Genomic DNA, 72,089 nt, shown 5'->3' on the forward strand with positions numbered 1-72,089 from the left:
AATTAAAGAGTATGACTTATATGCAGATTGAAAGCCTGTTTGGTTTTTTTTAAGATTGAATAAGGATGAAAAAGTTTGTGGTCAGTGTTGTTGATGTCTGAGAAATAATCAGATTATGCTATGCTGAAGGTAGGATGTTACTAATTTGAGAAGCTGGATTTCTTTTGAATTATTATGTAATTAGCTTGTTTCTGTTTCATGTTGATATTCATTTATTCACAGCAAAATGAAAGTAAAAAAAGGGGGTGGAAGATGAGAAAACAAGATCTAGACAAGTTTTGGTGTTTTATTTTTTGGTTGGATGAATAAATCAATATACAGTACTGTATATAATGTGCAGAGAGGCATTAGCATTTTATTAGTATGTTATTATTGTTACTAAATATTTGCAGACCATATAAAGTCCTTCAATAAGTCTGTATGAAAACTAAAGGTGGCAAAATTTACCTATGCACTTGCACAGAGATAATGAACTGCTTTTACTCACTGTCAGCTGTGTACCCATGTGTTGTCTCCTATCCCAGCCCTGAGTCCTATTAAATGGAGAGAAACCCTGACCAACAGTTATCTCCTGTATACTATTGTACTTTACAGAAAATAATGTTGCTCCCATAAGGTGAAAAGAGGGGTCCAAGTGGTAACCAGCTATTTTCCTGATGAGGAAAGTAAGTAATTCTGTTGTCATTTTTGTGATGGCTGCCCCATATACGGATACAGGTGTATCTACCAGTGTGTATTAACGGCCAACAGCAGCCACCAGAGAAAGTGTGAAGAGGTAAGGCAGCATACAGCAATGTTTTCTTAGCAGTCAGTGACTTGTGGTGCTTCTTGAACTGGAGCTGGCACATTTTCAGACTGAAAGTATACTCAAGCTGGCATATAGATAAATTCTTCCTCCCTGGAATGAGATGCTGGAATCCCAGCTGTGCTGGGGTGCCATACAGAGGGCACGCCTGAGGAAAGGCAGTATGGTGGCATGAATTGGTGAGTGTGGTTGATCCACTCTTTCCTCATGCCTGTAAAGCTGTCAGCAGTTTGGCAGCTTTGCCTCAGTAGATTCAGTGGGAATGGACAGGACAATGGCACTGTTTAAGCTACGTATATTAGTAGCCAATGTGAACAAATTTGTTGGTGTAGTGAGGACCAGGACTGCAACTATGAACTTTTTAATGCTTATTGTGAATTAAGTGAGCAATTTTTTTTTTTTTTTTGTGGACTATGTCACATAACATTTCATAGTTTCCTAGAAGAAATAAGGAATGACTCTGGCCAAACTGCTGCCTATTCTGGATAGAGTGAGCTAAAAGAACTTACTCTTTCATATCATCTCCATTGAGTTACTTCAGAGTAGCAGAAATTGCTTTGGAAGTTGTTTGTAACAAGCTATAGAAAGCTTTCCTTGCAGAAAAAGAGAAAGAGAACCTACAGACTGTGTGAAGAAAATAGAGAACAGATTCTGATACCCTGCATGCATCAATCAAGAACCAAAGGGCTGAGAGTAAGGAGGTCTTGTTGCTTTTCACAGGATTACATTAAAATAAATAAATACAAGGATGTGTGTTTGAAAAGTACCTGTCAGAGCCTTCCAAACACTTGTCCCCACCTGATAGTGCTGTAATGGTTACTAGGAGGTTTGGAGTTTCAAAAAATGGTTGTACTGGGGAGATTCTGGGGAAGTTAAACACAGATCTGGGGCTTGGCACAGCAGCAGCCCTTAAAGTTTCATTTCTAAGGGATGTCTGTTTAATACTCTGAGCCTGGAGCTAATTGCTGGATGTGGCTTATGGATCTGAATTTGAAAGATTCAGGACTTGGCTCATTTGGAGAAGGGGGTGCAAGGAGCTGGAGAGGAGACAAGGAGTATGAGGAAGTCCCCATCCATTCAGTTCTGTGTAGGTAATTTACAACAGCAACAATTCCAATATAAATATTTTTGGACTGGGGAGGCTATTGTAAGTCTAGAATTAAAACTCTTGACTAGTACTGCTATGTCTGTTTGATCTGCCTCAAAGCAAACGTACAGACTGTAAACTGCAGCAAAGTTACTGTGGCTGCTACAGGTCGCCAAACAGCAGCACTCCAGTCCTGGCGCTGTTAACTTTGGGCTTATCCATGAGTACCCTCTACGGGTATCGCTAGGTAACTGCAAAAAGAGTGACAGCGAACAGCACACATGAAAATGAGTTACAAATGAGGACATCATTGCAGCTGTGACAGAACTGATTGTATATGCCGTATCCCATAGATTCAAATGATGCTCCCCAGTAAAGGGCAGGGAGCCATATTTTGACCTTTTACACCTTCAAGAGAGGCTATCGAGTCCTACTTGCTGTCGGTGTGCTGCTTCAGAGAGCTCTCACTGCTCTGCTAAAAAACAAGTAAACTCTAGGCCTGATATTTCTATAGCAGAAGCTGAAAAAATTGAATACTGATCTGTGTGAACGTTTGTGTCACAGAATCTCTCAAGCTGGGGGGCAAAAACTCCAACCCTAAGGGAATTTGCTGTGGAAACACCCTCTTCTGTGATATATTATATTGCTTCTGCTTTTAGTTCCTGTTAGAAATACAAAACCAGCTCACCTGCACTCTTTTTCTATTGGCAGATGCAGGGGTATTTCACAGGAGCAAAAAATCTGGAATAACAAGCCCTAACCTTTTGCAACGCATTTCTTTAGTTTGTCTCCCAAGATATACATAAATGTGGCAGAGTGTGCCACAAGATACTTGGAAGAGACCCTGCCAAAAGACTCTTTGCACTCCTTGCACAAGAAGAGGATAAAGGGGAAGGAGTAGCACATGACAAAGGAGTCGCATTTCTTGATTCATAAGTCAAAATACTAAGATACTATTGAGGTTTTTTTCTCTGTATTTATAGAAGATTAAGTCTATTTTGTAGGAATGAGTATTCCCTTCCATTTAGTGAAAGAAAGGCGTTATAGATAGTGAAAGCTAGTTAGTTTCCATCTGGTAAAGCAATCTTATAATTAGAAAAAAACTGGGTACATACTCTTTATATCTCCTAATAAATAAAACTTCTTCCAACAAATCACCATCTAATTATTAGCATAAATTTGTAGCTAAACTTTCCAGATAAAGATAGAAAACTTAATTCCAATCCCCTTTATTGCAGTAAATTAATTTATACAAAAGAAGAACCTATTAGTGTTCAAATGGATACACTTTTATTCAAACAATTATTAAAACAACCTGTTGTACTGAGAAATGCAAATATTTCATTTCAATATCCAGGATGCATAACTGATCTTTATATTAACATTTTTCTGTCTCCTTTTGTACAAATCTGTCTTGTTAGAGCTCCAGAGGCTATTAAGTTGCTGTCCTTCTTTAAAGCATTCTTTAATGATGAAATCTGTGTAGTCTGAGATCACTGCATCTCTGTTCCGATGATAATCTATACGAGGAATCTTATTGCTAGCATGGACAAGAAAATCACATAGATGGATTCATGGTGACCTAATTTTAGTACAATTCATTTCTGTACTGTATGAACGTAATGCATGAAGTTCCAAATAAGAAAGATCAAGTCAGTTGATTAAAGGTCCATTTAAGTATGTGAGTGATGAAACTCAGTCCATCTGGAAATTGGACATGTGAAGACATACTACATCACCTTATTGAAAAACAATTTTAGCAGAGAGAAAATCAAATGCATTATAAAAATCAATGGCTGCCTGAAAGTTAATAGGCAGAAGCAGGGATTTATATGCTCACTATAGGTCTAGTTCAGATTCAGGATCTGCAATTGGAATTACTCCTTCCAAGGTCTTGCTTGGAGCTGGATTGCAAATCTAGAATGAAAATGAAGATCTGGAAATACCACACATAGAGAAGAGACTTCCTGGATCAGCAGTTCCAACCTCCATCTGTCATGGACAGCTATATTGTATGAGAATTTACAGCTCCATTTTAGAGCTAGTTAGATTGTTTCTCATTCCGCTCTACAGGAAGGCTGTCCTCAACCACAGTCCTCAGAGGGTTTGACCCATTTGCAGCTCATAATGCACTTGTGAGTGGTTTATACCTATTTGGTTGCTTGCCATCATTGTCCTTCACTCTTAACAGCTTTTCTTCCTTCCAGGTTTTTATGCCTCTGACACGTTCTTAAAGAGCTACTCTACCCTATAATACTGTCATTTTTGATACTACTATTTATTTTTACTTCTGACATCATCCTAGTAGCATCTGTTCCAGACTAAATTGGTGTGTTCTTGAACACAGTGGTCAGGATTGTATGCAGTTTTAAAATTAATTTCTACCAACGCCTTTCGGTGTTTTGAATATTGTGCACCTTACCATCTCTGAAAACAAATTTGCCACCTTCTGTGCTGCACCACGGGGGTAGTTTAGTCATCCTTTGATTTAATATATTTCAGTGTATTTTCTTTGTTGGTCAAATCTAGTTGATGATTCTCCTGCTTTTTGCAGATTGTGGGTTTTTTTGGGGGGGTGGTGGGTTTTTTTTTGGTTTTTTTTTTTTTTTTTTGTGAGTCTTCACTGCAAATCTTGTTTAAGTTAGACCATCTCCACCACTTCAGTTTTCAAGATCATGCAACTTCCTTTCTCTTATTCCAGTTTTCCTCTACAGTGATAGTACTGTCTGCAAGGCTCCAGTTCTGTGAAAACTTGAAGATCTGCAGACAATTGTGTTATTACCAAGTTTCATTAGCATAATCACCCTTTTTGTGAAAAAGTTCAAAGATTGAAACTAAAGCCCAAACCTTTTCTTTGAACAGAAATTGTTATATCTTGTTTCCAGGTCTGAATCCATTTTATAATTCTTATGTCAATGCCTGTTTTCTCCAGCAATGGTAACTTCTTATGCAGTATGTATCACTCGTTTTACTAAAGCCTTGATAGACTAAATCTTTGCAATTTTTTTGTCTGGAAATCCAGTGACTAGGTCAATCTGCCATAATCCTCTTCCAATCGGTCCATATTGAATTCTATTCCAGTTTTCAATTATCTACAAGTTTTCTTTTCAAACTTTGATATAAAGCTCTTAAAACCACCAAGAGGACTAGCAGAGCAGTTTACCATTTCATATTACATTGACTATCATTCATCAGCTGCTTGATGTTTTCAGCAGCACGTTCAAACAAATTTTTTTTGGGGGGAAGTGGGGAAGGTTGTTTCCACCCTCCCTTCCTTGAAACTGCATTGGTACTTAACACCACTTTGGGATGGAAACCATCCTTCTCTCAGGTGCCATCGACTTAGTGTTGTAAGATGACTGCTGTCAGAAATCCCATGAAGATTGCAAAATATCTTGTTCTGTGAACTTTCCTTTGCTGGATGGATACAAATAGCATAGTTACAGATTCAAAGTCTCCTTCTACCCTTCGACCTATAGATTGCTGTTACTGCTTGTATAACTATTGTTATTCCACTAGATGGTACCACAATCATTGCAGACACTGGAAATCTGCATTTTTGTTCTATAATTTGAGAATAGTTCACTCATCTCATAACTTTAATGTTTTCCTTTTAGTCCTGCACAGTAATCGCTGTTTGGAAAGAACTGAGGAGGGTGTAGACCCAAGTCCTGTGGTGACTGGCAGATATGTATATTAATAATAAAATCATCATTCTCTGAGATTTTTTGCCCTTTTATTCTTACTGCTTAGTTTCATTCACATCAGTGGAATTTTGCAGAGGGCAAAATCTTCGGCTAATTAAAGTCAATCGAATACATGTGCAACCTCTGCAAACTCAGCATCTCCAACACATTTTGTTGATTACTTGAAATAGTCAAACCCCACAAAACAGTACAGATCCAGCCTTTGCTAGCTAGAAATACACACGCTTTTTCTTTAACCAGAAAGGTACTTTTTTTTCACCAGTCCTTGTTGTCAGGGATGCTAGTGTACCCTGCATATTGGCTCTTATCACACTATGTTAGCTGGTTCTGAGTAATTTTTTTTTTTACCTTAAAAAGCATAAAAAGATGTTTTAGGTTTTTTTCTTAAGCTACAAAAGGAGAAATAAAGTGAATTCCCCCTCTTCTCCAAGTTTTTAAAAACACTTTGTTCTTCCTGGGGAATCATCACAAATTAGATGCTTGCAGCCACTTGAAAAGGTGACTCTGTCAAGAGGAATCAAGTAAATAAATTTTGACTTGCTCTAATTCCAGAGTGATGGGTCAGTAAGAATTATGAGAAAGCTTTAACATGCATACTAATGCTAACAGAATTGGTTACAAAAATATATTTACCTTCCATCTTTTTTGTGATTACTCATAACTGACATAGTATTGAGAAAGGCTTTAGATATTTCTGAATTTCTTATTTCCAAATGAACTCTAAACTTTGCTTTTGCCTTATTGGGAGCTGAAATTTTAATAAGATTGTTGTGAAATTAAGACTGCTTTATGCCCAAGGTGTAAAAAAATGGGAAGAGAATGAATAGGTATAAATATATGATTATTTAAAAATAAAATGCTAATAATGTTTTAAATAAATGTTTGCATGATTTAAAAGCTGCTTATATGACTTTTCCTGGCTCTGCTTAAAAAAAAGAAAAAAGAAAAAAAGGAAAAATGTTAAAGGAGGAAATTAAAAAAAAAAAAAAGGCAAGCATTCCTCATTGCCCATCGCTTCATTTAAACAGGAGAAACTTGAGTTCAAAAGTACTTTTTTCAGTGAAATTGAGACAGACTTAAGTTGATAATGATTTGTTTATACTTTTTTCCCCCCTCACTTTGGACAATCTTTTCATTCTCCTTGCAGTGTGGACTTCACAGATGTGGCTTTTTCAAAATAGCAGTTATTTTTAAGTGTAATGTAATAAATGTTTCATCACCAATACTGTACACTGCATTTTGTGGTTTGTACCAACTGCTGAGCAAAGTAGTAGTAGTAGTTCTTGATTCCATCTGGCCAACGCAAGTTTTAGATTTTGGAAATATTTGCATGTAAATACCAAGTCTTCTGCCCTAAGAATTCAAATATGCAAGGGATTTTATAATTAGTTTTCTCCATTGCCTTGATTGGAAACAGGACCTCTTCTACATAGAGAACTTCTATGAACAACACCATAATCTGTACTGGCACCAGCCCTAAGACTCACTTTCTTTTCTGGTTTTATGTGGAGTGTTGAAAATTTTATTGGCCATAATAAGCATATGGCGGGGGTGAGGACATGTTTCTATGATTGTCCTTTTTCTGGGGTCTTGAATCAAAAGACTGGATGAGGCTGTACTACATTATCGTTGGAAATTGCTTATGGCAACAGAGCTTTGATTAGGCTGGGAGCTCTGGTTATCTGTGGGGCTGGAGAGCTTCTTGAAACAGCAAGGCTATGTGCAGTTGCACAATAGGCTTTCAGAGCTGGGCACTCTGCTGTTTATCCCTCCACTATCTAAAAGGCCCCAGGAGCTAGCTGCTGAGTTCAGGAATGGGAACAGTTTGGGGGTGTTGATATATTTGGGTATATCTGAGCTGCAAAGTGAAGGGAGGAGTTCTTAGCTCAGGCTGGCCAAAACTTGCATGCAGCAGGCAACAACAAAGTTCAGCTTCACCCAAATGTCCTCTATTAGCTTGAACTTGAGCCACTATCTGATATTAAACCTTATATTTTCTTATCTTCCCTGGTTTTAGTCCAGTGAAAATATCAGCCACAATCACCAAGCCAAAAAAAAAAAAAAGTATAAAGCAGCTTTCTTCTTTGGAGTATAGATGCACCCTGAGTTCCTGGGGCTGTGCATGTTGGTTTGATGTGTAACTTGCAGTGATAACTTTATTCAGAAAATACATGAGACCAGCCCTTTTCTTGTAAAAAAGCAGTAATTTTGTTAGACATGTGCCTTGCTATTTAATTTGCTTAAAAGAAAGGGCATTAGAATACATGGATGTACAAATAGATTAGAATCTGGATTTGTGCTTGACTTTTGGAAAAGTATCTATCATTCTTACACAGAGATGAAGTAGAAGTTATGGTGCAGAAGAAATTATGTCAAGATTTCCTCCAAAAATAGTCTGCACTCCCCACACTGAAAATTTCAGGGCTGCTGTATTCGTACCACTACCTGTGATTATGTATGTGTATCAAAACAGTTTTAGTTCTGTGACTACTGAACCCTTCAGTCTGTTGCTGGAATCCTGAAACATTGATAATGAATGATAAAGTACCTGAATATATCCTCTATTTATGCATAAGGCTAGTAAAAAATCACTTTTGGAAGCTAACAACACTAACAAATGTTACGTAAAATATGTCCTCTCAATCCACTCCATTGACATAACACAGGTACAACAAATGTGCCAGATTGCAGAACCTTGTATTGAGATTCTTGCTAAGCTTTTTCTCACACCTTTTAATTTAAACCCTCCCTACCTGGTGCCCTACCAAGCCATGGGACCTCTTCCTCACCTTGGCCAATCTGGCCATTCACCCCAGCAGGAGATCGATGCGGGGATGCTTGTTCTGATACATCTCTGTGCAAAGCTACATCAGGTGGCATTCAGTGGCTCCATGGTTGCCTTCAGGAAGTACTGTACACTTCTAAGGGTGCTCTGTGCTGACTTTACTCAGTTTGTTTACCCCTTCTTCCCCTGCCCCACTCTTGCTCCTGTGGCAAGAACAACTTAAACTTTCGTATTGCAACCTACCTACACTGTTACAAAGCTTTCAGCTCACTTACATTTTTAAGTCAGTAGATCAAACCTGACTTACTCTACCAGAGCTGAGATGGTAGTAAAATGCAGAATAGTCTTACTCTAATTAATTTCTTGGTAAGAATGTTTTATTATGTCTCACTGTTTCAGAATGTAATTTGTAATCCATAAGGTTTTTTTTTAAACCCTGCAATTGCTAGTCCTATTTCTTCAGACTTGCATAGTCTTCTGCAGAGCACAGCCAAGCAGCAAGCCTTAGAGATGTAAATCCTCTAAAGTGGTGAAGCACTAGCAGAAGAAATCTAGTTATCTTCTTAGCAGTAGTACCTACAGTCTGTTAATGCTGCCCCACAACAAGTCATACTTAACAGGAGGGAAACGCAGCTGGTGTGAGTAAGAACATCGAGAGTCAACCCATCACTGGCAGTGGTTGTCTGCAAAAGGATGTCTGCCCTTTGCAGTTACCTTGCTTTCTTCTCTGAATAAGCTTCTGTCCTAGCATATATCTATGCTTTCCAGTAAAGGGTTCAAAATAAGCTGGAATACCTGTCACAGCATTATAGTAATCTGCCTAGGCCAGTTTAGGTTCCTTCTTGAGCTTGCTAGTACAGTTATGTTGATTTTGGCACTGTAGTATGAACATGTTTACTGCACTCTTTGCAATGGCTGGATTCTTTCTCCTCTAGCTTCTAGTCCCCTTTTCCCTACTGCAAATCAACCCTTTCTGACAATTAGCTTGCTTAGCTGTCTGTCTTTTGGAAATGAGTTTTGAAAACTGGTTTGTCTGAAGAAGTATCCATCTTTGTCCATCTGAATCAGTGATCTTTGTTGCTTGGGGATTCTTGTGGTGTTAGAGTACCAATTCAGCTAAACACTGTTACTCAGCCGTGTAGAAAAGGAGATAAAGAATAAAACTATCATCTCAAAATTGCACAGGAAATACAGGTGAACTGAATTTATTAGCCTACTTGGGACCTGTCCATAAAGCTGGAATAAAGTCTCTTATTACACTCAAATGACACTTTTTTCTTTATGTACCTAATATATGTATTTTGTAGATAAGAAAGGATTTTACATCAACACTTAGGTGTGGATGAAGAAATTAAAACTGTTTGTGAAGACCTCAAATGCAGCTTCTTTTTTGATCTAAGGCAGTTTTTACAGCAAATGCTGGAGTCTCACCAGATCAGGAACAGCAGAATCTCATTGCCTCAAATGGCTAATCAGGGAATCTTTTCACAGTCATTTTTATTATGGCAGTTAGCTCTTTATAGGCTCTTCAGAGAGGCTAACTACATGCTTGTGTAATTAGAGAGAAGGTGCTCAACACTGAAACCTGAAGTCACTCAAATTTAATCAGAGATGAGGGATTATGGTTGAGAAGTTTGTATTGTTCTAACATTAACTAATTTGTCAAAGGTAACACTAACTGTCCTGTGCTCACTTCCTTGATTGGTTTGAATGACGGTGTTGTAATTCGCTATGCTACCTTATGTCTAATCAGTTTAACTTGTCTGGATTTCTTTGACATTTACGGATGTTTTTGCTGTCATTTAGCTCAAGCATTTTTTTTTTGTCTAGTCTTCCCAAAAGATATAGCTTGAGAGAAACTCTAATGAGAATCTCCCAGTGATTTATTTCTCGGTAGCGCTTCTGCTTTCCTGACCTTCAAATGGGCTCTGAGAATGAAATACTTTCCCTACCAGTTCATGTTTTTTCCATTGTGAATAAGGAAAAATATTTAAATTTAGTTAATTTTCCTCTTCAAGGTTAAGTCTCTGCTGTCTCATCATTTCCCATGCAGAACGGACTTTTTTATGATTATGACAAAGGGAAAATTGTTAGCTTAAATGTGCATAATCGTGAGATAATGTTGTCAGGTTGCTTGTAGTGGATGTTTGTACATAATACAAACTATTAGAGTTATAGTTAGAGCCAGTAGAAAGCCTTTATTTTAGGATTACTGCATTCCTTGTCTTCATATTGCCAAATTTTAACTATGTTGACAGAAACTTTTTCCATGTCTGATGTCTGTTCTAGCCTGGCTTTATTTTGACAGCTGACGGAAAGCTCTCCACTGGTTCCTGCCATGAACCCTTATTTTGCTTGAGTGAAATAAGGATGACTATTTATTTTTGCCTCCCTCTGTCCCATATCAATTTGTTTCTATTTGAAGTTTCTGACAAAAGAGTTCTGTCATCCAATATTGGATTGTGTGGATTGGCTTCTAGAAGGAAGATTTATTTGACTGGCAGATGGTTACCTAATCTATTATTTCTTTCTAGAATTCTCTGTGGTTGTTCACACCTTGGATACTGCTCAATGAAGTAATAGTTTGTCTTAGGTGACAGTGGTTTGGTTTGAACCATTCATTCAACTTAAATTAAGGTGCGTGTTGGAAAATATTATTGTTGCCTACGAAAAAAATCTGTAATTTCCATTACAGTAAAATGCATGGACATATGCACGTGTAAAAGATGAAGGCTGCAAAGCAAAATGAAAGTTTAGAAATACCGTTAGTGGGAAGCTCAGGCTGCTGGACTTCTTTCTCTCAACTTCTTTAATGACAGAATACATTTTCCAGAAGAATTATCTCTTGCTTGGTGTATGAAATGGGAGTTAATTAAGGTGCTGTAGTATGTTGAAACTAGGGTTTTGAATTCCAATCTCTCTGCTGTGAGAATTGAAGGTCAACAGTGGGGAAAGCAGAAGACAGCATTTGGAGAGTCACACTGAAGCCTCAGGCTGTGAACATGGACAACAGGGTCCTTTCTCCTGTGGCTTTTCAGGAGTTCTCTTTAGTTTGTTAATCACCAACCTGTTGTGCTTTAATTGAACTAAGAAAAGTCTTTTACACATGGCCTATCTTTTTTCTGTCATCCTCTGGAGAGAAGGCTTATTATGGCAATTTTATTTTGGAACATTGTAATATACGTATTGCTTTATCTTAGGGAAGGCTGGTCAAAGATGTTTGCCCTTTACTCTGTGTTGAAGCTGAGCTTTACAGTAATTCTTAGCTTGATGGGAACAACTCTAATCTTTGTGTCTAACTTTGTAAATGTCTGTCTAAGCTTCAGGCTTGATGTCATTTGCTTTTAATATGGTAAGAGACAGGTGAAGATGCAAAGTGAAGAATGTCTTGTTGAAGTACAAGTGAGTGTAGTAGGCAGAATGGCCAGGATCTTACAAACTGTAGAAAAACGCTATGATGACCACTAATAATCCACCGGGCATACCCAACAGCCCAATGTGCCCTGTTCTCTAGCTTTCAGTGTTAGCTTTTTTTTTTCCCCCCAGAATCTAAGCCTTCTCTATTCTTCCTCTTTAAACACTTATAAGTAATATGGTTAAATTTATCTTTTTGTGAAGTCTGATCAAGAAATGAATTTCAAATCAATTCTGCCTCACTGACTCTCAAAAGGGAGCAAATTCTTTTCAGAGAGCAATTTTAAGGGAGCAAAACTTTATAGGGGAGCAAATTCTGTAATTTACATCCTGTGACACTTGCTGGTGCCTGTAGGAGGCAAAGTCCTGGACCATGTCATGGTCAACAAGGGAGAGAAGAAGTCAGAGCTACTTCAATGAAGTAATATTAAAATCTTAAAGTACTATTAACATATAAAATAGTTATAAAATATTGAGGCACATGGTTCAGTTTGGACTTGGTCTGCAGTGGCAGTCAAAAGATGGGGCTGATACGCTTGGGTTTTATGTGTACATATGTTCATGGCTTATATATCATATAGGCTTTGTAATATTTGTCTTCATTTTCTTTATCTACTCATTTTGCTTCTGGGCATGGTTCTTTGCAATTTCTCAGGGCACTGCAGGGGCTGGGGGCTCCCTGGGGACTGCGGGGACCCCCCTGCAGTGGCAAGTCAGGGCCTGGCAGCCTGGGCCTGTCCACCCCCCCAGCCAGGGAGCTGGGCAGCTGGGAGCCAACCCCAGCCCCAGGTATCAGCCACCTCCTTGGGGACAGGCCCAGGCTGAGGCCAGGATGGGGCATCAGCCTGTGGGTGGGCCCAGCTTGGTGGGGCCCAAGGCCAGGCTGTGAGGAGCTGGAGACCAGTCCTGCTGTGGCGGTGCTGGGGCAGGGTCTGATGGCCCCGGGGGCGCTGAGGTGGGGTCTGGGGCCCATGGAGGAGGCCCCACGGGCAGCTGGTCGCAACAGTAAGGCCTAGAAGTGCCCTCAGGGCCCTAAAACAATTGATATAAATGCCTTCCACTACAGCTGAAGATGAGAAACTTCTGAGCTTTAAGTTTTGAAAGGCCTGTGACAAGGACAAACCCCATAAAGCTGGAAGGGCCTATAGACCTGGGGTGGAGTGAAGGGTGTCAGCCTAGCAAAAGAGGTTAAAATGGAGAGTGCTTAGTCTTAAGAGGGGAGGAAAGGGAGCTTGAGGTGGAGGGAGAGCCTGCCTAGGGGAAAATGTTCCAGCTCTACCCCATTTCTGTCAGCCTGGCATCTGAACCATAGAATGTTAGGTTGGTAGGGATCTCTGGAGGTCAGCCAGCCCAGTCCCTTGCTCAAAGCAGGTCTGATGAGATCAGGGCCCCTGATCACCTCCAGGGATGGAGATTCAACAGCCTGTCTGGGCTGTGTTGCAGTGTTTGACCACTCCCATGGTTTAAACAGAAAATAAATCCTTACATCTAGTGGGGATTTCCCATGTTCCAACCTGAGTGTATGGTCTCTAGTCCTATCACTGTTCACCTCTGAGAAGAAGGATCTGGCTCTGTCTCCATGTCTTCTGATCAGGCATTTATGGACAGCGATATGGCCTCTCCTTAGCCTTCCCTTCTGAAGCTTAATAAACCCAGTTCTCTCCACTTCTCATATTTTGTGTGCTTCAGCCCTTGACCATCTTAGTGGTCCTCCATGACTCATTCCTTTATGTCCATGTGTTCTAGATAATAGTCCAAGGCAAAACCTCTTTGCCTCATGCTGTCTTCCAGATCTTCCAGATAACAGTAGCTGTATGCCCTAATCAACATGCCATGGAGTCATTCTTTCTTCTGTAGATACCTGTGAGCTTTATGTAAAGTGGAACAACATGACTGGGAGAGGCTGACCACATCTGAACACTTGATATCCTCAAGGTTAGCTCACCTTTCCTGTCTGTGGGGAAAACTAAGTTCAAATGCCTGTTCTGTTTAGAAAAGGAGGGTTTGAATCTGTGTCTTTCATACATAGATGATCCCTGGAGCTACTGTGCTATTGAGTAAGATGTGGTTTAAGCCCATTTTTTTCCCACTAACAAATCAGTATTTGCAAGCAACATAGAGCAGTGTATTATTATACATTAAGTAGTTTGGTGACCTCAGGATTTGATATCACTGTCTGAACCCTTACGTTTACATAAGGGTGTTTTTGTGGCAAGTGAATAGATGCCCAGGTAATTTAGGTTCTTTCCAGATTGGGTATCAACTAAATGGTAAGTCTGAGGATTGAAATGTTAGACTTGGGTTCTAAAAATGAAGTTGAGCATGCCTTTATGCACATGCCCAAATTTGATCTCCGTTTCACTGCACAAGCATTTGCTGTTTATAAGAAGGGAGCCTGGAGGCCACAGATGAATAGATTGCTGGAGTATGTTCCATTACGGCAAACCTCAATATATTAATAATGATATATGTGCTTTTGGCTGGCAAACTATTTGTTTTGAAGGTGACCATGACACCAAGCTATAATCACCAAAAGAATAGTGGTGGGTTTTTTTTTTTTAATGTCTCTTCCATGAAAAACTGGACAAGAAATGACTAGTACGGAACAGGTGTTAGGTGCATAGTTAAGTGTTCTTCTGCCAAAAACCAGATGGAGCCATAACTTTTTCTCATATCAGGTAAGCTTGAGGAGGAAAAAGGTGGCAACATCCATTTCCAGAAGCAAGCACAGAATCGACTTTGGATTTGTGTGTAAATATTAGCTACATGTCTAGAGCTCTGTACCTGAGTTGCACCAGAACCCTACCATGCACTTAAGAAAATGCAAATTCCTAATCATTATGGTTTTGTTAGAACAAACAAGCCTAGTGTAAGCAAATGCTATCTGCCTGAGTCTGTAGACAACTCTGCAGAAACTCAGTGCTCCCTCATCTCAGAGGATTATTAATATCCAAAGTCACAGTATGAAATGAGTTCTGCAAGTGTTCTTTTACGGATAAGAGATACTTGGTGGGAGTGCACTAGACCGTGAATAGAAGTATTGGAGTTTTTTTCTTGTACCATATTTTTCTCTTTCGAATATATTTCTGCTGTCACTTTTGTTGGGGACCCATGCCATTGTGGCGGCTTCTGAAGACTGGATGATTCTCCTTTACAAACGAGGGCTCTAGATCCTGGACTGGCTGTGGCCAGTATTACTTGTACCCAGACAGGGTGAAGTGATATGCTCTCTTTTTTAAGCTCAGAGCTGGCTCAAAACTCAGCAGGCAAAATCAATCCTGTGCTAGTGAGTTTTGTTGGAGAGACAGGCAAGCCTCGGAGAAGGGACTGCAAGTGCAGTCATCAGAGATTTGGAATATACTGGGTAATTTTGGAGATCCCCAAGAGGAAGGATAAGGGTGTATTTTCTCTTTCTTTTCTGTAAATCTATTGCTTCTGCTGCTTCCCTATCCACCTTCTCATTCACCTTGTATTTGGCATTCACAAGCACCTCGTAGCTGCCTATGTTCACCTCTTCTTCCACCAGCAGGTCTTCCTCCTGTTTCATGAGAATAGGAGAGAGGGCTGGTCTGGAACACAGCAGGAGGCAAGTCCCAGCAAAGCAAATTTACTAATCCTCCCTGTGCCTTGCAAAACATAGCTACTGTCTCTTCTGGGAGCTGAAAAATGCTGCAAGCTCTGACTCTCTGGCAGGGAGAGCAAGAACAGAGGCTGTGCAGGCAGGCAGTTGTTCAGGCTAGACACCTAGCCATGCATATAGAGTTGTCAATGTGTTGTACCTTGCAGTCTGCTGTGCAAGACAGTCTCCAGCTCTGTGTGCCCTGATAATGAAATTGTAGTAGGATACTGAGATAAAGTTGGATACAAGAATGAATGTGATCACATTAAAATCATTATTGTCTTGGTGGTGACTGTTTGACAGTGCGATTTAGCCAAAACAGTTAGCTTTTGACTAATTTTAATTTTAAAAGCAGCTAGGGCTATGTAAGAGGTTTTTTTTAGAAAAAACCCCCACCACTCCATAATATAGTTTAAATAGCAGAATTACAGAGGACTTGTGAAGGTTCTTCTTAAACAAGAAAAGGGTTGAGATGAATAATAAATCATATAAAAGAAGGAAATGCTTTGTAGAACTAATAGGAACCAGATTAAACAGAAATTAAATCCTTACCAAAATACTAAAAGGATTTTGCTTTTTATTGCTCGTACAGAGTAACTTAATTTCTATAATAGTAACTTTATTTGGAAAGAGAAACCTTTCTTTTTCTAAATATCTTCATGCTTCATGCACTGATTTTTGTACCATGTTCATTCTGTACAAAAACCAGGTAATTCAGGTAAGAAAGGTACTGAAATGCAGAATGGTGTTTATCTGGATGGATGGCATGGTGCAAGGACACAGAGATGTTTGTCAGGATCAGCAGGATTTTTATGAAAACTGTTTATAGAAAAATGTAGTTTTACTTCACTAAAACTATTCACGTGCTTCAGTTGGTGTTGGGTAGTAATTTTGCCAAACAACTGCCCTGAAGTTTCAGCGTTCCAGAAATATTTTTCTTCTGTTTGTTTAAATTCCTGACTCTTGGCTAATAAAGTGGGTTCATGACTGTTGACAAAACTGTCAAAGAGAATCATAGAACCACAGAATAGTTTAGGTTGGAAGGAACCTTTAAAGGTCATCTAGTCCAACCCCCCTGCAATGAGCAGGGACATCTTCCACTAGATCAGGTTGCTCAGAGCCCCGTCCAACCTGACCTGGAAAGTTTCCAGGGATGGGGCATCTACCACCTCTCTGGGCAACCTGTTCCAGTGTTTCACCACCCTCAAGGTAAAAAAAAGTCATCCTTATATCTAGCCTAAATCTATGATTTTTTTAGTTTAAAACCATAACCCCTTGTCCTATCGCAACAGACCCTGCTGAAAAGTTTATCCCCATCTGTCTTATAAGCCCCCTTTAAGTACTGAAAGGCTGCTATAAGGTCTTCCCAGAGCCTTCTCTTCTCCAGGCCAAATAACCCCAACTCTCTCAGCCTGTCCTCATAGGAGGGGTGTTCCATCCCTCTGATCATTTTTGTGGTCCTCCTCTGGACCCGGCTCCAACAGGTCCGTGTCTTTCTTGTGCTGAGGGGTCCAGAGCCAGACGCAGTACTCCAGGTGGGGTCTCACCAGAGCAGAGTAGAGGGGCAGAATCACCTTCCTCGACCTGCTGGCCACACATCTTTTGATGCAGCCATGCACATTGTTGGCCTTCTGAGTTGCTGTTGTGGTTTAACCCCAGCCAGCAACTAAGCAGCACACAGCCACTTGCTCGCTCCTGCCAGCTGGGATGGGGGAGAGAATCATCGGAAGGGTAAAAGTGAGAAAACACATGGGTTCAGATAAAGACAGTTTAATAGGGAAAGCAAAAGCTGTGCATGCAAGCAAAGCAAAACAAGGAATTCATTCACCACTTCCCATGGGCAGGCAGGTGTTCAGCCATCTCCAGGAAAGCAGGGCTCCATCACATGTAACGGTTACTTGGGAAGCCCAACGCCATCACTCTGAATGTCCCCCTTTCCTTCTTCTTGCCCCAGCTTTCTATGCTGAGCATGACGCCATATGGTATGGAATATCCCTTTGGTCAGTTGGGGTCAGCTGTCCCAGCTGTGTCCCCTCCCAACTCCTTGTGCACCCCCAGCCTCCTCGCTGGTGGGGTGGGGGGAGAAGCAGAAAAGGCCTTGACTGTGTGTAAGCACTGCTTAGCAATAATGAAAACATCCCTGTATTATCAACACTGTTTCCAGCACAAATCCAAAACATAGCCCCATACTAGCTACTGTGGAGAAAATTAACTCTATCCCAGCCAAAACTAGCATAGCTGTAAGCACACACCGTTGGTTCATGTCCAGTTCTTCATCTACCAGTACCCCAAGTCCTTCTCAGCAGGGCTGCTCTCAATCCCTTCATCCCCCAGCCTGTATTGATACCAGGCGTTGCCCTGACCCAGATGCAGGACCCTGCACTTGGCCTTGTTGAACCTCATGAGGTTCACATGGGCTTACTTCTCAAGCTCATCCAGGTCCCTCTGGATGGCAACTCCCTTGGTCCCTCAGGTGTGTCAGCTGCACCACTCAGCTTGGTGTTATCTGCAAACTTGCTGAGGGTGCCCTCGATCCCACTGTCTGTGTCACTGATGAAGACATTGCACAGTACTGGTCCCAACACAGACTCCTGCGGGACACCACTTGCCACTGATCTCCGCCTGGACATTGAGTTGTTGACCGCTACCCTCTGGATGCGTGCGTCCAACCCATTCCTCATCCACCAAACAGTCCACCCATCAAATCCATCTCTCTCCAATTTAGAGAGAAGGATGTTGTCGGGGACCGTGTCAAAGGCCTTACAGGCCTGACAGGTTGGTGGTTCCCAGGGTCCTCCTTTCTACCCTCTGTAAAAATGGGTGCAATGTTTCCCTTTTTCCAGGCTCCGGGGACTTCCCCTGACTGCCATGACTTTTCAAGTAGCATGGAGAGTGGCTTGGCAACTACATCAGCCAATTCCCTCAGGACTCTGGGATGCATCTCATCAGGTCCCATAGACTTATGTATGTTCAGGTTCCTTGGGGGTCTCAAACCTGATCTTCTCTTACAGTCGGAGGGACTTTGATCCCCCAGTTCCCATCTTTTGGTCCATCCACTCGAGAGGTGTGGGAAGAGAGGTTGCCAGTGAAGACTGAGGCAACGAATTTGTTGAGTACCTCAGCTTTCTCCTCATCCGTTGTTACCAGTTTGCCAGTTATGTTCATTGTGGGGGTAGCTTGCTTTGACCTTCCTTTTCTGGCTGACATACCTCTAGAAGCCCTTCTTATTATTCTTTGCATCCCTTGCCAAGTTCAGCTCCAGCTGTGCCTTGGCCTTCCTGACCCCACCCCTACACAACCGGGCAGCGTCCCTATACTCTTCCCAGGACACCTGTCCCTGCTTCCACTGCCTGTGCAGTTCCTTCTTGCCCGTCAGTTTGACCAGCAGGTCTCAACTCAGCCATGAGAGTCTCTTGCCTTCCTTGCCTGATTTCTTACACCTGGGTATTGAGAGCTCTTGCGCTCTATGGAAAGCATCCTTAAAGGTCTGCTGGCTGTGGGAAGATATATATCTGCCAGATATGGAAAGATCTGCCATATGGAAAAAAGTATTTAGCAGACTGGCATGGAAAGGCAAAGCCAGAAACATTTTAGAGTAATTAAATCTTCCCCAAGAATCTTCTCAAAAATCTTTCAAAGTTTGTATCTTCTGAAAAATAAAAAGGAGTCTCTTGAAAAGACAGATCAACAGTTGGAAAAACTGTATTTTTAACATAGGGAGGTAAAGATAATTGTAAAAAGTGTTTATTGCTGGGGATTTTCAAGGTACCTGCAACTCGTACAAATATTCAGGTGACTCTATTAGCATACAGCGAGTCCACATGTGTGTATCATCTCAGATGTATTTGTCTCAAGCAGGGTCCCCAGTGATCGATACCGGGCCCCACACTGTCCAACATCTTCATAAATGATCTGGATGATGGGATTGAAAGCACTCTCATCAAGTTTGCTGAGAACACCAAACTGGGTGGTGAGATGAACATGTCAGAAGGGAGAGCCATCTTACAGAGAGATCTGGGCAGGCTGGAAGAGCGGGCTAGTAGGAACTGTATAAAGCTTAACAAAGATGAGTGCAAAGGCCTGCACCTGGGATGGCATAACCAAAGAGCCCAGTACAGGCTGGGATCTGTGTGGCTGGGGAGCAGCCTTGCTGAAAGGGACCTGGGGGTCGTGGCGGACAACAAGCTGAACACGAGTCAGTGTGCTGCTGCAGCGACAAAGGCAAACTGGATCCTGGGCTGCATCCACAGGGGCATTACTAGCAGAGAGCGAGCTGTGGTCTTCCCACTTTACTCAGCACTTGTCAGACCGCACCTGGAGTCCTGTGCCCAGTTCTGGTCCCCGCATTTCAAGAAAGACACAGACAGGCTGGAGAAGGTCCAAAGTAGGGCTACAAAGATGATGAAAGGGCTAGAGAACCTGCCCTGTAACAAAAGACTGAAGGAGTTAGTTCTTTTCTCCCTGGAGAAGAGAAGGCTCAGGGGGGATCTCACCACAGTATTCCAGTACTTCAAGGGTGGCTACAAAGAGGAGGGAGGCTCTCTCTTCACAAGTAGCCACATGGAGAAGACAAAGGACAACAGGTACAAGTTGCAGCGGGAGAGGTTTCGTCTTGACATAGGAAAGAAATTTTTCACAGTAAGATCATTCACTGGAACAACCTCCCCAGGGACACGGTGGAGTCCCCATTGCTGGAATTTTTCAAAATGGGATTGGACAGAGCGCTAGGTAATCTCATCTAGGCTCCCCTTCCCACAAAAGGTTGGATCAGATGATCTTTTGAGGTCCCTTCCAACCTGGGCTGTTCTATGATTCTATTTGTCAAGAGGTACTGTACAAGAATAAAGACACAAGTTTGCCTCTAGTTCTGCCATGACACTAATGCTAGAGTATGACACTCAGCCTTGCATCCACATTTCAGGAACCATGCTGAAGACCTGAAAAACTTATGGAAGAGATCTGTAAAAACTATCAGAACTTTAAAAGTTGCCTTGTAATGGGGAAAAAAAAAAAAAAAAAAGAAAAAAAAAAGAAAAATCTCTTCCATTTGACAAAAAAATGTCCTGATTACAGCATGCAAACAGCTTCACCAGTACTAGCTTACAATAGTATCAACCAAACAGAAGAGAAAAAACAATGCAGCTGTAGCTGCAAAGAAAATATTGTAACCTGGAAAGATTTTTGCTGCTGCAAGTAATCGGTCACTGGCGCAGTTGTTCTACCTTTTTGGCAGAGTCCTAATCAGGACAGAATACACTTCCAGTGGACAAGCTTTGGTGAACACGTATTATTAGGAGCAATACAGTGGATAGGTGGAATATATTGGCACCTGCTATGTAGAACAGATAACCCCTTACTGCCTTCTGGCATAACACTATGACAGGCCTATCACTCCTCTTAAGACAAGACCAGTTCTAGTTCCCAACATTCCCTGCATTTGACCATACATCTATTATGTCCACGTCGTCTGTCAAAAAGCAGTTCCTTGTTTAAGGAAGTAGGGAACAGATATAACCAGGAAAATAATGTAAAATGGAATCTACACGCTCAACCCTTAACCTTTCTGAAAACTTTTACAGTGAGAAAACTCTAGCTAGAAAGGCAAATTATTGGAGACCTACAACACGGTTATTTACATTATTGTGCACAGAACAGCTTCTGACTGACCTGGTGGACAAAATGACCAGGGGAACTTGACTGACATTGTTTGCCATCTTAAATGAAAATACTTTTGAAGTTTCACATCAGTTCCCTGCCTGGTCCAGTAAATCAAAGTCTTTTCATCTGCCCACTAGTAGATGTTAACTAAAAAATACGCTATCACCCCTGCTTTTGTACTGAAGAATTGTATGGATGCCTGTGGTAAATAGCAAGCTAACTCATGGTCAAATCTCTGATCTGATTTTACAAACTAGTCATCCTGAGGTGTAAGGGAACAACGCACCATTAAGAAACAACAAAATGAAAAGATGCATCCTTATTAAGAGTCTCGACGCTTGAGGTTGCCTCTCCCCCATACTCCTGTGTCATTTAGTACTAAATTCACTCACTTTTGAAATCTTCCCTCTTTGCAGGTAAAACCCAGCTGAGACACAAGTGCCTGGAACTCCAAGCTATGGAGAAATAAAATCATTCACCCTCTGGCAAATGGAAATAGATACATTTTAAAATCATACTCTTCCAGATGCAGTGCTGCTAGGAATCTGTAACCTACCTGCATGCTTGTTCTTTTCTTACGAAAAGCATAGCAAGCAGGGTGAATTCAGCACAGGGTTAGTACTCTATTCGTTGATGTAATAGTGGGCCCCTCTGGTCAGGCTATGTGTCTCTTCTTTAAGCAATGGCAGTTCCCTGTTGGATTAAATTTTTGTGTCAACAGGGTTTCTAGTGCTCTAGAAACCTTTTATTAAAGGGCTGAAGATAGTGTGAAAATATATTGCAACATCTAAATTACTACTATTTCCTCTCCTTTTATTGTGGCCTTACATCAATGTTTTCTTTAACGGATTGGCTTCTCGAATGAAACATACTAAAATGTTCCCAAAACATTTCTATTGCTTAGTCTGTTTAGACAGAGAATCATTTAGTTGTCTCAGTATATAAACTTTTGCTAAGTTGGTCTCTCTACTAATTTATCTGAGAAAATATCAGCGCTGTTGCTTGAAAAGCTGCAAGATATTATGTAAAATAAATCTCATTAATAGTCTTTATCCTTTACACCTTAGGACAGCAATTATGGAGAGTCTTTCCTGCCTACCATACCATCAGTGTTTTCCATTTGATAAGGATGTGGTACGTGGTGATTCTCAGCTGTAGAGACGTACCCTTTTAGATAATTAACAAATGCCACAGCCAGAAAAGTCTGAGCCAAGGTCTAAGCAGCCTTCAGAAAAACCCAATTTGAAATGAAGCACCTAGGAGGTCAGTGTGGCCTTTCCATTTACATGAGATGGCAGAATAAAGAATAAATAATAATAAATAAAGAATAAATTCTGCCACAGAATTATCTTATCATTCTGTGCATTTCTCATCAGGCTTCCTAGCCTTTTGGTACTCAGCCTACACTAATAACATTCTCAAACCCTATTCTGTCTTGAGCTTGAAAATGTATTGCCTTATAATTTTATAAAAGGACTCACTATCTTGAAATATCTATTTAGCCAGTTGAATTATCCTGATTTTCTGGAGTAGTCACAGAGAGAAACTCACACATTGCTCTGACATTTTACAGAACTTTGCAGTTAAGTGCTCCACTCTTTCCCTCCAGAAGCAGTTCCATTGGACGAAACAGAGGCAAAGTATAAATCCATTCTGAAATATTAAGCACTACCTAAGCGCTTGGAAGGACAGAATTATACCAAGGACCCAAAACTCACAAATATAATTCTTCTTTCTGTTGTGTTTTTCTGTTTTGGTTCGGGGCTTTTTTAGGAACATAACTCAATAATATTGATTAGACATCCCTACAGAAGCAGGGAGCGTCCCTGTACTCTTCCCAGGTTATCTGTCCCTGCTTCCACTGCCTGTGCAGTTCCTTCTTGCCCGTCAGTTTGACCAGCAGGTCTCGACTCAGCCGTGCCAGTCTCTTGCCTTCCTTTCCTGATTTCTTAAACGTGGGTATCAAGAGCTCTTGTGCTCTACGGAAAGCGCCCTTAAAGACCTGCCAGCCCCCTTGTCTCTGAGTCCAGTTTCCCAGGGGTCCTATTGACTAACTCCTTCAAGAGCTGGAATTTTTCTTTCCTAAAATTCAAGGTCCTCACTTTACCACTTGCCCGGCCCATATCCCTCAGGACTGTGAACTCCACCGGTGTATGATCACTGCAGCCCAGGCTGCCTCCAATCTTGATGTCACCGATTAGCTCACTTGTGTTGGTGACCAACAGGCAGAGTATCGCATCCCCTCAGGTAAGGCTGCCTATCACCTGGCTTTAAGAAGTTCACTCCATTCAATTCTCTCCAGTAGTTGCCATGATACTTTTACAGCAGATGTTGGGGTGGTTGAAGTCCCCCAGCAGGATGAGAGCCTACGAGCACGATGCGTCCTGTAGCTGGAGTAAGAAGGCTTTGGCAATGGGCTCCCCTTGATCAGGCGGCCTGTAGTAGACACCAACCACAAGGTTCCCTTTGTTGCCTCTGTCTCTGATTCTTACCCGTAAGCTTTCAAACTGCTCGTGGCTATTCTTCAGAGACAGCTCTTCACACTCTGTCCATTTCTTGATGTAGAGGGCAACACCTCCACGCCTCCTTCCTTGCCTGTCCCTTCTGAATAGCCTGTAGCCATCGATAGCCCCACTCCAGTCATGGGATTCATCCCACCAACTTTCAGTAATGGCAAATAGGTCGTAGCTTTCTAGCAGCACGGTGGCTTCCAACTCCTGTTTGTTGGCCATGCTGTGTGCATTGGTGTAGAGGCACTTCAGCTGGACCGTCGGCCATGTCACCTTCTTAGAGGAACACCCCTTAATTCCTTTGAGGTATTTCACTGGTGTTTCCCTATTGGCTCCTATTACCTCAGGAACCCCTGGCTTATCTCCTTAAGACTTCAAGTGTGCTGCAGTGTAGCCAGCACGTCTCAGAGCAACAGGCTAGCAACCCATCCCTCTAACTGTGGCGTGTCATCCCACAGCTTGTCACGGGCAAACCTGATATTATCCCCCTCCCCCTTCAAGTCTAGCTTAAAGACTAGAAGGCAGTTCTTGTAGCCATCCTTGTGCTCTAGGATGCTTGTGGTTATCGGTGTCCAAGACTGGTCTCCAAAAGCCCTCATTCATATCCTGTGAATCAGAGAGGGTTTGAAAATGATATATCCCATTGCTCAGAAAGTGCGGTAACCCCTCGGCTATGTGGCATGAGCTAGGTACAGCCAATACCTCCTCCAGGAACCGACTGGGAAACTGAATTTTCACAGAGAAAGATCCTGAAGTGGGACTACTCATTTCAAATATTAGATTATATCCAAAATAAACTTTTTAAAACTCTTTTTTTCTCATCATTTTTGGCAGAAAGTAATTTTAGGTTGAATAAGAACATTTTAATAACGAATGAAAATGAAAAGCAATAAATTGTTTACAAAGCTCATGACACTTAATAGTAAAAGTGACAGATGTAATCAGATTTGAAACAGTTACAGTTCCAGCTCTGTCTCTGGTTTGGTTTACCAGGGAACACTCCCTCTCAGGAACACGCTATAATAGAGACATAGAGGATAAATAGGATTTTCTGGATAAATAAAATTTTGCAGCAATAAATTCATTTCACATATTGAAAAGTAAACAAACATTTAATCAGAAAACATTGCCTGATTCTAACTATCCTTGGGAGAACACTAACAGGCATTGGTTTGGACTTAGTTGCAGAAAATTAATGACATAAATAGGAGATGAATATTATTCAATGTCTTCACTAGAAATCATGACATAACAATGAAAGTGCGTCATTCTCCTGGATAACTTCAAGGCCAAGGAAACAGGCATTTATCAGATCAGTAAATCTCATGGGGTATCACTTGAAAGAATGGAAAGAATATATGTATTACGTCAAACATAACTAAAGAGCTCAATAAATATGTATGAAATCTTCTGAAAAATTTAAATGGAGTCTATCAAGTTGCTAAGTGGGAAAAAGGTTAAAAAGATAAGGGAAACTATTAAATGCTCATGTTTAAAACAAACAAACAAACAAACAAAAATCCTGATTAGCAATAGTAGTATGGGTGAGCATGACTATAGACTGGTAAGGACAAACAGAATCTTTTTAAATAGCTCTTATTTTTTGAGTCCTATACTATAAAGGAAGGCAAAAGTCAAATTTTGCCTTCCTTTATAGTATTTGTTGATTTTTAACTAGCATAAGAAGATAATTTGGCCATATCTGGCCAGATAATTTGGCCAGATAATTTGGCCATAATTTGGCCATACTATAAGTAAAGCTAATCCTTCAGGCTTTGAAAGTCAGTTTGTAATGTAAATTACTAAAAGAGATTTGATCGATTTGGTATTCTCACACTTTTGTGTCCCACTAAAAAACCAGTGCATTAAAACCATTTATTTCCTCTAAATGGAAGAGGAAATGAAAAAACGAACTTCCCAGCAAGATTTCCAGAGATCCATGTGACCAACTTAGCATTGTCTACTTTGAATTTTAATAGAACAAAGGTACACTAATAATATACTGAGTTATATAGTCAATTCAGGTTAAGTAGCTATATAAGGTAGAGAGATGTATCTTCTTTTGCTCTGATAGCTTTGGAGTGGTTCGTGAAAAGGTGCTTTTTCTTGACTGTTGATGCTTGGAGTTTGTTTCTGCCTCTACTTCTGACTTTGCTTCTTCCCCAAGCTCTTTTACTTGATGTTAACCAGGTGCAAGTGATATCACTTGTCTAAACAGATAACTGGCTGGTTCTGCTGACACATCGGACTTGCTAAATGCATTAAATGTTCATTTAGGGTGCAGGTTACAACTTATATCACCCCAGTCTCTTCTTAGCTTCAGGGAGTTATGTTTGCAAATCTGTGATTGAGCTACAGCATAGCTTGGGTTTATTGTGAAGCTAATCTCTTAGGCTACTGGCTTGACTCACAGAGACAAAACCAGCTAAAGTTTCATAATTTTCCAGTCGTTCTTTCAAAGCAGTGAACTATGGCACGATTTCAGTTCAATGGTGATTGAAGTCAGCAGAATCTAGAAACTAACATTAAAGAACCTGAGATCAGACCAGTAATCAAAGTGCTCAATCATTTCACCAGGTAATGAAGTGCACCAGGTACATTTAGTTTCAAAAATACTAAAGCTGGAAAGCAGGTTTGGGACAATAGTGCCTTCAGACAACCTTACAACCCTTAACTTCATCAGACTCACCACTTTAAAATACCTAGTTTGTCCATCTGAGATAGGTCCTGGTCATTTTTTGAAGACAATAGTAAACAGGCATATTTTAATGCAAAATCATAACTCTGATCTCAATAATATTAAACTAGTTTATCTCCGGGTCTAGTACCACATATGATTTGATTCATCGAGTAGCAAATGGTAAACTGGAAAGCTTACTTCCCTATCCATCAGGAACACTGGAAAGCTGCTTAGCTGAGGAAGTTCATGCTGATGTTTCACTCTGTTCTTTGAGTTGCAGTAAAGGAAGTGGTCACATCTGGGTGGGCTTTATTTGGATTGTGATGGGAACTCTGCCAGGTCACAAGATCTGTTTCTGTTAAAGATGCTGGGTTCATCTAATTCATTTCAGAGAAGTCTTTCATAATTAGCTGACTCATACACTAACATGATCCAATCCAGATGAGGGGAGGGGAAACGGTGAAATAGCCTGCAGAGCTACAGTTTCCCTCTCTGATTTCTTTATTAACTCTTAAAAGCCTTTATTCATTATGTCTCTAGGCATGAATGAAGAAACTAACTTTAACTTTGTCTTTAACCTTCTAGCATTGTAATTTGGAAAGGATTATAACTATTTATTATTAATCAATTGATGTTACAAGAAATGTTTTGCAACTATTTTAAGTGTTTTAAGTAGTAAGATGACATCAGCGCAGTAGCTATTGGGAGCTTAAATGATTACTTTGTTTACTTTATAAACAAGTCATTATACAAATTTGCGTGATAGGTATTGTATGCCTGCATTTTATCTCAAGTTTTTTACTTTAATCAAAATTCACAGAAACTAAAATTACATGAATTAATACAACAGACTTCCTAAAACTAATCTGATTCATCAGAATGATCAGTGGGATGCCAGGTGAACTGCCAGGGTCACTGGGCATGCTTTATCTCCCACATGGTGTGGTCTGATTAGTATACTGATGACCTAGGTGGCTCATCTGGTATTTCTGTCTTCAAAGATATGGCTTGAGCATCGTGAACTCTGAAAAATATTATGTAAGTTCTGATGGATTCATTTTCCTCAAAATTAGTAGAAACAGAAGGTATTAAGGTAAGTTGCTGGACCAGAGCTCATTCCCACTTACTCACAGGTCTCCATACTGATTTAGAAGACCCTGTTTCTCAAAGAGAGGAGTGATGCTACAATGGGAGATGTCTGCATAATCTCTGGTATGAGCAGAGGTTGCCTTTTTGGATCCAGGAGTAGGGAGTCCTGGAAGAAAGAACAAACGTTTCATACACAGAGAAATGAGAAACTGTGATAACCACTGGCTTTGGTAGTTGTGGTCCAAATGACAACTGAATAGTACAATTCTTTTTAGATTGCTGATATGATAGCCCTGATTACTGTCCTTGAGCATCATGTAGTCCATGCTACATGCCATGTGTGTGATACTACTAGCTAAGAAGACTGTGTTGCATTTGTTAGTTTAATAAGACATCTGGCTTTCTAGAAAGGAAACAGAAAATGGAGAAATCTGAGCAGCTGAAGTACTGCTGGGAGAGTAACTGTGGGAAGCAGCAATGTTTAGGATGAAAGGAATAAGGTAATTTTTATAATGTTATTATTAACATACTTGTAAATAGAGCAGTTCGAGTCCTGCTGCACTGAACACAATTTGTGACTTTTAGCAGAAAAGATATTAGCCTGCCTTGGGCTGCATGGCTACCACATATTTTGTTGTTGCTGGCTGAAAAAGATGCTGAGGACTTGAGAAGGTGGAACTAACTAGACTCTATCCCACTACAGTCTTATCTTCAACCTTGCAAAATTTTGTAATTTTGTTCATTGGGCAGGCCAGCTTCGGTGGTAGAGAGTGAAGAAAAGGGAAAGGGATGAGTAACACGGTCATTGCAATCAAAAACAAGACCAAAAGACAGAGCCCTCTAGATTGCAAGGCTTGTGAAAGAAAACTAGAACATGTAATTCCTTGAAGCTTAAATCTAGAAGACAAGCACTTGTTCTGGGATCATATGATGTTTGAACACCTGAGAATAGCAGATGGTACCCAGCACTTTCCTGCTTTCTATCTGACCACTAAAGATAAAATGCTGCTCCTCCAAACACAAGAGAAGATAAAAGAGAAGATACGCAGTCTTCTATTAGCTATTTCTCATGCTGTTTGTAGTTTCTGTGTTACTCAGTTCAAGGAGAACAAAGGTAAAGAGCTTCTTCGGTGCTTAAGGGTTTGAATTAAGTGCTTTTAATAACTAGCTGTTAATTTTTCTCACAATGCCTTTTCTAGCTCATTAATTTATCTAGCATGGTACCAGGGTAAGAGAAGAATATGCTCTACAACAAGTTCTACAAGCTGCTTCTAAACTGAAGTATCCTGCTTGTAAAGAATTGCAAAGGCCTGTGTCAGAATAAAGATGCAGTTTGAAATCCCCTAGAATACTCTTCTTTAGACAACAGTCTGTGAATGACTGTCAAATGTACATGCTTTTCAAGTAAACAGAAGAGCAAGACAGCTGTTAAACAGATGTGGAACTTCCATCCTTAAATAACAAGCAAGTGTTCCCATTGTACGGGTCTTAATAATTGGTATTTTTATTCCCTTTTCTTCTTAAAAGTTAATATTAAAAGAAGGCTAGTGTTTACAGATTGTCCAAGAACAGAGGACAGTCTAAAATAAGGGACAACAAATCTAATATAATCAGGCATTGTTTAAAACATCTGCTCCCATTTAGGCTTTGGAGTATCCTACATCTGTTTTACACACTTCTTTTACGTAATTGTTTCCCCTATTCAATCTTAAGTAAAATTTCTGATTTGTGTGTAACTATGCTAGTTACAGAGAAACTCATCTCAGTAGTAATGCTGTGAACCATAAGATTTTAGAGGTCTTGAGTCAGAAACCTTGTGATCTTGGATCATAAAATTTACCAAAATGTTACTTTTGTATTAATTTTATTTTTTTCAGGTTCTTGACTGATGAAAATGATTTTTAATCTCTTTCTCAAACTGTTCTGTATGATTAGGGGTATGAGAACTGTATTGAACATGAAAATCGTGAATTTTGTATAACCATATGTCGCCAGGTAGTGAGGTTTTAAGAAAACTGTCAGTTAAAATAATATTTTCACTGAATGACAACACCATTGAGTTGAAAGAGGTCTTTGGAAGATTGTCTGGTCCAACCCTCCATGCTCAAAGCACAGTCATCTAGAGCACGTTGCTCATGTCTGTGTCCAGTCAGGTTTTTAATATCTCCAAGGATGCTGCAAGTAAAGTAGGAAAGTTTCAGTGTGGGAGTCAATGCATTGTTCTGTGGCACTTGCACAGGGTAGTCTTTATTTGGTACCTGGTCTCAATTAGAGAAGAATGAGACAGGACTTGTTACTTTAGTGCTGCTCCATTAGCACTGCTTCATCCTTCTAGCACATGGCATTACACATTTCCTTTTGCTCATTTTGTTCTTAAGGCAACCTTTTTAAAAGTGATGTTTAATGTCAGCTTAACACTCAGTAAAAATGATGAATGGATACCTTACCATGGCCTGCCTTTCTCCAAAAGGAAGAAGCAGCACTTCTGCATGTTCTCCAACCTCCTAAGAGATGACTGGTTGTCTCTACCTGCTTCTTATTAGCACTGTGCTGATTTATGCTTTAAAAATATTTTTTACCTCCTCTTCTTTTATTTAATTTGATCAGTTACAGCTTTCTGCTAATGTATTTGGGTAACCTGCTCTGTTTTCTCAAATCTGAGCCTTATGATTCTGGCAGCTTCATTTGGTCCCTTCACACCTCTGTGGCCTTCCTGCTGCCCCTGCGATGATATGCACAGCACAACAGGATTGCAAAGTTCATGTTCCGAAAGAGTAAAGCAAGCAGGCTGACTGGTGTAGACCGAGAGGCTCACAAAGTATTGTCTGGAATAATAGTGTTTAGTATTTTTTGAGGGAGTTTAAATATAGTTAGTTAAGATTAATTTATCAGTAGAATCATAGATAAATAAATTAAATATGAAAAGGAGCTGGTGAGTTGGAGCACCAGGACAATCTATAGAGGTCTTACCTTTTTTTTTTTTCCCCTTGATAAGAACTGATAAGTCATTCTTTAAAAGTCTCAGTGTCATTTGTTGGTTTTGAAAACATGGTTAGAAGACTACCTCTCTTTCTGTGTTTACTGGAAATATACCCTAGAGGTAACAAAAACCTCTCAGCTCAGTTAACTCTCAGAGTTACAAAAAATCTCAGCTCCCTGAGGAAGACTGTGGAATTGAGCAGTTCTGTGTCAAGGAATCCTTTGATAGAGCATTCCCTACAACACTGCAGCATGCTCCGTGGTGCATGCTGGGTTTCCTTTGCATGGGGAGGAGGGCTGGTGCCAAGCTTGGCTTTTTCCTCTTAGTCTGTAGAAGCCCAGTCAGGCTCAGTGTATAGTGTTACAAGTTGAACAAACACTGAAACATTCCTAACAATGCTATAAAAACATCCACAATAAGAATATAAAGACCAAACATCCTAGGATACTTTAAAACACTTTTAAAAGATTTCTGCTGCTTGTTAAAAAAAGCTTATGGGATCTAGCAGGGTTTTGGAAGCTTGCTGGGCTCTTCATATTACACCAACATGCTGTTTCTGGGAACAAGTGCAGCACTGCCTGAACTGTGGCCAGAGTTTTCACATACACGCAAATGTGGGGTGGGTGGTCGTTGCCTAAGAATTATTTGTGCTTTTCCAGAAACAAAAACCTTTAATTCCCTTTGCATCTTTATATCCATTCACATGCTTCCTTTAGGAGGAAAAGTATAAACAAGTTGTTTAAATAAATAAATAAATAAATATTCTTTATGAGATCTTTCATATCCGAGGTCTGGGGGTTTGTTTGTTTGTTTGTTTGTTTGTTTTAATTCCTAAATGCTAGCTTGGCCCCTCGAACGCAGCTGAGTTGCACTGCAAACACAGAGGAGCAGAACTAGACATACCTGGACTAACTTTAACCTAGCAGTACCATGAAGCTAAGTTGCCTCTGAGAAAATCTTTACTCGCTTCCGCTTAGGCTTGAAACTCAAGCTCTCTGACAAGTGTTGCTGAAGCGTAGCTGATACCAGCTTTCTCTAGCTAAGAAAGGAGCTGCTTTGTGTATGCCTGCGTACATTGCAAAGGGACCTCCTGAGAGCAGTCTGAAAGTAGTCAAATACTCTTGTGGCAGGGAATGACTGTACAGCCTGCTTCTGTTAAGATCTTACCTTTTTTTTCCTTTTTTTTTTCTTCTTGTAGATGGTGAGTGTTTTGGGTATGGCCAGTGCTTAGATGTACTCTGTTCATGGGTTTCAGTGTCCGAGAATATTGTGCTTACAAATTCTGAGATCTTAATAAGATGTATTTGAATGCTTCTCCAAGGTCACGGCCAAAACTTTTGCCTCCTCTCAACTGTCTAGTAAGCTGAAAATGAGTTAAAACCAGAGGTAACAAATATGACAGGTTCTAGAGTTGTACTTAGTGTCAAAGGAACTCTGTGGCACAGAGAAAATTTCTTGGCTGGGAAGATATCTTCTGAAGGCTGGTGCAGGCATCCTTTCTAACCTGGCACTGGCAACAGCAAAGCCCTAGTGATCATTAAATCACTGAATGCAGTGCTGTTCTGCTATTGATTCAGACTGTTGCCCTGAAGAAGCACTTTCAAGATCTGACCTGCTATTATTGTGTCTTGTCTTAGTTTATGCTTTTAATTTTACAGCCAATTTCCAATATATGTGCTGGAGAGTCATATTTTTTGCTGAAGCTACTCAGGGAGAAGTACAGCCATGCAGTAAATATTTCATAAAAGGCACTAGGTGCTTTATGTTTCTATCAAAGAGCTGTTGGCTTAGAGGGATGTCAGGAGGTATGTCAGGAGGGATGTCAGGAGTCCCACACTGTCAAGACTCTCATTGATGGGAACTGAATAGTTCTATGGTTCTATAAGCCTCCTTAGATTTGGTTTCATCTTGTGGAAGATGCTGCCTGTCACACTTTCCCCTCCCATGTAACAAAGTGGGATATTCGTGGTCAAGTGTAATCTGTCATACATCCCAATTTTTCCTGCCTTATCTGTGGAAAACAGAAACAGACGGTACTGACACATCAATGTTACATGTTGCTGAATAAACACCCCACAGTCTATGTGAATTACATTTGCAGATTATGTGAATTAGGCTTATGCACCTCATCATATTTCATGGATTTTCCTTGCAATCAAAGCAGCCAGAAATTTGCATTTTAAATAAACTAAGTTTTTGATAGATGGAGAGAGGAGGCTGAGTGAGGTGCTGGTATGGGATATTGCCAGTGCTAGCCCTCTGTGAATTCAGTTTGTGACCTGTGGAATACTTCATAAGCATCCATAGCTGGTGTGGACACATAGTGACACTGTGCATGCTGGGAGAAGCTTAACAGCCCCTGGGATTTAGTGTTTCAGTTAATTTGCTAGCTCTTCTGGCAGGTAATTTTTGCTAACATAAAGAATTTTGAAAGTTGCTCTGTAGTGAGCCAATCTCCAAAATTATATCTGAAATAATTTATCTCTGCTTTATGGAATTGTATTACACTGTATAAAGATAGTGAAATCAAATTTATTAATTAAAAAGGTTAGATGAAATCTCTATTTTAAATGCCATGACTCAATGGTCCAAATATACCAATAGTGTGGGTGGACAAGAGTTTTATTGCAGTTAATGAAATTGTCTTTGCTTACAGATTTTGCTCAGTTTCTAAGTCAATAATAAGAATATTTATCTACTGGACAGAAAAAAAACCAATGTATTTATTAGAGAACAGAAAAACAATAGCTCATCTTGCTTATATTTATTTTGCTGTGCCTACAATATCAATGTCTTCTAACAGACAAAAATTGTGTTTCTCTTATGATCAAAATTCAGATTTTCATGGGGCAATGTGTGCTTCAGGAGACCACGTGCTCTGTAAGGATATTTATAACACTGGCCTAAAATGGTTTGCATCAGTATTTTTCATCTATGCTGCACGTGGACTGTAGCCAAATTGCATATTGGACCATGATTTCTCGTCCTGCTCTCTCCTGAAACTACATGAAAATGATATGGGAAAGAGCAAACTGACACAGGCCAAAATCATGCCATTTAAACATCTACAGTGGGTGCAAGTACCGAAGGAGTCAAACAGCATGGGGACATCCATTTTTGGAGCTTCCAAAAGACGTGAGGAATTGACATCTAAACTCCAGCATCAGCGAGACTTCATGCATGGGATCTGATACACAGAAACAGAGCTCATAAGTCTTCACAGACATTTGGCACTTGCTGACAGGGAAACAGTGGTGGCTTTCTGCCCTGCAGCAGCAGTGCAATGACGTGTGTTGAGTCTGCAGGGCACCTAAGGTAACAACACAACAGCATAGGCTTCCATACATACACTCATGAAAGAACCTCTCTTTTCTTGGTAAATCAGTACTGGTTTGTTCCTTTCACCATTACAAGAAATCTCATCCAACCTAGCTGGTACTGCTGCATGAGGTTAGATAATTCTGCTTCAGCTGCAGTCTGTTTCTGTTTGTGTGTTTTCTCTACAATCTTTTTGCTTCTTTCTTCCCAGACCTCAAGTTTAAGTTGTCAATGAAGTTACGTTTTTTCAAGAAGTTTTTTTAGTTGCTCTCTCACTGCTCCTGAAGAAGTGCAGGAGTCTGAAACGTGGCTGGATATACAGGGAAATAGAGGTGGTGTATTCAGCACTTCTGGTCTGAGCTTTGAGAATACCTCAGATTCAGCTCAGAGACAGGACTGTGATGCTAGATCCTCATTCATACAGGTAAATTCAGCTGGAGGAGAAGGAGCTAAGGGTAATTAATCACAAGAGGTTTGGTCACCTCTCATATACAGCTCCAGAACATTAAAATTGCTCTAAGAGAACAATGGAACATGTAGATTTCTGAACACACACAAAAGAAATTACAGAACTAACATTTCTAAACTCATTATAGAGGCAGAAGGATTTAATCAAATTTCTGTTATGTTTAAAAGAAAACAAACATACCAGTTGGTACACATATGAATAAATATTTTTTTCATTACTTCTGTGTTGTACAAAAGTAAAATCTGCCAAAATAGATTTGAATAAGCTTTAATTTTACTGAAACGAAAAAAAAAATACCAAAAACCCCAACACCCCCCCCCCCCCCATTTCAATACCATTTTGTTATTTTAAGTCCCTTGTTCATATCCTCTTTTATAATCTTCAGAGGTAAATGGCTTTTCCTTTGTTGTTTACTTATGCGCTCATTCACAGTTTGGCACTAGTCAACTTATGTTTGCTTTTTTCTGAGTAAGACTTCAAAAGTCTCCCCCTGAAACCAGTCTATAAATATTCAAGTACTTGAGTAAAACCTATGTGATGAGGGTAGGGCAGGGTTTGGAGGTGGTAGTCATAAACACCTGGAATATGTTACTTGCCCTATTGAACATGTGCTAATGTTGCTTGGGTTATAAGACATTTTTTCACCCTTCTTGTTCTCAAGAAAAGAGAAAATGAAATTACATCTGTTCAGTATTGCTGCCTGATGCTTGATGGAAAACATCCCTTATGTTACTTGGCTGCCATCGATGCACAGCACTTACAGCATTGGTTTTCTACTGCTTGTGTGGCAAAGGAATGCATTAGAATGGGGCTATATGACTGCTGTCTCTTGAGAGGAAGACAGGTTTTCTCTATTGCTTGCACGTGCTACCTCCCCACTTCCAGCAAGCTTGTTGGCTGTCCATCCTTTAAGCTATACATCAACTTTAAGCTCTTTGTTTTGTGTTCAAGGCTTTGTCTCATACAACCTGTTTTACATCCTGGGTGAGGTCATTAGAAGCAGAGAACTGTTATATTTCCCTTGACTGTAATGAGATTATATGACTTTTCAGTGACTAAAGAACTGGCCTGTTACATTCTTTTGTTCCCAAACAGTCCCATATCACCTATGAACTCAACCATGGTGCCCTCATTGACTCTCCTATTTTCATGTCTTCTTTTATGTGTTTCATATTGCCTGTTCTTCATGATGCTGTAATGCATTGCTGCCCAAAAAGCATCATCCCACCTCCATATTTTTCATCCTTGAAAAGACAGTTTCTGTTCCAAAACACTGTTGTGGCACTCATGGGAATGCTTGCTGTACCACTGTCCTTCATGCACAAACAGTTCAGTAGCTGTACCCTGTGCAGCAGAAATCTCATTCCACAGAAAGCCTGAGTTTTGAACTGATTTCCAGTCTGCTTTGTGCCATTCCCTCATTGTTGATCTTCTAATTTTTCTCATGGTAAGTCATAAAAAGTGCCACTAGCAGTACTGTTGGAGAGGTCAACCTTAGATTTTTTTCAGATATTTCAGCAGTAAATGTATATATGTAGGAGAACATTGGAAGTATACCATTCAACACCTATGGCTGCAGATCGATCTGTTTTTAATACATCCCAGGATCAGGGTGAGAAAGGAAAATATTTGGATTCTACTAAGGACAATTTTTCATTCTCCAAGGGTGAGAGAGAAGAGCATTCTTATCCCTTTTAAATTTCTACTCTAACTGCCAAGCCTTTCAGATGATACAATTGTTCTCATAGCACTAAAAGTCCAGAAAAAGCTCAGTTAATTCAAGACTGTGGTTTCTACCAGTCCTGCCGATCTCTGCCTTGAGATTATTGCTGCACAAAGGAAGCAGATTTGGCAGAAACGTAGCCAGTGCTGAAGATATGACATCCCCTCTTCAGTAATTCTGGAAACGATGCAGTATATTAAAGAACAATTGCACAGGAATAGCTACCATGTGGTGGTAAGAAAATGCTGCAAATGTTTGTCCAGAGAGTGGTGCTCTGATCTCAGCTAAACACACTCCTGTTTCATCAGTCGTGTTGCCTTGGGGCTCTGGTAAATTCCTGTCTTAATCTTCAGCCTCACCTGGAGACACACCCCAGTATGTGGAGATTTGCAGGCAAGGAGTGGAATTTACTCATGAGGAAACAACTTGAAACATCCTATTTTAAAGTGAATGCAAAAGAGGTCAAAGAGGATGGGATCTGCCTTACTATCAAAGCTAAAAATCAGATGACTGAAATTTGCAAAGATAATCTTACGGGTTTAGTAAGAGTTGCAAAGATAATCTTACGGGTTTAGTAAGAGTGGAACTATAGTTATGAATGAGCACTGAGTTGCTCCTGCTTTTGCTGAGTATTACCTTGAAAGGTTTGGCAAGTGTAAACTTTTATGTATGAAATTGCCTTAATTTGACCATCTGCAATGGAAATCACAAATGGGGACAATTCAGAGATCTGTGTAGTCCACCTTGAAGAAATGCATTATTTTAAAGGTAGAGATTGAAACACTTAATCAGAAGTTTACTTGACCTTGTTCTATCAAGAGTTATATGTGTAGCGTTTGGGAACTCATAGCCTTTTAATATTTTTGTTTATGTTATATCCTTTCATGCAGTGTTCTTTCTCACATGCATTTATTACTTGTGGTTGTTGTTGCCTCAGATTTGGGGTAGCAAGCTCTTTAGGAAAGGCCCATTTCTTTGCTGTCTTCTTCAAGCAGGGTTCTTGGCAAATTTATGGTTTGCTAGCATATTCTAAAATGTTAGAAATAGCTATATTAAACTTGATGAGAGATTTGATAGCACTTTTCATCATGTATAGCACAACTATGGTCAGAATCCCATGTGTGTTTCTAAAATAAAAAGGCCACATTTTCAAGGGCACTGAGATCAAGAGCTCTTTTCCTGCCTTGGAGCACTCTTGCAAATTAGGCTTTATTCAGGGCTTAATAACTGAAAAAAGTCTAACCTGTACTTCAAAATTGGCTGTCGTTACTCATGGAGTTGAAACCTTCAATTACCATACCTGCTGAAGTTTGCTGGGTGCAGCTACATGTCAGTGACAAAGTGCTGTGTACTGTTTTTTTGGTTAGAATCTGTTATTTCCCAAGACTTATTTTTGAAGTTTGCCACAGGGTTTGAGACAGCTAGTGGAAATATGCACATTGATTTTGGTAGGAACTATACTTTTCTTTTTGACCCTAGGTCCTGCTTGTAGGCAGGAGATCCTGTTTCACGAGAGAGGGCGGGGGGGGAGGGTGTTTAACTGAACTGTGATACTTAGGTATGACACGAAGCTGGGAATCACATGGCTCTGGTATTTGTTCTTTTTCAGAAGAAACATCCACGAGAGCTACATTTCTCTCCTTGTCTAACCATTCTGCCCAGTTCCCCAGCTAGTTAAGCCTACTGCATTACATGACAATGCTGGAACATGACTTTAGATCTAAAACAATTGATGAACTGACTCATAACACTAATCGTTTTAGGTCTGAAGTAATGTTCTGTTGTGCCATAATAAAGATGACTCAACACAGTTTCTCCATGGAGAGCATTTAAGAGGATAAACTTTTACCCTTAAGAAAGTTTTCTGTACTTTGCTCTTATTTCTTAATTTAAGTTCCATGATATAAAAGACATGGAATTTAACTGAGTGTTAGTGTTTGTGGTTTTCTTCTTATCCAACTATTTACAAGGCAGAAAGAAAAAGAAAACAAAAAAAGCAAACCAAGACACCAGAAATGCTGGCCCTAAATCCTACGAGTACCTTACATTTTCATATTGGGAAATCACATTAAGCCACTTAGATTGCCAGTGTCCTTAGAGTCCTAATCAGATCTGCAGCAAAATGTTATTATCTCATGCTTAATAGGTAGCCACATCCAACCCTCATCCTGTCCCCTTTCAGTGAACCAGAGATCTTTCTTAACTACGGGCCTTTCTTTCTCATCTATGAAAGGAGAAAGGGCTTTATGTTAAAGAAAGGATTGGAGTGTAGCATTTATTGTATTCATAATGACTTTTAGTATTGGGAGGTTTCTGATGTCCCAGCTGATATTTAGCACTCAATTTCTAAGAAGCGCACCAGCTCTTGCAAGACTCTGCTTGGAGGGTGCATTCCAAGCCTTTGGCTTGCTACCCATGGCTCATGGTAAAGCAACGGCACCATGTATCAGGGGAGGTGGACAGCAGACACTTTTGTTCCTAAGACACTTGCCTAAGATTCAGATTAAGACTACAGGCCATTCCTAGCCTCTTTGAAATCCTTAGAAGCTGTGACATTGGTGTCACTGAAGCCTAACCTTTGGGCTTCCTTCTGCCTCTCACTGGTACTGTGCGCTTGACTCCCTGAGGTTGGTATGAATTCTTTCCTGCCTCCAAAGATTAGGACTAGTCCTGAATCTTTACATTACGATAAAGGAATCCTTTATGCTAACCTATTTGTTCCGGTGAAGGAAATATAAAAAACCTGGACAAATCCAGGTGGTCATCCCTACAGGCTTTTGGTTTTCAAAAGCTTCCTTCCACAACTTTTACTAGAACCATTCTTTATTAAATAAGACAGCCTTTGAGAATTTAAAACCACTGTATGATTTTGTTACAGCTTTCCTGAGCTCTTGACAGGAAAATCAGTTTTCCTATCTACTTCTCATTTTCATTGCTGGTAGGCATATGTTGTGTAGTATAATATACAGCTTTGACTGCTGTCTTGCTGCTGTCCTCATCTTGGTTAGTGTTAGATGCTCCTCACAACTACTAATGCTTCCCTGCCACTCTCAGCTAAACTTTTCCCACTTGTAGCCTTGTCAGACTGAACTACCTGTGGAGTACACACATTAAGGGCCAAGTCTGCCTCTGGCATTAACAGGTAAACCCCTGTTTACACAACTCCCTGCCGCTGCCATCCTCTGGGGCACAGTGTCTTTCTAACTACTGTTTAGACTGTTCAAGCACCAGGAATATTTTTTTTCTCTGCACAGAAGACAGCATGCTGAGCCCCTGTACAACTCTAAGTGCCTCCTAGATTCAACTGCAAAGAAAGAATTCTGTAGGCAACTACCATAATAAATAAGTTGTGATGAAAAGACAGGACTATGAAGGTATAACTGTGATGCCATCAGACAGAAGAGAATGAAAAGACCAAAAAGTCTGCAAGTGCAGCTTGGGAGAATGAACAGGAGGAGGGATATTAGGGCACAGACAGTCTGAGCTGCATTCTAAGGGAACAGCCATGGTTAGTTTGGTTTCTGATGTAGATATGTCTGTGTGGCTTGAAGGTGTGGGGGTAGCTAAGTATAGTCTATCTATTATTAACTAAAGGCTGTTGCAGAGCCTTGTAGTAAAAAGGCTATTTTTCCTATAAAGTAATTTCCTAGTATTGTGATTTATTTCTCATAATTGTCTTGTCTCCCACTAAGGTAAATTCCATGCACCACACTGGCCATGTTATCTTTCAGACAGATGGAGATAGCAGCAGGGACTTGTTTTAACACAAAGTATACTGTTTTGCTTGAACACAGTGATTAATATGAGAACTTGGACATTCCTATTTTCTTTGATTATTTTTTTCTAATGTCAAAATCTCTAGCTCATGTTTCAGCTATTTTATTCATTTGTGTAAGTTCTACAGCATCAATCTTACACCCTAGTTGCTGCACAGCATTTAAAATATGTTCATGACAACAAAGCAGAACAAGTTGAGCTTCCTTTCATTTTAACTGATGCAGTTTTCCACACTGTGCACTTGACCTAGCGTGTCTGCTACTGCATCGTAGGCCAGTTTCTTTTCATTCTTAATCCACAGCCCTGGTGAAGTGCAATTTCATGGGGATTAGAGGACATTTTCCTAGAGGATGTAGGGTGGTATCAGAGTTATTTCATGTTTAGGAAGGATCTTCAAGGCAGCAGCCTGGCTGGCTCAGGAGTACTTCTTAGCAACTCTGTTGTAATGGCTCACCTGTCCCTAATCTCTGCTACTTACATGGATCCTCCAGATCCCATGATGCAGATGACTGTGAGCAGCATGTCCTCTTTCTTTCCTTCTAGCCCCTTGGCAAAAGAATTGTGGTTATTTTCCTTAAGCTGATATGGAGCAACCCAAGAGTAACGACTGAACACATCTATTTCAGCTCATCTGTTGGGAGTCTCCTATGTTTTTATTTCCCTGCTTTGAACTACACCAGAAAGCGTAACTAGTGACCAATGCAGTTACTTTTCATAGTACATCCTTGAATTTATAGAGTGCTTTATGCTTTATAATTAGAACAGGTTCCTGCTTCAAGGAACTTATCATCTTAAGTCAGACAGATGTGATAAGGAGAATTAAAAAAAAAAAAAGGCAGTACAACATGGAGCTGAAAGGAAGAGCCTTGCAGAGACATGCTTAGCACAGCCTTCCCTGGATTGCTCCACATGCTGCCCTTCTGATTGCTCAGTGTTCAGACCTGTTCTTCTCCAACAAAAACAATATGATTTGGTGCCAGCTGTGGTTCTGGGATGTGCAGAAGAAGACAGAGCGAGCCAACTGTCTTTATACACGCCATGTATGAGCGCACAGATCATGAAAAATTTGGGTCACAACCAATCCATTTTCCCCATTTAGAATATTCCTAATCTCTTGGCCCGGCCAGTTCCTCTTCATTATGTTTTTTTAAGTATTTACCATTTGCCCCAGGTAGATTAAAATACAGATATAGAAAAGTTCAAAACCACCAAATAGCTGCTCCACCAGAACCATCTGCTTAAAGATAATAACTCTAAATTAACAATAATGAATGCTGTACACACTTAGCATTCAAACCATCTGACTCAGCTGCTTAATTCAAAGACCTCTGCCCTTTGTGTCTTCTAAGAGAGAATTTGTAGCATACCCACAAGGTTTATGAATTCCACTTTTGGTGGACTAAGGTAAGGACTGAATTGCAGAAACCAAGATACCATAAGAGTGATATCATTTATGTCTTTAGAAAATAATATGTCCAGTGAAAGCTACACTGCCTAATAATAATAACAACAACAAAAATGTAAATAACAAAAATCTCTTTAATAATATATTAAGTAACTTAAAACATGTTTAAAATGTGTAAATATTGGAAAACTGGAATGTAAAATCAGAATTCTAATTTTAATGATATCTAAGTCAGGATTTCATTTCCTCTGTACTGCAACATGAAACATTAAGGGAAAGTGTGATAAGTTTCTGTGGCAGTGAATTCTGGAACACATCATCCAGCAACTGTATACCTTTAGAGCTCTTTACCAAATGTGATAAGTGAGTGATGACATTTTGCTCCAAAGGTGAATAAAAAGAATGTCATAAAATGCTCTTTAAGACATGCATGCTCCATAACATTTAGTTGCAGTGCTCAGGGAACTAATAATTCCTAGGCCTCTTTCTAGTGCTTCGAATTAACTTGTTTAGCTTTTCCCCAGTGCACAAGTATGCTCAGGCACTGGGAAATTTTAAATACTTAGCCCATCTGAAAACATGATCGTTCTGATATACATAATTAACTCTTAGCTTTGTAAAATTCCAACAACTGTAGTTATTCTGTGGAAAATGACTCTTTTGTGTGAAAAAGACAGACTCTTGTATGTCTAAAATACAGCAGAAACCTGACACAGAGAGAGGCATCAGAGGCCCAGAGAGTGGAAATGTGCAGGGGTGCAAAACAAAGTCTGCTTAGGTCAAACACCTATCAGGTATAGAAAGATCCATAATCCATATGGTGCATCATTTAGTATTGAGCATTAACTTTTCGAACAGAGATATTCCATCTATTCTGGTTTAGAAATCCAGGTAAAATGGAAAGGAATAATAAGCTGAATAAGGTGAAAAAATTATAGTGAAATAAAAATAAGACAAGCTGAAAAAGCAATAGCAAACTATCCTGGGTTAGTGCATAAGTTACTGACCACTTTTTAGCGCATCAAAAAACCTCCAAGTTCTGGATTTATCTGGCAAATTTCTAGAAATAGCTTTTAGCAAATAGGATACAGTGTTGCTTGTCAACCTGACTTCTGTTTTTTATTTTACCACTAAACAGGCATAAGCTAATTTGGAATTTTTAGGAATATTCACTGTTCAATGGTCCAGTTCTGCTTTCATGAAGTCAGTGGTGTCATTGGCGCAACATAAAGCCAGTATGCAGAATTCCAGAAAGTACAGTTTCAGCCTGCTAGTACCTCACTCTTAAGCTTTTAAACTTTCTCTTTCTCAGCATTTGCTGTTACATCTATGTACCTATGAAAGTGGAGATAGTAACATTAGCCTTTGTGGGTGTTCTCACTACAAACAAGTGGCCTGCCTATTTTATCTGAGCTGGCATTCTTCCTGTATCACACCCAGCTATGTCTTTTTTGTGCTTGTGTGCCTTATGCCATTTTAACTTTAGCTTATAGCTTTGCAGAAGACTTAAGCCAACCCGTGAAAACTCAGCACTGTTGGGGACAGGCAAGTTTGTCTGGACATGATTTATACACATCTTAATAAAATTTTAATTACAAAAAATGTTCCGCGACTACAATTCTTATAGCATGCTTTAATACAATAAAAGGACAAGAGGTGGGCCACCTTCTTAAACTTGATTGTATGTGGAGATAAATTTATAAGCACTGCAATCAAGCTACTAGATACAATGATTGGTTAAAATGTGACATTCACAGAAATCCCACTCATCAGGAAACATAGAGAGTTTTATTATTCTTCCCAAGGGAAAGAAAAAAATTCTAAAGAGCAGTCTTGAGGATAGAGAGCTGCCAAGAGTGCAATGCCTGACGAAAGATCTTTAAATTCTATGGGAGTTTATAATTGAGCATAAAATGATACACAGTGAAACTGTCTTATTCCACCAGTGTCAAAGGTCTGCTGCATTACAGCCTCATCCAGGCCAGTTTTGTGGCACTACGTATGCTAAGTATTTCTGGCCAGCTTTCCTGTGGGCTTCCAACAGCAAATGGGATGGAAGGGACTGCACAGCTATCGTGGAAGACATCACACAGGTAAGGGACATGTGGGCTACAGTAAATTAGCTCAGGCAGGGGATAACTGCTGAAGAAAATGAAGTCCTTGTGAAACTGTGGGTATTCAAGAAATCCCATAAATGTGTTTTATATTGAAGCATATCTGCTTTATTGAATTGAGACTAAAGAGCAAGGGTGGAGCTGTAGACGAGCTTGAAAAAGAAGGTGTTTGAAAAGTGATTAAACATTTTCTTCTTTCTCTACTTCTTCCCTTGTGTCCTCACACATTTTCCCGTCTATTCTAGAATGAAAAACCTGTCCCAAGCAATTAATTTAGCAGCAAAACCTGCACAGTTAATAGTCAGATCAGGATTTCACTCCTGGGTTGTTCCATATGCTAAGAGTATTTACTATTATAGTAAAATAAGGAAAATAAGACCTCATATGAGCCTTGTAGGAATCCTGGCGAATCTCACCTATATTTCCTGCTCCCTTTCTTCTGTGTTAACTCACTGACTGAGCTCAGCAGCGAACTCTTCAGCAGTCATCAGAATTTAATGCTTTCAGCAGGTTGTATTACTGTCATAAATGCAGCCTGGAAGTCACCAGGTTCCTGAATATGTCTGAATATTTTCCTCCTTTCCTCAAAAACGTGTGTAGGGTTTCGTAAATGCAAAATCCAGCATGTTCTCTGCTGCTTTGTTCTGTGGTAGGGAGTGGCGATAGGAGTGCAAGAGACGATAATATTCTGGCTGTGTTTCCCAGTATGACCCCAACATCTGCCCTTAACCAACAAGAATTTGTGAGAGAAATGGTGCAGAACTATAATGAGCAGTGTATGGTCAATTTGTAAGCACAATCAATATTATTGAGTTATGTTCCTAAAAAAGCCCCGAACCAAAACAGAAAAACACAACAGAAAGAAGAATTATATTTGTGAGTTTTGGGTCCTTGGTATAATTCTGTCCTTCCAAGCGCTTAGGTAGTGCTTAATATTTCAGAATGGATTTATACTTTGCCTCTGTTTCGTCCAATGGAACTGCTTCTGGAGGGAAAGAGTGGAGCACTTAACTGCAAAGTTCTGTAAAATGTCAGAGCAATGTGTGAGTTTCTCTCTGTGACTACTCCAGAAAATCAGGATAATTCAACTGGCTAAATAGATATTTCAAGATAGTGAGTCCTTTTATAAAATTATAAGGCAATACATTTTCAAGCTCAAGACAGAATAGGGTTTGAGAATGTTATTAGTGTAGGCTGAGTACCAAAAGGCTAGGAAGCCTGATGAGAAATGCACAGAATGATAAGATAATTCTGTGGCAGAATTTATTCTTTATTTATTATTATTTATTCTTTATTCTGCCATCTCATGTAAATGGAAAGGCCACACTGACCTCCTAGGTGCTTCATTTCAAATTGGGTTTTTCTGAAGGCTGCTTAGACCTTGGCTCAGACTTTTCTGGCTGTGGCATTTGTTAATTATCTAAAAGGGTACGTCTCTACAGCTGAGAATCACCACGTACCACATCCTTATCAAATGGAAAACACTGATGGTATGGTAGGCAGGAAAGACTCTCCATAATTGCTGTCCTAAGGTGTAAAGGATAAAGACTATTAATGAGATTTATTTTACATAATATCTTGCAGCTTTTCAAGCAACAGCGCTGATATTTTCTCAGATAAATTAGTAGAGAGACCAACTTAGCAAAAGTTTATATACTGAGACAACTAAATGATTCTCTGTCTAAACAGACTAAGCAATAGAAATGTTTTGGGAACATTTTAGTATGTTTCATTCGAGAAGCCAATCCGTTAAAGAAAACATTGATGTAAGGCCACAATAAAAGGAGAGGAAATAGTAGTAATTTAGATGTTGCAATATATTTTCACACTATCTTCAGCCCTTTAATAAAAGGTTTCTAGAGCACTAGAAACCCTGTTGACACAAAAATTTAATCCAACAGGGAACTGCCATTGCTTAAAGAAGAGACACATAGCCTGACCAGAGGGGCCCACTATTACATCAACGAATAGAGTACTAACCCTGTGCTGAATTCACCCTGCTTGCTATGCTTTTCGTAAGAAAAGAACAAGCATGCAGGTAGGTTACAGATTCCTAGCAGCACTGCATCTGGAAGAGTATGATTTTAAAATGTATCTATTTCCATTTGCCAGAGGGTGAATGATTTTATTTCTCCATAGCTTGGAGTTCCAGGCACTTGTGTCTCAGCTGGGTTTTACCTGCAAAGAGGGAAGATTTCAAAAGTGAGTGAATTTAGTACTAAATGACACAGGAGTATGGGGGAGAGGCAACCTCAAGCGTCGAGACTCTTAATAAGGATGCATCTTTTCATTTTGTTGTTTCTTAATGGTGCGTTGTTCCCTTACACCTCAGGATGACTAGTTTGTAAAATCAGATCAGAGATTTGACCATGAGTTAGCTTGCTATTTACCACAGGCATCCATACAATTCTTCAGTACAAAAGCAGGGGTGATAGCGTATTTTTTAGTTAACATCTACTAGTGGGCAGATGAAAAGACTTTGATTTACTGGACCAGGCAGGGAACTGATGTGAAACTTCAAAAGTATTTTCATTTAAGATGGCAAACAATGTCAGTCAAGTTCCCCTGGTCATTTTGTCCACCAGGTCAGTCAGAAGCTGTTCTGTGCACAATAATGTAAATAACCGTGTTGTAGGTCTCCAATAATTTGCCTTTCTAGCTAGAGTTTTCTCACTGTAAAAGTTTTCAGAAAGGTTAAGGGTTGAGCGTGTAGATTCCATTTTACATTATTTTCCTGGTTATATCTGTTCCCTACTTCCTTAAACAAGGAACTGCTTTTTGACAGACGACGTGGACATAATAGATGTATGGTCAAATGCAGGGAATGTTGGGAACTAGAACTGGTCTTGTCTTAAGAGGAGTGATAGGCCTGTCATAGTGTTATGCCAGAAGGCAGTAAGGGGTTATCTGTTCTACATAGCAGGTGCCAATATATTCCACCTATCCACTGTATTGCTCCTAATAATACGTGTTCACCAAAGCTTGTCCACTGGAAGTGTATTCTGTCCTGATTAGGACTCTGCCAAAAAGGTAGAACAACTGCGCCAGTGACCGATTACTTGCAGCAGCAAAAATCTTTCCAGGTTACAATATTTTCTTTGCAGCTACAGCTGCATTGTTTTTTCTCTTCTGTTTGGTTGATACTACTATAACCTAGTACTAGTGAAGCTGTTTGCATGCTGTAATCAGGACACTTTTTTGTCAAATGGAAGAGATTTTTCTTTTTTTTCTTTTTTTTTTTTTTTTTTCCCCATTACAAGGCAACTTTTAAAGTTCTGATAGTTTTTACAGATCTCTTCCATAAGTTTTTCAGGTCTTCAGCATGGTTCCTGAAATGTGGATGCAAGGCTGAGTGTCATACTCTAGCATTAGTGTCATGGCAGAACTAGAGGCAAACTTGTGTCTTTATTCTTGTACAGTACCTCTTGACAAATAGAATCATAGAACAGCCCAGGTTGGAAGGGACCTCAAAAGATCATCTGATCCAACCTTTTGTGGGAAGGGGAGCCTAGATGAGATTACCTAGCGCTCTGTCCAATCCCATTTTGAAAAATTCCAGCAATGGGGACTCCACCGTGTCCCTGGGGAGGTTGTTCCAGTGAATGATCTTACTGTGAAAAATTTCTTTCCTATGTCAAGACGAAACCTCTCCCGCTGCAACTTGTACCTGTTGTCCTTTGTCTTCTCCATGTGGCTACTTGTGAAGAGAGAGCCTCCCTCCTCTTTGTAGCCACCCTTGAAGTACTGGAATACTGTGGTGAGATCCCCCCTGAGCCTTCTCTTCTCCAGGGAGAAAAGAACTAACTCCTTCAGTCTTTTGTTACAGGGCAGGTTCTCTAGCCCTTTCATCATCTTTGTAGCCCTACTTTGGACCTTCTCCAGCCTGTCTGTGTCTTTCTTGAAATGCGGGGACCAGAACTGGGCACAGGACTCCAGGTGCGGTCTGACAAGTGCTGAGTAAAGTGGGAAGACCACAGCTCGCTCTCTGCTAGTAATGCCCCTGTGGATGCAGCCCAGGATCCAGTTTGCCTTTGTCGCTGCAGCAGCACACTGACTCGTGTTCAGCTTGTTGTCCGCCACGACCCCCAGGTCCCTTTCAGCAAGGCTGCTCCCCAGCCACACAGATCCCAGCCTGTACTGGGCTCTTTGGTTATGCCATCCCAGGTGCAGGCCTTTGCACTCATCTTTGTTAAGCTTTATACAGTTCCTACTAGCCCGCTCTTCCAGCCTGCCCAGATCTCTCTGTAAGATGGCTCTCCCTTCTGACATGTTCATCTCACCACCCAGTTTGGTGTTCTCAGCAAACTTGATGAGAGTGCTTTCAATCCCATCATCCAGATCATTTATGAAGATGTTGGACAGTGTGGGGCCCGGTATCGATCACTGGGGACCCTGCTTGAGACAAATACATCTGAGATGATACACACATGTGGACTCGCTGTATGCTAATAGAGTCACCTGAATATTTGTACGAGTTGCAGGTACCTTGAAAATCCCCAGCAATAAACACTTTTTACAATTATCTTTACCTCCCTATGTTAAAAATACAGTTTTTCCAACTGTTGATCTGTCTTTTCAAGAGACTCCTTTTTATTTTTCAGAAGATACAAACTTTGAAAGATTTTTGAGAAGATTCTTGGGGAAGATTTAATTACTCTAAAATGTTTCTGGCTTTGCCTTTCCATGCCAGTCTGCTAAATACTTTTTTCCATATGGCAGATCTTTCCATATCTGGCAGATATATATCTTCCCACAGCCAGCAGACCTTTAAGGATGCTTTCCATAGAGCGCAAGAGCTCTCAATACCCAGGTGTAAGAAATCAGGCAAGGAAGGCAAGAGACTCTCATGGCTGAGTTGAGACCTGCTGGTCAAACTGACGGGCAAGAAGGAACTGCACAGGCAGTGGAAGCAGGGACAGGTGTCCTGGGAAGAGTATAGGGACGCTGCCCGGTTGTGTAGGGGTGGGGTCAGGAAGGCCAAGGCACAGCTGGAGCTGAACTTGGCAAGGGATGCAAAGAATAATAAGAAGGGCTTCTAGAGGTATGTCAGCCAGAAAAGGAAGGTCAAAGCAAGCTACCCCCACAATGAACATAACTGGCAAACTGGTAACAACGGATGAGGAGAAAGCTGAGGTACTCAACAAATTCGTTGCCTCAGTCTTCACTGGCAACCTCTCTTCCCACACCTCTCGAGTGGATGGACCAAAAGATGGGAACTGGGGGATCAAAGTCCCTCCGACTGTAAGAGAAGATCAGGTTTGAGACCCCCAAGGAACCTGAACATACATAAGTCTATGGGACCTGATGAGATGCATCCCAGAGTCCTGAGGGAATTGGCTGATGTAGTTGCCAAGCCACTCTCCATGCTACTTGAAAAGTCATGGCAGTCAGGGGAAGTCCCCGGAGCCTGGAAAAAGGGAAACATTGCACCCATTTTTACAGAGGGTAGAAAGGAGGACCCTGGGAACCACCAACCTGTCAGGCCTGTAAGGCCTTTGACACGGTCCCCGACAACATCCTTCTCTCTAAATTGGAGAGAGATGGATTTGATGGGTGGACTGTTTGGTGGATGAGGAATGGGTTGGACGCACGCATCCAGAGGGTAGCGGTCAACAACTCAATGTCCAGGCGGAGATCAGTGGCAAGTGGTGTCCCGCAGGAGTCTGTGTTGGGACCAGTACTGTGCAATGTCTTCATCAGTGACACAGACAGTGGGATCGAGGGCACCCTCAGCAAGTTTGCAGATAACACCAAGCTGAGTGGTGCAGCTGACACACCTGAGGGACCAAGGGAGTTGCCATCCAGAGGGACCTGGATGAGCTTGAGAAGTAAGCCCATGTGAACCTCATGAGGTTCAACAAGGCCAAGTGCAGGGTCCTGCATCTGGGTCAGGGCAACGCCTGGTATCAATACAGGCTGGGGGATGAAGGGATTGAGAGCAGCCCTGCTGAGAAGGACTTGGGGGTACTGGTAGATGAAGAACTGGACATGAACCAACGGTGTGTGCTTACAGCTATGCTAGTTTTGGCTGGGATAGAGTTAATTTTCTCCACAGTAGCTAGTATGGGGCTATGTTTTGGATTTGTGCTGGAAACAGTGTTGATAATACAGGGATGTTTTCATTATTGCTAAGCAGTGCTTACACACAGTCAAGGCCTTTTCTGCTTCTCCCCCCACCCCACCAGCGAGGAGGCTGGGGGTGCACAAGGAGTTGGGAGGGGACACAGCTGGGACAGCTGACCCCAACTGACCAAAGGGATATTCCATACCATATGGCGTCATGCTCAGCATAGAAAGCTGGGGCAAGAAGAAGGAAAGGGGGACATTCAGAGTGATGGCGTTGGGCTTCCCAAGTAACCGTTACATGTGATGGAGCCCTGCTTTCCTGGAGATGGCTGAACACCTGCCTGCCCATGGGAAGTGGTGAATGAATTCCTTGTTTTGCTTTGCTTGCATGCACAGCTTTTGCTTTCCCTATTAAACTGTCTTTATCTGAACCCATGTGTTTTCTCACTTTTACCCTTCCGATGATTCTCTCCCCCATCCCAGCTGGCAGGAGCGAGCAAGTGGCTGTGTGCTGCTTAGTTGCTGGCTGGGGTTAAACCACAACAGCAACTCAGAAGGCCAACAATGTGCATGGCTGCATCAAAAGATGTGTGGCCAGCAGGTCGAGGAAGGTGATTCTGCCCCTCTACTCTGCTCTGGTGAGACCCCACCTGGAGTACTGCGTCTGGCTCTGGACCCCTCAGCACAAGAAAGACACGGACCTGTTGGAGCCGGGTCCAGAGGAGGACCACAAAAATGATCAGAGGGATGGAACACCCCTCCTATGAGGACAGGCTGAGAGAGTTGGGGTTATTTGGCCTGGAGAAGAGAAGGCTCTGGGAAGACCTTATAGCAGCCTTTCAGTACTTAAAGGGGGCTTATAAGACAGATGGGGATAAACTTTTCAGCAGGGTCTGTTGCGATAGGACAAGGGGTTATGGTTTTAAACTAAAAAAATCATAGATTTAGGCTAGATATAAGGATGACTTTTTTTTACCTTGAGGGTGGTGAAACACTGGAACAGGTTGCCCAGAGAGGTGGTAGATGCCCCATCCCTGGAAACTTTCCAGGTCAGGTTGGACGGGGCTCTGAGCAACCTGATCTAGTGGAAGATGTCCCTGCTCATTGCAGGGGGGTTGGACTAGATGACCTTTAAAGGTTCCTTCCAACCCAAACTATTCTGTGGTTCTATGATTCTATGATACCTTGATATCTGCAGGTGTATATTCTGAGAGACTGATACACAGATGTCTTTTTTTTTCCTTTTGATTGAATAACTTATAAGAATAACTTATGCCTGTGAAACAGGAAGTTACTTAATTTTGCTTTGAAATTTCCAATGAAGTGGAATCTATAACCTCAGTAGGAAGCTATTAGAATCTTTAATTACTCTGATACTTAGCAGACTGCATTTAATTTCAAAGTCTGACTTATCTAACCTCAGTTCCAGTCTCTGAGTTTTGTCTTCGTTAGCAAGTTTCCGTGTCTAGAGATCTCATACAAGGTTAATGAATCATTCATTATAGTCTATTATAACTGTAACACTATGTGTTTACTAACCAGTATGCTTTCAGAAAAAGAACTTTAATATCAAACATCAATTTTATTTTCTTCTCCATAGTGTGTTTAGGCTCATCTAGACTACAGTGATCACTTGAAATTTGAGCATGTAGCAAATATTGTTTTAAAAGCATTTAAAACCAGTCCTTTTTTACCCTAATTTGTTCTTCTTCATCTCACATGCATGGATCTAATGTGTTTCTCTTCAGGTGTGCCTTCCTTATTCTATTCTGTAACTTTGTGATCTTTGTGAGCACTGGTATTACACTATTAATACTAAGTAATTGTGAAGGAAAGAGAAAGAGAACAACAGTAGAAAGGAGAAAATACTTTTTTCAGCCTGGGGCTGTTTTCTTGCCAGTAACAGTGTGGTTTAGTGCTCCATGGTGAAAATCCATGCAAGCCATAAAAGGATGTTCTTTATCCCTGGGAGAATGGTCTCTTACATTCTGTATGGATTTTGTGTTGGACTGTGTTGACTGTAAGCTCCTTGCTATATCTAGAAGATCTTGTCCAAAATTCAAAACTGTTTTCCCTGCCAACTAGCCCACACGCAGTCAGTGACCACAAAACCACATAGGTCCTGTGTGATGAGTAATTTGAATCTTATGTTCCAATACCTATTACTCACACTTCTCTAGCATCTTTGCCTATCTTCTTTGCTAGGGTTAGAAAAATCTCATACATGGTGCAAAAAGCTGGCAATCAGGAGATGATAACTTGATTCTGTAGGTAAAACTTTGGGATCAAAATTTTGCTATTTATTTCAATGAACATATATGTTACCATAAGGTAGTATGATTATCATAAAGCAGGATGTAATGTTGGGAGTCATATTGTAGGTGAGTCACACTATCAACAGAGGTTACTTCCATGCAGAATAAAGCAGATTGATCATGTTAATATCCTCCATGAAAAGCGATAGCAACAAGGTGGCTACCAAGTGAATTTCTTCCCCATAGCGATTAGAACTTGTTCTGCAGCATGATAGTAAGATATAGTCCCCAGGCAAAATAATGCCTTATATAGAAATGATCTTGGAAAGTTTGAAAAACCAACAAAAGTGATACATAACCAGGAGCAGGAGAAGTTGTGTTTCTTTCCTTTCACTCCCCCATGACTTGAATGCTAAATTTTTATTTCAAAACTTGTGAATGTCTTCAGTCAGCAAGTCTTAAGACTACAGTGTGATAGCCAAGATGGGTGAAGCACAGAAAAGGCCTTTTCTCTCTCTTGCTGGTACTGCTCTCTCTCACTTCTTGTTGAAAGGCAGTTAAGTCAGTTTTTATATCCAATTTTATTCCCAGAGAGGAGGCAGATTATATAAAATCTCTAATACTTGAAATTTTTTTGTTATAATTGATATGAATATTTGCTGATTGAATTGTACTATGGTATTTGCTTTTTAAAAATAGATTTAAAAGATCTATGATTTAATGCTATAAGGATTAGCAGAAACGCATTTTTAAAGATTGTTGGAGTTTTAGGGCATTGTATATAAAGGCAACTAATTAGCTGCTGAATAAGTGTTCTGGCAGGCATTTCCTACCATGAAGGCAGTGATTTACTTTGCTTCCATTTTCAGTTTTATTCTTTGGTGCCTTTATTTCATTTAAAAGAAACAGGCAGGCTCCCGAGGCAATATTTTCAGATGCAGCTGTCCAGTCCTGCCATAATACCCATTAGTCTGAATGACGCAGAACAGAAGGTAGAACAAATGGATAAATACTTTGTATTGTAAAATACAATTAATCTAGGTTCAGACTGGGACAGGGAGATTAACCTGAAGGAAATAAAGAAATATAAGATTTAACCTATTGAAATTACATTTCAGTTTGTAAATAACAGGTGAGGTAATAAGAGATCCACGCACAGGCCTCTTTTCTACAAACTATAGGACACAGCTAGTGATTACTGCTTTTTCTAAAATATGCTTGATAAAACAAAGCTATCATTCTCATTAGCTCATTTGAGCCATTGCATTTTTAAAAGAGGTGGCAGTTAGAAAAGCTGGTTTTAAAAATAGTTAGCCAAGACATATGCCAGAGTCTTGTGTTCATAAAGCAAATGCCAAACCCCTTCTTTGCAGTGAGGAGACATGGCCTGTGGGAGAGAATGTAGCCTGGCTTGTCAGCGTGAGGCAGCCGATCAGAAAAGGTGCCTAATAGCAAAGTCTGGAAAAGTATGTTTGCCTTTCCTTTTATTGACCTCTAAGGAACCAGACATGTGGCTTGTTTTCTTCCTCCTCTAATGCTTTTTTCCTTCTAGAAATGAAAGGTACAAGCCCCCATCTCAGGAGGACATCTATAAAAAATGCTAGTTGACTTGGGGTAAAAATACTGTGCCCTTAAAGTCTGACACTGCTTAACTGCAGACCTTAAGATCATCCTGATTATAGGATAGTTACAGATGCAAATCTTAAAGTTCAGACTGTAGCTCACAAGAGATAGACAGCTAATGTGCAGTAACTTGTTACTCTTTGAGATAATTTGTTTGTGTGTTGAACCTCTGGATTTTCAAAACAGTCTGGAGTTTTAATGGAATTTGTGTCCTGGTTTCAGCTAGGATAGAGTTAATTACCTTCCTAGTAGCTGGCATAGTGCTGTGTTTCGGATTTAGTATAAGAATAATGTTGATAACGCACTGATGTTTTAGTTGTTGCTAAGTAGTGCTTACACACAGTCAAGGACTTTTCAGTTTCTCATGCTCTACTGACTGAGAAGGCTGGAGATGCACAAGAAGCTGGGAGGGGGCACAGCTGGGACAGCTGACCCCACCTGACCAAAGGGATATTCCATACCATATGGCATCAGGCTCAGTATAGAAACTAGGGGAAAGCTGTGCAGGGGGCTGCTGCTCAGGGACCAGCTGGGCATCGGTCGTTTGGTGGTGAGCAATTATTTTTCATTTGCATCACTTGTCTTTCTTGGGTTTTATTTCTCTCTCTTTTTGTTATTTTTCTTTTGATTACCTTTTTTAAAAAAAATTTGAATTATTAAACTGTTCTTATCTCAACCTGTAAGTGTTCTCACTTTTACTCTTCCAATTCTCTCTCCCATCCCACTGGGGGGGGATGGAGTGTGTGAATGGCTATGTGGTGCTTAGCTGCTGGCTGCGGTTAAACTACGATAAAGTGATAAACAAAATTCCTTAGACTGATCTGAGGAGGGATACTGGAACTTTGGGTATTTTCCCCACATGTGACAGTCTGAAAAGCAACCTTACTTACAATAGCTCCCTCCTGTCATAAAAAGTCAAGTTGCAGCAATGGAGAGATGTGTCTTGACACATCTCCCGGTTGCTGTGGGGAACAGTTAGCTGGGTGACATTCTGGTGCCAGAGCAAACTCACAGAGCCACAGAATGAAGCCTTCTGGCTGATACCCTGTTAATCTCATTTCCGAGACTCCTTATGCTTGTGGTCTCAGGGTGACACAGTGGTTTGCACTTTGGCAAGCAGAGTAAAACATTACCGGGTTGTAGCTCAACATTATTACCAGTGCACCCATCTTTATGAGAATGTGCTTTTATTGGCAGAAACATTTGTATTTGCATCCAGATTATTAATAAAAAGTCCGATTATCATTGCAGAACCACAGTCCTTGTAGTCACTAAAAACATCCCCATTTCATGTTATTTCTCAGTGACATCTACTTTGATGTCTATCAGTCAGCTTTCTTAAACTGCTTATTTGGCATGTTAAGGATATTGCATAGTGTTATTTTTAACCAGAATGTTGTGCAGTACTAAGTCAAACAGCTTATCGTAACTCCCAGGCATGTTGCTCCTGTCTTATACCTCAACCAAACCTGCAGTCTGATTGGTGAAAGCAGTTTCGTTTGACAAGATCTATTTTCTATAACACGATGTTAACAAGGAATAATTATATTCCCATCCTTTCATCTTTTATCTCTTGCATTCCATATTAACTCATCTCCTACTTCACCTGAATTAATCAGGTGATAAGTATTTAGGTCATTTCCCTGCTGTTGTGAATAATTGCACATTAGCTGTCAACCTGTCCCTGGTGTTGTAAGATGTATTTGAAACTAATATTTGTGTGATATTCTTGGCTAGCTCTTTTAGGATTCTTGAGTGCAAGTCCTCCTAATTTTAAGGAATTTATTTCCAAAGATGATGCTGAACACAGCATTCTCCTTAATAACCCATGAGCTGGACAGGACTTTATCTCCTTTCCTGTATCCTGCTGTTTTTTAAACACAGAGACACACAAAATACACACAACAAATATAGGTTGTTCTGCCTTTTCTGCATGATTCCTGCTCAGTCTACTGATACCACTGTCCCAATTTTTTTTCCTAAATACTTTACCTGCTCTTTATCCCTCTGTGTCAGGGATTTACACCTGACTTCTTAACATTACTCCTGCATTTTCACTGCTCCTGAATTGCCTTTTTTTGCTATGCATTGCTGTTTTTAGTTCTAATTTCTGCTTTTACTTTCCTGATTTACTTTGCCACGAGTAGCCAGCATTTTTCCTTCCTGATTGTAGTCAAGCCATCTAATCAAGTCATATTCTAAAACCTTCATATTTCACTTTGGAACATGTAAGCCTCCACTTTTTCAGTCAGGCTTATTGTTTTTCCTTGGTGTTGGGCACTTGATTTCTGACTTCTGAGTTTTTTATTAATCTTAATAATCTATTAAATCTAAACTGAAATCCAAATGATCAAGTTTCAGTCTAGATTTTGTGGTTTAACTCTTTAATTTGAAGAACAGAAGAAGAGCTGGTATCGAGATTTGGGTGTGAAGGTCACCAATGTTTGTATGGGTCTGTGTCATATATTGTACCCCATTTGCCATTACGGAGCAGACACACTCTAGACAGAAATAGTTTGGAACAAACATGACCATGCAGTAACTGATTGTGTGTCTCTCCCAAGGTCAGTGCCATAGCACCTCTGGTGCATGCCATAACCCGAACATTAGCTGTACTATCTCTTCATTTGTACTCAAAGGCAAACTGTAAAAGAGGCATTGGAAATTCTTGGTTAGATGTTTTCAGGCATTTCTTGCCCATGAAATAAATTTTGTTTTAAAGTTTCTGCTTTACTATTTACATTTCTTTATCTTTTCAATTGATAAAAGCTATGTTGTATCCTCTCCAGGTGTCTGGGCCATCTGGTGTATGGTAATGCATGTCCAGATAATCTATTTACATGTCTTATGATTTCTTTTTCCTTTGCTGGTGGTTTCCAGTTTAAGATTGGAGATATCAGGATAAGACATAGCCTTAAACAATAGAATTTTATTGACCAAATTTGAATTGAAGTGTAACAATAACGGAAAATAAGTATAAATGGTGAGATTTAGGTCCTAGACTAAGTTAACAGAAGTGTTCTGATAATTGCCTTATCACATTACAAAACCTTTGAAAACTTTGGGGATAAATCAAAGCAGTGATTTTCCTGGAAGAATTTCTCAGCTAGGAAGAGCACAGTGATTTGTTTGGTCTGGTTGATCAGATTTAGGAGCATTCCTTAACAAATGAAAGCTAAAATGAATATTTTTTTCTGATCTAGATCCTTTCCCTGGCCAAATTTCCTAGCAGGATAGCAGCTTAACTCTCTTGATGTTCTGTTTCCATCTTTAATGCAAGTCTTGTCAGCTGAAAAGTTGCCACCTTATAATAGGCCCGTTTCTAACAGGGTCTCCTGGGGAGCTGTACAATGCAGCAAGTTTCTCCTTGGTGACTCACGATCCTTTTCCCAGCATTACAGCACTGCTTTTTTTCAGAGCAGAGACGCTCTGAATGGAAAAGTAGAGCTGGATTATCCTTTCTGTTTTGCTATTAGATGTAGCCCTCTTGGTAAGCTGCCAGTTGTAGATGTTTGGATTTTCTTGCCTTAGCAGGTACCGGGACTTTTTCATGTAGATGGGGAGGTCTTAAAGTCCTTCTGTCTGAGTCAGGGCCACTCAGCTAGACATAAACTCAGCAGGAGCCGCGTGTTCAACAGAGAACATTGTCTCTCCAGAATTTCAGATTTATTCATAGAGACTTTTTATTCAGCTTCAGCCAAAACAAAAACAAACAAGAAGTGTCTACCTCCTGCACTTTCCCTTCCAGCAGCTTCACAGTCTGTAAACAACAGAACAAATCATCGGTCTACAGGCTGTCTTCCTTTCTTTTGGTAGTGCTCAAGGTCTAGTTTCTAGTTAACAAATCCCTGCCTGTTCCCTGATTTCACAGCTCTGGCCAGATAAGATCAGCCTGAAAGAAGGAGAGGGGAATGGATCCTCCTCCTTAGTTTTTCATGGACATGTTTCCCAAGAAGTTTCCCATTAGTAAAATCTAATTCAGATCCACAGCTGAGACCCACTTCCAAGTAAGTATTCCAGTTGCCAAAGGTACATCCAGCATTAAGGTCTGCTTGTGTGTCAAACTTTCCTGCTTTCATTTCATCTCCTAGCTTGTAGCCAGTGCCTAGTAATGACTTACCCCAAACATTTTACTGTTAAAGCCCTCCAGGACCCAAGACCAATCTCAGGAATTCTGTGTAATGCTTAAAAACAGTAATTTGTGTAGCTAAGTTTTTGGGTTTTTTTTTTACTTGAAGGTACCTTTGAATCATATGTTCAAGATTTTTCCTAAACTCATGCAAGGTGGAAATCTATCCTTAAAAACCAGCAGCTGAGATTATCTAAATCACCCACTCAAAAATCCTTCAAAATATCAGTTACTGGGAATTTTGCTGATACTTGTGTTCTCCTTACTCCAGATCAGGAGACAGAGAGGCTCCTAGGCTTTACCAAAAAACCCCCAAACTGAGTAATTTATTTAGAGATAAGCTAGACAGTTTCTGTATCAACTGTACATCGATGTATTTGTACATTGCTGCCTAACTTAGGAAATATGATAAATTGCCAGCTATCTGTGTAGCCTTGATTTCTCTTTTCTCTGTTTCCATTTAGCTTCCTCCTGTCGTTATGAACTCTTTCTAGGGTATTGACATCTTAGCCTAGGTCAGGGACACCATCATATGAAAAAGAATTGCACAGACTAAAAGATGTGTGAATCTGTAGCCATAAATACTATTTTCCCACATCAGCAATAGTGTCAAGGGTCTCAGCGTAAGCCAAATTTTCTTATTAAACCTGGTTCATGTTATCTTAACGTTTACTCAAGATTTCCACACCTTTAGAAGCTCTTGTGTATCTTCTTGATGCCTTCTCTTCAATTAGACCTGATCACTCACTTTTTGGTAACAATATGAACGGAAGTTTTATATCCCATTAACCATAAACAGTTTCCAGTGATGTGGATTAACCTTTTTGTATCTCTCACAGCTGGTAAGTGCTGACTTAACCAGTTGACCAGAAAGTTCAGACTCATTTAATGTTTTTTGTAGTTTTACTGTAACTTTTTTTTCTATTTTAGATGGAAATTTACTGTTCTCTTACTGTGAGAAATGGGATGAAAAGCTCATTTGCATATATATTGTGTGAATGCTCAGCACAGGCATAAAAAGAACACTGATAATATTGCTAACACCAGAAAATGGCAGTGCAATTTTATCTGCTCTATGATGGTTCTGAACTCCATGACTTTTCAGTTTTAGTGCAAGCAGATAAAATCTGCATTTATTAATTTATCAGCAGATATTAATGTATTTTGTTCTTGCGTCTGTGTATGAGGCCCCAACCTTCGTATACTTCTCTTCTGGGTTATGCAAACTCTACTCTGAAGTCAAGTGTTCAGTTCTTCATAAGTATGACTCCCACCTCTTCCTTTTGGAAATACTTTTATTTAGTAATCAATCTTTAAATAACCAGAGGAGTAGTAGAACTGAAAGTGAGGGATCATTTGGTGAATGCTGTTTATGAGAAAACAAGGCAGCAAAGTACTAAAAGAGCTCTGAGTCTTATCATCCACATGTCTAAAGGCAGCATTAAAGCTGAATTTCAGGGCCATGGGCAACTATGAATCACATGGGCAACCCATTTTGGCCAAGCCTGAAATATTGTATATAAATTACACATACAAAAATCTTTGAAAATTGTAGGCTTACAACAATTACTGCATATCTAAGTCAGTACTTTAGTTTCCACAATAAACCCAATTTCATGACATCTTAACCCTTTTGGAATTAACAGCCCTTCCCACTCTTCTCACCTAGCCAGCAGTGAAAGAGGTAATTATACTGACCTCAAAATTAGTTATTTAGATACTGAAGGAAGTGGAAATTGTCTGCTGATTCTAAAATGAGTAGGAATTCCTGAACTATAACATCTCTACAGTGGAGTTGTTCAGCACAGGTATAAAATTGACTTGGTTTTTTTTTCACCCGTTTGGAAAAGGGGAATAATAAAAAGTCAACTCTAGTAGAGACAGAAGTGAAATTTTATGCCTATAGCCATAATATGCACAATTTTAGTAATAATTCTGAAACATCATTCAATTTAGACTAATGTCATATTATCACCATGATATCTGGAAGTTCTAGCACAGCACATCAAAATATCTCTGGAAAGTTATGTTTCCCTTTTATTTTTAAAAAATTAATTGCTAGTTACCTTTCAAGGTAAAAACTCAAGTTCATACTTCTCTGAAAGTCTCATTGAAAGATGGTGTTCTTAATGAAGAGTTTCACAAGGAGTCTTCCCCTTCTGCAGATCCAATGGAAGGACTAGAAATATCCTTTCTGCTTCTTCCAGAAGTCAATGAGACACACACTGCTGGAATAAGACCTGGAATAAGATGAAAGAGTGGATAGTAAGTTTGGAGTGTTGAACTCTGCCTAAACAAACCACAAAATCAGACCACTCGAGCAAGTGAAGTACAGTGCAGCACCAATTCTCACACCTCTTCGTGGCTGGAAAGCTGCCTGGCGGAGAAAGACCTGGGGGTGCTGGTTGACAGACGGTTGAACATGAGTTGGCAGTGTGCCCAGGTGGCCAAGAAAGCCAACAGCATTCTGGCTTGTATCAGGACTAGTGTGGCCAGCAGGACTAGGGAAGTGATCATTCCCCTGTACTCGGCACTGGTGAGGCCGCACCTCGAATACTGCGTTCAGTTTTGGGCCCCTCACTACAAGGAAGACACTGAGGTGCTGGAACATGTCCACAGAAGGGCAATGAAGCTGGTGAAGGGTCTGGAGTACAAGTCTGATGAGGAGCGGCTGAGGGAACGGGGGTTGTTTAGCCTGCAGAAAAGGAGGCTGAGGGGAGACCTTATTGCTGTCTACAACTACCTGAAAGGAGGTTGTAGAGAGGTGGGGGTCGGTCTCTTCTCCCAGGTAACAAGTGATAGGACAAGAGGAAATGGCCTCAAGTTGCATCAGGAGAGGTTTAGATGGGATATTAGGAAAAATTTCTTTACTGAAAGAGTTATCAAGCATTGGAACAGGCTGCCCAGAGAGGTGGTTGAGTCACCATCCCTGGAGGAGTTAAAAAAATGTGTAGATGTGGCCCTTCAGGACATGGTTTAGTAGGCATGGAGGTGTTGGGTTGATGGTTGGACTAGATGATCCTAGAGGTCTTTTCCAACCTTAATGATTCTCTGATTCTATGATTCTGGAATCAGCTTTCACATGATGCACAGAACAGTGGCTTCTGGTGGATACCTTCAGTATGCTTCATACAAGGAAGGGAAGTTTTACAAAGGCAGGATTATGATTTTGTGTACAGGCTGTCTGAGATGGTCAGCTTTAATCCTACACTTCTTCAGTTTATTATGACTAAAAAGGGTCTTGGAACTCATCCTCTGGAGACACTGTACCCACATACACATCCTTGAAATACTGACATGATCACAGTGTGTTACAAAGATGTATATTCTGTTCCAACAACTGCTAAAAATCCCAAGAAAATAAAGTCCCTTGAAAATGACCTCCCATGTTGGCAAAAGTATTTCATATTGCCATGATAAAGAAACCTGTAATAAAATAAATAGGGAAGTAGTTGAAAGCAAATAACCTGAGTACAGAATCATGTGAATTTCCATAGCTTTGCAATTTCTTTACAATCAAAGTGGGCCCATCCCTGTGGGAAACCACACTCCAGAAATGGATTTAATTGGTAGTTCAGGGCACAAAAGACTAAAGGGCATGGAAAATACAGTACACTGTTGTCCTAGCAGGTTAAGAGTTGTTTCTTAATCTGAGAACAAAATCCCTTTTTCTGGCTTCTCAAGAACGTATAACAGTCCAAAGGACAAGTCAAAGTTTGATATTTTAAACAATTTACACTTTGGATCACAAACATATTTTTTACAGATGTGAATAGAACATTAAAATAAACCTCATCTTAGAGGGTTTTGGGAGTGCTGTTTGTCTATGAATTGTATATGCTTAGGCTGGAAAAGCATTAAATGTCTAGTGTTTGATTTTTCAACACCACTATTTTTTCTCTTTCTCCCTGGCATTTGGGTTGCTATTCTGGGGTAATTTTTTTTCTTTGACAATTTAGTTTTGATAGCTGATAGTTGCATGAGAAAATATACTGTCTCTCAGAGGACAGAAATGGAGTTGTAGTGTATCAGTGAATGAAAAAGACTGGGCTAGACTGACTGTAGGGGGAAAATGGGGCACCTTTTAGAACTGAAACTTCTCCTTCCTCATCTCCTCATCTTTAAAGCCATACCCTTAATTGATTATTTTTGTGTCTGCATATGCTTATAATTCATGAGAATCTGCTTGTTAAGAGAGTCTAGTCTAGTTCCAATAATTCCAATTTTATTCTAGTTCCAAAAGGCAGAAATACTTCACACAAACAAATTCTCCATTTAAGACTCCTTTATCTCCTGGTTCAGCTTCTACTTAGTAGAAAATATGTTGCTGAAGTAGATTTTATTTTTCTGGCTTTTATTAAATGTATATGCATACCTCCCAGAAGCCCAGCACCATGAACAAAATCAGACCATCTGGCTCCAGAGCTTATTATATTGTATACAAACATAAATATCAGATGTTTTGTATTTTCAGGGTGCATACACTCTTCTTCAACTTGGCAGGGTAATGTTTTCACCTCCTCTTAGTTTGACTTTTTTTCAGTTACAGCCAGACGTAATTATGTTAATGAAATATCCCCAGGCAATGTACTATTTCAAACAGAACACCTAGTTAAGATATCTTTGTATTTTTATTGTTATTCTGGGTCAGTGGTTTTTAGAGCTTGTCTTATAGCTAGATTACCTACAGGTTTCAACACATTCTTTAGCTCAATACCAAGAATGTTAATTGAACTAATAAAGTGGTTATTATATACTTCATAGATTTTTTTAATATTTAAAATACAGGATGCCATAAACTCACTTTATTGTGGACCCACATTTTTTTTTTTATCTAGTAGAGCCTGCTTCTGAGCTATTTTATTCTATATTCTCTTGATAGTATTTCTGTTGGGTTTTGACATATGTATAATGAAACTATAGGCTGGATTTGCAAAAATGGTGTTGATATGGCAGCACTGGATCCAAACCTATTTGAGCGGGAAAGATCTAAACCTACATCTGCCTCTCTCTAACCAAGGCGTCTAACCTCAAGGGTACTTTGCAGAGGAGTTGTTCTCTTCCTCCTGGGAACTCAGCATGCTGAATGCCAAATGCACAGAGGTGCTCTGGTGCAGTCCTGAGTCAGTGATGCATATCATATCTAGTATCTCCTACTGGGCATCTCTGGGCTGCTCCCTGTAAGAGCACTGAATCACTCTCCAGAATTACCTAGCTTTTTATATAGTCAAAAATGAGGTAGTGTGTTCACTGTACACACCAAAGCAGCCTTCGTCATGGAAATAAAGAGCTCAGTCTCCTAATGAAAGGCTTTCAGTCAGGTCAGATACCTTCATTTAGACTTATATTTTCCAAGTTTGGAGCTTAAACAAGGTTCCATTATAGTTTCATTCCACCACCAAAAACCTGCAAATGACATTTAAAATATTTTAAACTGATATTTCTTCATGAACTTGACACCGTGAATCACAAATCCATTTGCTACTAGTACTTCAGACTAGTCAGACAACCAGCAATGCCACTGTTAGTTGCACACAGCTAGAAACAAACACTGCAGCAATACTACTGCAGCCATGTTACTGTAAATGCAGTGCATCTTCCAGGGAAATAATTTCATGGTGCAAGAAGTTTTCTTGTTAATCCAAGAAAAACTCCTGTTGTGTTATTTTAACTCATTACCAAAACTAAGAAAATTAAAACACCCCTGCTACTGCAATCACACAGTGTGTACATTCCATACTAATATCGTCGTAAGTTAGAACACAAGAAGTTAGTGTCTTTGGTAGCAGCAATCTCTGTCATGCTGTTTGTATCACACCCTCCTTCAGCTTTTAAGAATTTATACAGTTAAAATTACTGCTTGCTATAGAATAGAGTGATCATATTCTCAGCTGTCATAAACTGATACTAGCATCAATCTCAAGGATTTACTCCACAGGTAGGCAGCCCCTCAGATTGGGTTGCATAAAACACATAGAGTTCTGTGCCCATAAGGGGGACAGCATTGCCTGTAAAGGATTGGATTGTGTCAGGTCACCTGTGACTCCATTTATTGTTTAAACTACAGTCCTAGTACTCATCTAAATTCCTGATATATGTGTAATAATAGTAATCAGCACCATTTTTATATACTGTATAAAAATACATTGTTACAAAGAAGAGGGGTTTTGCCATGAAAGTGTTTTTCTGTGCAGCTATTATGCCTGTATGTACCGAGTAGTAACTTCAGTGAGGAGTGTGCACAAAAATTTGGAAGTAAAGGAAAAAATACTACTTTTAGTATATTCCAAATGTATGTCAGTAAACATTTATAAATTTTTAGTTATATTCTGGTGGTTTTCATTAGCTTTGCCTTTTTCAGCTGATGAACATAAGCAAAAATATGAAGAAAATAATAGAAGCATATTTGAGAGAGGGGAAAGAGACTTTTTTCTGTAATGTTTACATTAAGGGGAGATCATTATTTCATTTTCATCAGTTTAAATGTGGAGTAAATTCATCACAAGTAATGGACTAAATACAACACCATCTGTTTACAGTAGCTGGAGATCATCTGGCGCAGGTTTATTCTAGTTTTATATCATTTCAGCTTTGATCTGAACTGACCCATTTTGCTTGTGCTATGATATTCACGCTAACTTTTATAGCACTGCAAAGAACAGCCAACGAAATTGTACAGCTGATAGTTCTCCAGTGACATCAGAGCCCAAACCTGCCTTAACACGTGTTCTGTATCCTGTAGTTCTGCTGCAGCTTCTCCACGCTCAGGGTGGGAGCACGTAGAAGTGGGAGGAGGAGCTGGCTGCGTGCACACACCGGTGATGTATCCTCTTTCCTTGCAAAACCCTCCAGCACCTTCTGGTTCCAACTTCTTTGCGTTTCAGCAGGTATACATACAATATCCCTCCTCCATTTATTAAAAGAAAATTAGCGCAGCTCCAAGCCTCAAAGATGCATTTGGCTACAAAAACATTACAAGAATGAGGTATATTTTTTCTTTCATCTTAAAAGCATCCACTAACTTCCTAAATAACATGCCCATTAGCAACAAGTTGCCAGTCCTACTGCACAGCCAGAGGCAATGTGTCAAACACGGGCTGGAGGGCAAAACTGTTTATAGTTGACTAAAGAAGAAAACAGGAACTGCTAAAAATACTCAAATAACAGCAGCAATGCTTGTTTTTGAAGAATGGAGCACTTACAACGCACAGAAACATTCACAGCATTTGTGGGGATTGTTGTCAGATACTGTTTTGATCTGACCTAGGCTTGGTGCCTGCAGAAGAGCCTTTATCTTTCAAACAGTCTAAGACAAGTTTGATTTGTCCAGTAACCTGTGCCCAGAGGCTGGATCAGTGGAGCCTCTTCTTTTCATTGTGCTTGTTTAAATGGGGATACCTATGTACTTTAAAGGTATGAAAGAGAACTTTCATACTGAGTGATTGATGGAGCTGTTCAAACTTGCCTCCAACAAAGGTAATATTTGCCTTTATTTCATTGTGTAACACCTTTCTTCTGCCACTGAGATGTCTGTAATCTGTGACCATAGTGCTGAACGTTTGTTGGCCACTGATGTCAAGAAAGAAAGTCCTGTTATCTTCCATGTGTTTTGGATCAGATCTGAAATCACCCTGCTGGACTAAGCAGGTGTAGTGTGGCCTAGTGGATAGATTACTGGCTTCAGACTGAAGACATCAAGGTCAATTTTTGACTGCAATAGGTTTGCTGGGACATTTGGGGAAAATATTTTAATCATTGTGAGCGCTAGCTTCCCCAGTCAAGGAATTATTAGGGCAGATGGAGTGTAGAGTTTCCTCCCTCTCCCTGCACCAGCACTGACCCTTTTGGAATCTTTTTGGATCAAATGGGCAGAAAGAGAATACGCTGTCATTCATTTTTCTTCATTGACCAATTACAGCTATGTCTTGTCTTGTTTTCTGAACTCCTCAAAGATGTACTTTGAGAATATGCTGCTAAGAGGTGACCATTTTTTACTTAGTGCTTCAGCTGGTCTTAAGTATGGATTTGACCAGTTGTTCAGCCATGGGTGTGGATTTCCATTCTTACACAGGGATCCTATTCTGTTACACACCAACAAACACACCACTGAAAGTCAGTGCATTGTCAGAAAAGGTACTGGGGGAATCAGACTCATAGATGATGGGAAACAGGACAAGTCAACAAGACAGACCCCATTGTCACCTGTGGTAAACAGGACAGGTGTGTTACTTGGAAAAGGAGTTCAGGGGGTTCGACAGAAACTAACAGTAAGGTGAAAAGAATGAAGTGTCGAAGTCGCATTGCTTTTCCCGCTGAGAAAACAAGTTGTTTTCTTATTGGTTTTAGGAAACTTCCCGCCAAAATCTGATGATACTGAATATTGTTACTTAATATTAGTTCTGTTACATTCAATAGGACCACTGTTAGTAGAGTAAATGTGAGCATGTGGTATCTACTCCAATTTATAAGCAACAGTAAATTGAGTTTACTGCTGAATGCCATTGCAATAAGAATGTACAGGACAACAATGACAATATTTTCTTTACTTGGCAGCACACGTAAGGCATAATAATACATAATAAATAGTATTATCTATCTTCCATTAAGTGCTCTTCCTCATATGAGCAAAGTTGGTCACGTATGTAAATAAATCAGTCCCTTAATTGATAGGGAAATGCTTACAAAAACAGAAAGTTCATGTGTGCTCTAAAGATAACAAGCTGAAAGTTGTGAATAAACAAATTTGGTTAATCTGAAGCTGACACCCACTTTTCCAACTGTCAGTGCTCTTAATAGAGTGTTCAAATAAGAAACTGTCATGTTGTCAGGGTGCTAAAAGCAGTACTTATAAATGCATGGGAAATTTTCAAGTTTGTTGCCTGGGAAAGTATTCATGGGAAAGATCACTATGTGTTTGCTCTGTTATTTTGTGTTCTCTAGATATCCACTTGTGGAAGCTGTCTGATTTGACCTGCTGCAGTTGTTTCTATGCTTTTGATGTATGACAATGAGAGTGACAATGCATCTTTTTCAGTTTGGAAATACACCATCGGTTCTTCAGATCTGATGGTTCTAAGTAAATGTGAAATGTGACTTCTAGTAACTTCCTACAGTAGCTGTGAGTTTGAGAACAGGTTGGGACCCTACTATCCTCATTATGAAGAAACATGGGCATGCAAGACCATGAGAAAATGATCCCAAATTTGAAAACATATGGGAAAAATTACCAAGTCAAAAAACCACTCAAATACCTTTTTTATCTGTTTTAGCTTACCAACTGAAAATAAAATATATGATGCCTGTGAGTTCAGTGAAATATTACTGAAGTGTGTCATATTGGCAAAGTAGATGAGTCTGTATTTACCACTGTTTGAGTTTTCATCACGTTCTCATGCTTGACTGTGAAGCTGCTCTTTATCTGGAATGATATTTGATGAGATTGCATTAGGAATGAGGAGTGGCACAGAGGAGAAGCTGGGCTGTGCCTGAAATATTGGTATCTACAAAGTTTGCTTTGCTTCAGACTTGTTGCTAATGGCTAACCAATCCCTCTTTTCTTCCTCAGACCCATGATTTTTGTTGCACAATTATCAGATCTTTTCTCTTGATTTTAGCTGTTTCCTTTTTGCTTTCTTCCTTCTTTCATGTTATTTCTTGTCTTCTCCTTTTAATGGTCATCTTTATTGGATGCTTTTTCCCATTCCCAGAAATGAAGCAAGGGTAAATTATGTAGAGCTGGCTGGGCATGTTGGTGAAGGAGGTGGTACCCTGTTAGGTCCTCTGATGTTCTGGATCAGTATTGTGAATTAAGGAAATTGACAGCAACTAAAATGAAATGAAATAAAATAATACTGTTTGATACTAAATGAAACTGAGATGGACTTTATAATACATATAAACAAATGTACATAATAACAAATCTATAAAACAACAATTTTTCCTCAATATTGGACTGGAATTAAATCTTCAAATTAAATAATTAGATTAAATAAAAAATAGTCCATCCTCACTTGCGCGTTCTAGAAGATCTCAGATTTTTGGGGTCTATTACCCAGCTAAAGATCTGGACTAAAGCCAGTCTAATTGATGACTTGTAATTGGTATAACCAGGATTAATTTTGTATCAGGAGGGTCCCTGAATAGCATATCTGTTTTCAGTCAGATGGATTAGTATTCTGGCATGTTCTGGCATCTCTTTCACTACAAAATTAGCTGTTGATTTATAAACTGAAAATAACATATTATCTAAAATCTAAACCACAAGTTAGAACCAATTATAAAGCTTCCTTCTTACATTGTAATTCTTATCTTGTGACTTTTCTCCTTCTTCCAAGCATGGTGGTATAGTAAAGACATTTCTGATAACAGGTCTTCTCCAAAGTACTGAAGATGGCTTCAGGACTCTTAGGATTGGAAGTCTAGGACAATGAATGTGTTCACAAGATAATATTTAGGCATGCTTTTCCTGGTGTATTCCCCAGGTAAATTTAATGAGAGTATTAGCATCTCCAACACAAAGAACTGCACTTTCATGTTCTTAATTAATGAACGTAAAAAAGGACAGACATCTCACAGAAATGAATCAGAGGGCTATGTAGCATTGTGAGAAATATAGTTATTCCCAGACTTCTATTCAGAAAATACAATATAGGTCTGAGATACAATTCCTATAGTGCTATACTTGCATTCTTGTTATTTCTTACACAAAGTTCCAATATTTAGGTTTCATAGTGGTGAGATCTGGATTATGATTTCAGCTCTAAAAGTGATGGCTATCTTGTGTTTTGCTGCCTTTCACTTGTATGAAAAATAAAGTCTTGAGTAAGATTTAGAGTATTTTTTGCATGAGTAGCAGTTAGAAGGATCATGCCCTCAATGTGCAGTCTCTCTCACCTGTAGCTGAAATACTTTGCTTTTTCATCTTTGTCAGTATAAATAACTTCCATATGCATTCAATTCCCTTAAAATGCATGTAAAGTTCAATAGCCTAACAGTTATATCTGTCCTCTTTTCCTTATCTACCATATTCCACCATGTATATTAGTTTTTAAAAAGTCTTTTGCAATGGATTTTGCTTATAAACCCTTGGAAAATAGTGATAACATAAAACAAATATGAAACAATATTTGAAGAATACCAAAATGCTATTTTTGCACAAAGGAAACGTAACTTTTATTTCTTTCTAGATTTACGAGCTGTTGGCCTTCACCTGATGTTCAGTGCTTCTCTAAAATAATGAAAACCAACCAGTGTAGTGCCCATTGAAGCTGAAACATACTTCCCCCCATATGATTAATTGCATCATTAAAAATCATGCCCTTCAGTAAATTTCATGTTGCCAACACAAATGTATGATCTAGTCATTTTGTGTTGGGATTTGGCATTGTCTTTTGTGTGTCTGCTTATACCAGTATCCCTAAGAATAGATTAAATCATGTCAAGATTAGGATAGAGAGTGGCAGCTGGGTAGTATATGTACTGAAATAATTAATTTGAGCAATAGACTTATGGAAACAAAGAGACACTTGTTTTCTTTAGGCTCATGTGTTCAGCATAGATGGAGATTGTTTCTGAAACTGAGGAATTCTTGGGGCTTTTAGCTTTAGTTTTGTTTTCTTTTCAGTCTAGAAAGAGTCTAACAAGTATGTTTCCATATAGTAGGGGGATTATATGTCATAATTGTCTTCAGTTACAAGAAACAGAACTTGATGTTCCAGCATGTCTCATCCAGGCCTGTATGTTTCTAGTCTAAGCAGGACAGTCTGCTCTCTTCCTAGTCTCTGTACATCTGCCCTTCACAGTAGCCATAACTGAGTTGGATAACGTATAGATAGCACTTGTTGACGAGTTCCAGAGAAGGGAATGAATGCAAGAAGATCTAGAATTGCATTAGCATAGATGTTAGGCTCTCATGGCTATTTGTGTTCAATCTAAAAAATCTGACATCCTTTTTCAACCAAAATGTTCCACCATCTTTAACATCACAGGGAAATTTTAATGATATCAGTAACAGCATATTAACTAGATTCCTCCTGTATCTTACAGCTGGATACATATCTAAACAGCAGAATATTGGAGATCAGTTATGCTGGGCTGTGATTCTGGCGATGTAGGAACCACTGGTTAAAACATGGGATGTAAATATGATGGGTAGCTTTTTTAGGACAGAGGTAGTCTTCCTGAAAGTCAGTGTGGCTAAGTAGTTTACCTTCCTGGAGACAGGAGGAAGATGGTACTCACATTTTCTTTACCTGTCGCTATGTGAACCACTTACTTGGAAAAGGAGATGAAGATGCGCAAGAGCAACAAACCTAGGGTAGTGGTGGAAGATATTGCTCAATAAAAACAACTCTGAATACTGTAGAGAAATAGAAGACACTAGCTGCTTTCCTGGAGATCTGGTTTAGTATGGGAGAAATGACCATGCTCAGTGCAAGAGTAACTGAATGTAAATGTGACCTGTTCTAGAAATAAGGGAAAAAGAAATGATGTGGTAGTTCCTGTTATAATGTGTTTTATTACATGGGAGTGAGTGGAAGAGCTGAATTCAGAAGGCTTGCTGGAGAAAACATCTGGTAATGTCAACATCCCCCACTGAGTTAGTTACCTTGTGCTTCCTTTATACTCAGCGAAGGGACAGATAACAGTTCTGGGGCTTAAGTCATCTTACCCTAAAGCAGGTGTCTAGAAATAGGTCAGCTGAATCACTCCACCTGGGAGCTGAGGACAGCTATCTCAGAAGTCATAATCTATGTTGCAGACATCTCAAGTGAGATGAATCCCAGCCTTAAGGTCTTGGTTCCAGCTCAGTGTCTTGCACAAACGGTTATCTGCCTGGGCAGTTTCAGTTGTTCATCTGATTTGGCAGGGCATAAAACAAGCAGCTTGAGACATAAAATGCCCTTCAAAACTGAGTACATTGGGAAGCTTTGCAATATGAACAGCGTGTAAATGAATATACAGTGGCCTTGGACTACAGAAAGCAAGCTTCAGCATTACTACTGCTCACAATGTGGTAAACTTTGGCTGTTACTGAGGGACTAATGAAATTTTTGGGATTTTATTATTGATGAGACATGGATTCCTATTTATAAGTTCTTCTGGCATTTCATTAGCTCCATGACAGGTCCAGTTATGACTCTGGGACACCTGAGTAGGTTCTGATACAGGTACTTGGGTACAGTACTGCCACTGCAGTAGTAGTCTCAGGGTTGAGACTTGGTAAGTGATGGGATGGGAGTGCTGCCAAATTTCTTGAGTTGGTACAGGCTTTTTAGAGTAGAAACTTCTGCTTCAAAGTCCCCGAGTCCAAACCATGCAAGGATATGCAATGATTATTATTTGAAGAAGATGGAGAGCTCTCTGAACATGACTGTAATGTAGTGATGCCAACTTACTCTGCTAAAGAAGCCAAAATGGTCTAGAGCAGTGATTGGTTTCCTGAAACAACTCTCAAAAGCGTCTACAGCAGTAAACCAACCTGATGTTGCTGGATGTGTGCAGTTATGATACCAGATTCAGTCCCCAAATTGCTGTCACCTACTGTGTGACATGCCACTGAAGTGAACCTATTAATACTATATCAGTATAGAAAGCACTATTTTGAGGCATACGGCTAGAGCATGTCAGACAGTTATGGCTCTTAAAGCTTAAAGTTGGCATAATCCATGTGGGATTAGTTAAATGTGTGACAGTGGGGATGACAAATCTGTTTATCTAAACTAGGAAATAGAAATAGTGGAAACCCTCACAATGGGATGGCTGAGCAAGCATTGTCTGCTTACATAAGAACAGATGGTGGGGGCAAGTGAACTTCAGAGAGGTGAATACTTGATGAGATGGAAAAGAGTATTTCAGCATACTGTGCTACTAATCCTCAGCTTGAGCAATAGCTGATGAGCATCACACCTGGAAAACTTCTTCTGATAACTTCAGGGGTTTTAATCAACATATTCAGGGTGACATGACAAGTCACTGAATCAGCTCTGTTTATTCCCTGACATGCTGACTCTTTTTTGCTTCAGAGAGGTGTCATAACTGTCCCAGAACAGTGTTTCACATTTTCTCTTCCTTTTTCCTTTTTCAAAACCCATCTGAATTGTAAGCTTTGGTTCAAGTGGATTACATGGCTTTTAGTTTCATTAAGTAATGTCTGAGTTATACAGTGTTTTCCCTTTCTCCAGGTACTTCCTATTATTGTTAAATCCACTTACCACTTATTCATTTGCCCATTATCTTAGAGCTTATATTGTTTTCTCTAGGAGCTAAAGAACAATACAAATAAGAAAAAGTCAGTATCTAATAAGGCTGAGATAAATTGTGTTTAATCTTTGCTTAAGGTTTACTTTGATAAATGTCCGTCTAAAAGTATGGGTCTGGATGGCTGTTTAATGTTTGCATTGCAAGTGGAGTACAAAGTGAATGTATTTCCAGCTCATTAGGCACATAACATAATGTTACTTTTGTTAGTCTAATAGCCAAACTGGTGTTTTGCTGGTGTCAGAGGGAATTATTTGTCATTAACTGACAACATAAATCCCCTTATAAAAGGGTTCAGGAAAGGCATTTCAGTTATTTGAACAGGCACACTGAAATGTGCGCAAAGCAGCTCCTAGAGCAAGAGTGCTGGCCACATTTTTCCATACAGGAGAAATAGCCTGAGCCTGGCCTTGAGCTAATAGAAACATAGGTCACTTCATTAGTTGAACTGAATCTAAATGGATGAACACAATCAAAATGATGTCCTTTATCTTCATCAGTTCTGGTCATATTGACGCTTTATTCAGATATATACATACACATACCCACATTCCTATTTTGTGTCCAGGATCCAGGTTGGAAAGGATTAAAAAGAAATCCCTCTGGTCACTATGCAT

Source organism: Ciconia boyciana, chromosome 4 (genome assembly GCF_034638445.1).
Source record: "Ciconia boyciana chromosome 4, ASM3463844v1, whole genome shotgun sequence".
Taxonomy (NCBI): domain Eukaryota; kingdom Metazoa; phylum Chordata; class Aves; order Ciconiiformes; family Ciconiidae; genus Ciconia; species Ciconia boyciana.